At 35.9% G+C, this 72,089-nt stretch overlaps 2 protein-coding genes and 1 pseudogene across 2 annotated transcripts; 1 reads left to right on the top strand and 2 right to left on the bottom strand.

Moving 5' to 3' along the window:
* Positions 1 to 29,430: 29,430 nt before the first annotated feature.
* Positions 29,431 to 35,527, bottom strand: LOC136809214 (uncharacterized). Its single transcript, XM_067065728.1, has 10 exons — positions 35,371 to 35,527; positions 34,767 to 34,845; positions 33,240 to 33,666; positions 32,342 to 32,434; positions 31,871 to 31,914; positions 31,544 to 31,615; positions 31,138 to 31,215; positions 30,563 to 30,637; positions 30,046 to 30,117; positions 29,431 to 29,512 (listed from the first exon to the last, which is right to left on the bottom strand). The coding sequence occupies exons 1-10, from the start codon at positions 35,525 to 35,527 to the stop codon at positions 29,431 to 29,433; spliced, it is 1,179 nt and encodes a 392-aa protein (XP_066921829.1).
* Positions 35,528 to 47,857: 12,330 nt separating this feature from the next.
* LOC136809212 (uncharacterized) lies at positions 47,858 to 48,933 on the top strand (annotated as a pseudogene).
* Positions 48,934 to 67,150: 18,217 nt separating this feature from the next.
* Positions 67,151 to 69,798, bottom strand: LOC136809209 (uncharacterized). The gene is made up of 2 exons (XM_067065725.1): positions 68,872 to 69,798; positions 67,151 to 68,161 (listed from the first exon to the last, which is right to left on the bottom strand). The coding sequence occupies exons 1-2, from the start codon at positions 69,579 to 69,581 to the stop codon at positions 67,396 to 67,398; spliced, it is 1,476 nt and encodes a 491-aa protein (XP_066921826.1). The 5' UTR covers positions 69,582 to 69,798; the 3' UTR covers positions 67,151 to 67,395.
* Positions 69,799 to 72,089: the final 2,291 nt, after the last annotated feature.

Below are 72,089 nucleotides of genomic sequence, written 5' to 3'. Positions count from 1 at the left end.
AGGGGCTACCTTGTGCAAATTTTCTTGTTGTGAAACATATTCGTTCCATAGATACGCAGACTTGTATTTTTGCACTACGTCACATTACGTTTTTCTTACGTATCTTCTTCCCACGTCGGTTAGGGGATTTAATTTTTTTAGAGAGGACTTTTATATATACCTTACGTGTTCACACCTAGTTTGGGCTTGTTGGTCCAATTTCTCCTCGAATTAGAGTAGTTCTAGTTTTGGTGGTGAACGGTTATAGGATGATTACGTGATTTTACGTTTTTCTTATGTAACTCCCGTCAACAAAGTACTACAGAGCTGATTTTTGGCATGAAGCAGAGTCATACGAATACTAAGATACGTGCCAAATTTTGTTTTAAGATATACAACGGTTCGAAAGTTATTTTAGAATTCCGTAGATTAGTAATTTGCGGAATATTATTCCGCAGATTAGTAATTTGCGGAATTTCAACGTAACTCCCGATGACGTCTTTGTATTGATCTGAAATTTGGCTTGTGAGTTTTTATCACAAAGGGGCTACCCTGTGCAAATTTTCATGTTGTGAGACTTATTGGTTGCGGAAATACGGAGACTGGTATTTTTGCACTACGTCGAATTACGTTTTTCTCACGTAACTCCCGTCAACAAGGTACCACAGATCTGATTTTTGGCGTGAAGCAGCGTTATTTAGATACTAACACACGTGCCAAATTTTGCTGCATGATATATAACGGTTCGAAAGTTATTTGAGAATTCCGTAGATTAGTAAATTGCGGAATTTTATTCCGCAGATTAGTAATTTGCGGAATTTCAACGTAACTCTCGATGACGTCATTGTATTGGTCTGAAATTTTTCATGTGAGCTTTTGTCACAAAGGGGCTACCTTGTGCAAATCTTCTTGTTGTGAAACATATTCATTCCATAGATACGCAGACTTGTATTTTTGCACTACGTCACATTACGTTTTTCTTACGTATCTTCTTCCCACGTCGGTTAGGGGATTTAATTTTTTTAGAGAGGACTTTTATATACACCATACGTGTTCACACCCAGTTTGGGCTTGTTGGTCCAATTTCTCCTTGAATTAGAGCAGTTCTAGGTTTTGGTGGTGAACGGTTATAGGATGATTACGTGATTTTACGTTTTTCTTATGTAACTCCCGTCAACAAAGTACTACAGAGCTGATTTTTGGCATGAAGCAGAGTCATACGAATACTAAGATACGTGCCAAATTTTGTTTTAAGATATACAACGGTTCGAAAGTTATTTTAGAATTCCGTAGATTAGTAATTTGCGGAATCTTTGTAATCAGTACGGCACTAAATGTTTTATTGGCCGTAATTACGGTTTACGTAGGTTTCATATTCCCAAATTTGGCATGTAGCAGCCTTGATCCATTATAAAGACATGTGAAGTTTTAACAATATACCTTTATTGCTTCAAGAGATATCAACGTATTCCGTAGATTAGTAATTTGCGGAATTTCAACGTAACTCCCGATGACGTCTTTGTATTGATCTGAAATTTGGCTTGTGAGTTTTTATCACAAAGGGGCTACCCTGTGCAAATTTTCATGTTGTGAGACTTATTGGTTGCGGAAATACGGAGACTGGTATTTTTGCACTACGTCGAATTACGTTTTTCTCACGTAACTCCCGTCAACAAGGTACCACAGATCTGATTTTTGACGTGAAGCAGCGTCTTTTAGATACTAACACACGTGCCAAATTTCGCTGCATTATATAAAACGGTTCGAAAGTTATTTGAGAATTCCGTAGATTAGTAATTGCGGAATATTATTCCGCAGATTAGTAATTTGCGGAATTTCAACGTAACTCTCGATGACGTCATTTTATTGGTCTGAAATTTTTCATGTGAGCTTTTGTCACAAAGGGGCTACCTTGTGCCAATTTCCTTGTTGTGAAACATATTCGTTCCATAGATACGCAGACTTGTATTTTTGCACTACGTCACATTACGTTTTTCTTACGTATCTTCTTCCCACGTGGGGTAAGGGATTTAATTTTTTTAGAGAGGACTTTTATATATACCTTACGTGATCACACCAAATTTGGGCTAGTTGGTCCAATTTCTCCTCGAATTAGAGCAGTTCTAAGTTTTGGTGGTGAACGGTTATAGGATGATTACGTGATTTTACGTTTTTCTTATGTAACTCCCGTCAACAAAGTACTACAGAGCTGATTTTTGGCATGAAGCAGAGTCATACAAATACTAAGATACGTGCCAAATTTCATTTTAAGATATACAACGGTTCGAGAGTTATTTGAATATTCCGTAGATTAGTAATTTGCGGAACATTATTCCGCAGATTAGTAATTTGCGGAATTTCAACGTAACTCCCGATGACGTCTTTGTATTGATCTGAAATTTGGCCTGTGAGTTTTTATCACAAAGGGGCTACCCTGTGCAAATTTTCATGTTGTGAGACTTATTGGTTGCGGAAATACGGAGACTGGTATTTTTGCACTACGTCGAATTACGTTTTTCTCACGTAACTCCCGTCAACAAGGTACCACAGATCTGATTTTTGGCGTGAAGCAGCATTATTTAGATACTAACACACGTGCCAAATTTTGCTGCATGATATATAACGGTTCGAAAGTTATTTGAGAATTCCGTAGATTAGTAATATGCGGAATATTATTCCGCAGATTAGTAATTTGCGGAATTTCAACGTAACTCTCGATGACGTCATTTTATTGGTCTGAAATTTTTCATGTGAGCTTTTGTCACAAAGGGGCTACCTTGTGCCAATTTCCTTGTTGTGAAACATATTCGTTCCATAGATACGCAGACTTGTATTTTTGCACTACGTCACATTACGTTTTTCTTACGTATCTTCTTCCCACGTCGGGTAAGGGATTTAATTTTTTTAGAGAGGACTTTTATATATACCTTACGTGATCACACCAAATTTGGGCTAGTTGGTTCAATTTCTCCTCGAATTAGAGCAGTTCTAAGTTTTGGTGGTGAACGGTTATACGATGATTACGTGATTTTACGTTTTTCTTATGTAACTCCCGTCAACAAAGTACTACAGAGCTGATTTTTGGCATGAAGCAGAGTCATACGGATACTAAGATACGTGCCAAATTTCGTTTTAAGATATACAACGGTTCGAGAGTTATTTGAATATTCCGTAGATTAGTAATTTGCGGAATATTATTCCGCAGATTAGTAATTTGCGGAATTTCAACGTAACTCCCGATGACGTCTTTGTATTGATCTGAAATTTGGCTTGTGAGTTTTTATCACAAAGGGGCTACCCTGTGCAAATTTTCATGTTGTGAGACTTATTGGTTGCGGAAATACGGAGACTGGTATTTTTGCACTACGTCGAATTACGTTTTTCTCACGTAACTCCCGTCAACAAGATACCACAGATCTGATTTTTGGCGTGAAGCAGCGTTATTTAGATACTAACACACGTGCCAAATTTTGCTGCATGATATATAACGGTTCGAAAGTTATTTGAGAATTCCGTAGATTAGTAAATTGCGGAATTTTATTCCGCAGATTAGTAATTTGCGGAATTTCAACGTAACTCTCGATGACGTCATTGTATTGGTCTGAAATTTTTCATGTGAGCTTTTGTCACAAAGGGGCTACCTTGTGCAAATCTTCTTGTTGTGAAACATATTCATTCCATAGATACGCAGACTTGTATTTTTGCACTACGTCACATTACGTTTTTCTTACGTATCTTCTTCCCACGTCGGTTAGGGGATTTAATTTTTTTAGAGAGGACTTTTATATACACCATACGTGTTCACACCCAGTTTGGGCTTGTTGGTCCAATTTCTCCTTGAATTAGAGCAGTTCTAGGTTTTGGTGGTGAACGGTTATAGGATGATTACGTGATTTTACGTTTTTCTTATGTAACTCCCGTCAACAAAGTACTACAGAGCTGATTTTTGGCATGAAGCAGAGTCATACGAATACTAAGATACGTGCCAAATTTTGTTTTAAGATATACAACGGTTCGAAAGTTATTTTAGAATTCCGTAGATTAGTAATTTGCGGAATCTTTGTAATCAGTACGGCACTAAATGTTTTATTGGCCGTAATTACGGTTTACGTAGGTTTCATATTCCCAAATTTGGCATGTAGCAGCCTTGATCCATTATAAAGACATGTGTGAAGTTTTAACAATATACCTTTATTGCTTCAAGAGATATCAACGTATTCCGTAGATTAGTAATTTGCGGCATTTCAACGTAACTCCCGATGACGTCTTTGTATTGATCTGAAATTTGGCTTGTGAGTTTTTATCACAAAGGGGCTACCCTGTGCAAATTTTCATGTTGTGAGACTTATTGGTTGCGGAAATACGGAGACTGGTATTTTTGCACTACGTCGAATTACGTTTTTCTCACGTAACTCCCGTCAACAAGGTACCACAGATCTGATTTTTGACGTGAAGCAGCGTCTTTTAGATACTAACACACGTGCCAAATTTCGCTGCATTATATAAAACGGTTCGAAAGTTATTTGAGAATTCCGTAGATTAGTAATTTGCGGAATATTATTCCGCAGATTAGTAATTTGCGGAATTTCAACGTAACTCTCGATGACGTCATTTTATTGGTCTGAAATTTTTCATGTGAGCTTTTGTCACAAAGGGGCTACCTTGTGCCAATTTCCTTGTTGTGAAACATATTCGTTCCATAGATACGCAGACTTGTATTTTTGCACTACGTCACATTACGTTTTTCTTACGTATCTTCTTCCCACGTCGGGTAAGGGATTTAATTTTTTTAGAGAGGACTTTTATATATACCTTACGTGATCACACCAAATTTGGGCTAGTTGGTTCAATTTCTCCTCGAATTAGAGCAGTTCTAAGTTTTGGTGGTGAACGGTTATACGATGATTACGTGATTTTACGTTTTTCTTATGTAACTCCCGTCAACAAAGTACTACAGAGCTGATTTTTGGCATGAAGCAGAGTCATACGGATACTAAGATACGTGCCAAATTTCGTTTTAAGATATACAACGGTTCGAGAGTTATTTGAATATTCCGTAGATTAGTAATTTGCGGAATATTATTCCGCAGATTAGTAATTTGCGGAATTTCAACGTAACTCCCGATGACGTCTTTGTATTGATCTGAAATTTGGCTTGTGAGTTTTTATCACAAAGGGGCTACCCTGTGCAAATTTTCATGTTGTGAGACTTATTGGTTGCGGAAATACGGAGACTGGTATTTTTGCACTACGTCGAATTACGTTTTTCTCACGTAACTCCCGTCAACAAGATACCACAGATCTGATTTTTGGCGTGAAGCAGCGTTATTTAGATACTAACACACGTGCCAAATTTTGCTGCATGATATATAACGGTTCGAAAGTTATTTGAGAATTCCGTAGATTAGTAAATTGCGGAATTTTATTCCGCAGATTAGTAATTTGCGGAATTTCAACGTAACTCTCGATGACGTCATTGTATTGGTCTGAAATTTTTCATGTGAGCTTTTGTCACAAAGGGGCTACCTTGTGCAAATCTTCTTGTTGTGAAACATATTCATTCCATAGATACGCAGACTTGTATTTTTGCACTACGTCACATTACGTTTTTCTTACGTATCTTCTTCCCACGTCGGTTAGGGGATTTAATTTTTTTAGAGAGGACTTTTATATACACCATACGTGTTCACACCAGTTTGGGCTTGTTGGTCCAATTTCTCCTTGAATTAGAGCAGTTCTAGTTTTGGTGGTGAACGGTTATAGGATGATTACGTGATTTTACGTTTTTCTTATGTAACTCCCGTCAACAAAGTACTACAGAGCTGATTTTTGGCATGAAGCAGAGTCATACGAATACTAAGATACGTGCCAAATTTTGTTTTAAGATATACAACGGTTCGAAAGTTATTTTAGAATTCCGTAGATTAGTAATTTGCGGAATCTTTGTAATCAGTACGGCACTAATGTTTTATTGGCCGTAATTACGGTTTACGTAGGTTTCATATTCCCAATTTGGCATGTAGCAGCCTTGATCCATTATAAAGACATGTGTGAAGTTTTAACAATATACCTTTATTGCTTCAAGAGATATCAACGTATTCCGTAGATTAGTAATTTGCGGCATTTCAACGTAACTCCCGATGACGTCTTTGTATTGATCTGAAATTTGGCTTGTGAGTTTTTATCACAAAGGGGCTACCCTGTGCAAATTTTCATGTTGTGAGACTTATTGGTTGCGGAAATACGGAGACTGGTATTTTTGCACTACGTCGAATTACGTTTTTCTCACGTAACTCCCGTCAACAAGGTACCACAGATCTGATTTTTGACGTGAAGCAGCGTCTTTTAGATACTAACACACGTGCCAAATTTCGCTGCATTATATAAAACGGTTCGAAAGTTATTTGAGAATTCCGTAGATTAGTAATTTGCGGAATATTATTCCGCAGATTAGTAATTTGCGGAATTTCAACGTAACTCTCGATGACGTCATTTTATTGGTCTGAAATTTTTCATGTGAGCTTTTGTCACAAAGGGGCTACCTTGTGCCAATTTCCTTGTTGTGAAACATATTCGTTCCATAGATACGCAGACTTGTATTTTTGCACTACGTCACATTACGTTTTTCTTACGTATCTTCTTCCCACGTCGGGTAAGGGATTTAATTTTTTTAGAGAGGACTTTTATATATACCTTACGTGATCACACCAAATTTGGGCTAGTTGGTTCAATTTCTCCTCGAATTAGAGCAGTTCTAAGTTTTGGTGGTGAACGGTTATACGATGATTACGTGATTTTACGTTTTTCTTATGTAACTCCCGTCAACAAAGTACTACAGAGCTGATTTTTGGCATGAAGCAGAGTCATACGGATACTAAGATACGTGCCAAATTTCGTTTTAAGATATACAACGGTTCGAGAGTTATTTGAATATTCCGTAGATTAGTAATTTGCGGAATATTATTCCGCAGATTAGTAATTTGCGGAATTTCAACGTAACTCCCGATGACGTCTTTGTATTGATCTGAAATTTGGCTTGTGAGTTTTTATCACAAAGGGGCTACCCTGTGCAAATTTTCATGTTGTGAGACTTATTGGTTGCGGAAATACGGAGACTGGTATTTTTGCACTACGTCGAATTACGTTTTTCTCACGTAACTCCCGTCAACAAGATACCACAGATCTGATTTTTGGCGTGAAGCAGCGTTATTTAGATACTAACACACGTGCCAAATTTTGCTGCATGATATATAACGGTTCGAAAGTTATTTGAGAATTCCGTAGATTAGTAAATTGCGGAATTTTATTCCGCAGATTAGTAATTTGCGGAATTTCAACGTAACTCTCGATGACGTCATTGTATTGGTCTGAAATTTTTCATGTGAGCTTTTGTCACAAAGGGGCTACCTTGTGCAAATCTTCTTGTTGTGAAACATATTCATTCCATAGATACGCAGACTTGTATTTTTGCACTACGTCACATTACGTTTTTCTTACGTATCTTCTTCCCACGTCGGTTAGGGGATTTAATTTTTTTAGAGAGGACTTTTATATACACCATACGTGTTCACACCCAGTTTGGGCTTGTTGGTCCAATTTCTCCTTGAATTAGAGCAGTTCTAGGTTTTGGTGGTGAACGGTTATAGGATGATTACGTGATTTTACGTTTTTCTTATGTAACTCCCGTCAACAAAGTACTACAGAGCTGATTTTTGGCATGAAGCAGAGTCATACGAATACTAAGATACGTGCCAAATTTTGTTTTAAGATATACAACGGTTCGAAAGTTATTTTAGAATTCCGTAGATTAGTAATTTGCGGAATCTTTGTAATCAGTACGGCACTAAATGTTTTATTGGCCGTAATTACGGTTTACGTAGGTTTCATATTCCCAAATTTGGCATGTAGCAGCCTTGATCCATTATAAAGACATGTGTGAAGTTTTAACAATATACCTTTATTGCTTCAAGAGATATCAACGTATTCCGTAGATTAGTAATTTGCGGAATAAAATTCCGTAAATTAAAAGGCGGAATTTTATTCCGTAAATTACTATAAGCCCTCTAAATCATTTGGATCGACTTAATGTAACTTGACAGTTGATACTAGAAAAGTATAATGACGTACAAAGTAGAGATCATGAAAAACTAATCATGAAACAATAAAGGTATCAAAATGTAGATAAAGAATTTTTTCGTTTTTAAAATATAATGTAACAAATGATTTTGGGTCAGCTAGGTAGGAACTAGGAGCGAAACCTACTGAAAAGAAAGTTTTTTAGCTCGTCATTGATTTCAACGGTACAGTATATGTCATTAGGACAAAAAGACGGATTCCTTTGATTTATACAGTCAGAGAAAACATGGTAATGGATGTTTCCAAAAGTTGGGACCCAGGTGGCACTTTCCTTGTCAAGGTAATGATAACGCTCCTTGTGACGTATGCAAAATGATTCGTCCATATCTTCCTTTAGCAAAGGGTCAGGGCCAGTTTTCAAATTATTTCCACAGCCAGTGCACTTTCGAATATTTCCTTTGATTGGGATTAGTTCGAACGGTGTTGATGTTGTCTCCTTGAACTCGGGTTTTTTGGGTTTCTTAATCGTCATTTTCAAACCACTGTTGCTAGTCTGCACCACTTTTGGTCTCATTGGTGGAGTTGTATCCAAGTTAAGATCTGTGCCAGGCGCGGTTGTTTGGTTTGTTTGAAATACTTGGGATAACTTTCTAGATTTCGGGTTAGATGTCGAACTAGCTGAAGCTGTGTTGGCTCTTCTTTTTCGTGGATTTCCTTTCTTACCAGCCTTTTGTGATAGTGTAGGAGGAATCATTCTGGTGAGGTTGAGAGGTTGCTTGGAAAACCAAGAGAAGAATTCAGGAATCCTCTTGCAATGAATTGCTGTCGCAACAGTGTGTACACATAACAATCTGGTTCGGAAATTATGGCAATCCTCTTCACACGTAATTTTGCCGTTTTGGTAGACGATGACTGTACGATATTTTTCAGAACTCTTGATGATAAAATGGTTATCAGAAAAACCGGGGATAATTTCTTTACGATCGACAATTTCGTTTGCTTTTCTTTTAAGGACATCAATGTCAGCACGTGGTAAGTTAGTTAGATGCAAGAGCATTGAATGGGTCGTCATCATCTTTGCCAATGTTTGGTGATGGTTCACTGATTTCGAGACCAACCAAGCTTTTTGGTTTGAAGGACATCACTTCTTTGTATCTTGCTGGCTCAACCAATACCTTGCGAACGGACGCCCGGGCCTTTTCCTTAACAGCTGAATCCATTGTGGAATAGGAGGGGATCATTTTGTGTCGGAATTCTTCTCTAACCACGTATTTACTGGAGAGATTCAGGAAGGCGTCTTCCGCGTTGATCCTCTGATCACGAATGCAGTCTTCTACCTCTCCTAAAAATGTCGCACAATCCTTCGGCTGGAAATTATTCCAGTGTTTGACAATGGCATTTCCTGACTCGATCGGGTTAGTAGTGACGATTTGACTCCCAAACCCAGCTTCCCTCGAGAGGCTTAATCGCATGTGTTCCTTGATATCGGATTGCTTGTTTTTCTCGAAATAGGTAACGAATGCAGGATTTTGTTTTTCAGCAGATTCAAACTCATTCCATCTTTCTTTCATCCACTCGCATTCACTGTCGAAGGTAGCCGAATTTTCTGCATAAATCAAACCACCCGTTGAGAAAATATTATGTCTGATCATTCTTGTCAAATTGTCAGATAGACCAAGCTTCTTTTTGCAATGCTCTGTGACATTCTTCTTTCCGTGAATCATGCATATGAAAGCTAAACTACCAGGAAATGCTTCAAGCATCGAGTTTCTTAGAGCAGTTTCACAGTCGGATGCGTAAGCTTGCAAAAAGTGTTTTAATCCAGGTGTAGCGGATGACATTTTCTGGAACAATGTATCATACGTTGACTGATCCTTGAGCATACACAACATCAAAGGACCCAACATAACAGGACAAGTTGTTGTCCCTTTGGTATACAGAGTTGTGTTGTTGTATAAGGTTAAAAGTAAATAGAATGGGCCTAGTTTAAATGTTATGTCGGTAAATAGAAGAGATTTAAAGCCTTCTTTATCATTACAGCAGAAGTTAACAATCTCGTTCATTTGCTGATCTGTGAACGCAATTATCTTTGGTACTGAGTCATCATTGGTGTAAGACCGTACGAATTTGTCATCTCCTTCTTTGTAACTTGCCATTATTAGGGTCACTTGATAAAGAGGATCCTCATATGCACTCGCTTGTTTCGACTTTTTCTTGAGGTAAGCAGCCTGATCCTTGCCTGATGGTATGGATGCTACAGAGTCAGGATTTTCGCCTCCAACACTTTGGCGGACGTTGAATACAGCTCGGTTTAGTGACTTTTCTTTCAACACTTCTTCTGAGAGAAGTTCTTTTGTACTTTTGAAAACTTTGTTGTGGGGGGTACTTTGATGCTTTGAGTTGCCATGGGTCTTCACTTTTATTATATGAGCAGGGCCGGTAAAACGATACCTTACAAACACAAATTTGTATTGACCAGAAGAAGATGTTATGCTAACAACTAGCTTTTTCAAAGTGTCATCTGACAGATTGGTGTAGTTTCTACGGGTGACTACAATGCTTCCAGTTTTCCCTTTGTCAGCTCTTGAAATATATTCACATTCAGTGGTGCTATTTTTGTGCACTGAGTAAGTCTTCGTACCAGTTCCAGTTTGCTTCCAAGAACCTAACTCGTCACAAAGGATATCCTCCGGGTGTTTTAAGATTGAAAGATCTATGATGAAGCTGCAATCGGTGGAAACATGTGATGGGGGCACTCCAGAAATTAAACCAGGGTCATTATCTCTAATGTTCATCATGAATGGCACAATCACGTCATTGTCTGCAGACAAATAGCGGTTTTCAGGAATATTCACAAGTCTTTCCACCCCATTGTACCAAGATCTAAGAAAGGGCAAAGAATTTCGATTAATTAAAATTGGAGATTAAGTTTAGTCATATATAGTGTGGTAGCACTAGACTGGAGACACTTGGAAGTGAAATTTACAGCCAGATTTGGTAAAACGTATCAATCGAGAAAAAAAAAAAGAAGCCTGTCAAAATTGTGGGACCACATCTCAAGGTTTTCAGTTTCTCTTGTGTGCTTGATTGTAAGATGGTCATTTTACAATTTCTGGAGAAAAAAATCACCTCCATAGAATTTTATCAAGAGCCCCCTTATGAATTTTCCTACTGAGTACCCAACCCCTGTTCATTATTAACTCCCATTTTAAGACTCTGAATGCCAATCTAGACCAGTAAAGTAACCATTTTTATGCCATGCTTCTGTTTATTTAAAATTATTCAACCCCCTTTTTAAAAAATGTCATGAAAATAACCCCGTAGCATTTTATTCCAACCCCCTACAATTAAGTCACAATGATTAGATGATTCAACCTACTCTAGCGGTGACTGTTGGTTCTGATGCTGGTCTGAGAACGAAGGAGATTGATTTGGTGAAAGGTTGTCTTGGACATTACGGGTAGGGAAATCTACTGGCAGGCGACAAGATTCATTGTGCGAGTCATTTTGGTAACGAGAAGCACCCAGGGGATAGCCCAAAGAAGCATTTGACAAATGGTTTGGGTTAATTGGTGTATCAAGGTAGGGAGAGGCATCTGGTGAGCGATATGGAGAATTGATGGATGCGTCACGGTAGGTGACATCTGGTGAGCGATTTGGAGAATCGATTGGTGTATCACGGTAGGGGGAGACATCCGGTAAGCGATTTGGAGAATCGATTGGTGTATCACGGTAGGGGGAGACATCCGGTGAGCAATGTGGAGAATCGATTGGTGTATCACGGTAGGGGGAGACATCCGGTGAGCAATGTGGAGAATCGATTGGTGTATCACGGTAGGGGGAGACATCCGGTGAGCAATGTGGAGAATCGATTGGTGTATCACGGTAGGGGGAGACATCCAGAGAGGTAGGATGAGATTTCTTATTTGTGGATCTACCAAAGGAACCAGACAACCTGTGAAAGAGAATACTTGGTCAATATTGAAATTCAGTAATATTTGGATTAAAAATCTTTCTTTACTTACAGTTAAAATTAATTAATAATAATTATAGCTGAAGTCAATTTAGTTAGTAAGTAGAAATTGATAAGAAAAATAACTTACTCAAGTTCATTGATCCTCTGATATTCAAGTTCACTTTTCCTATAAAAAATGATAAAACATAAGATAAGTAAACAGGCCTACAACATGTGGACCAAGCCCTGATTATCTGATTGAATAATAAACAAGCTGGATTGAAAGCAAATATTGGCATTTTATGAGTACACCTCAAGAAATTGAAGAAAACCCTTTTCCAGCACGATTATCGGCTGTTCTGGCAATTGTTAGAAAATATTGAAAATCTTGAGAAAAGTTGGTAACAAACGAACGGAAGAACGAACGTGGGTTAATTTATAGGACCTCTAGGTAGGTCCAAAAATCAACTTGGAAACAAGAGTGTTTCCATGAGATAATTGTGAATGTTATCTTTAAATACCTTTTATTTGGAGATGGACAGGAAGAAAATAAAACTGGGGAGTCTGGATAGTCCTATAAAAAAGAAACCAAAAAATTGTTTAGGTTGGATTGAACCCACCAATCTTTAGCACCCTACCCGAATGTTCTACCTTTACATCCCGGTTCAAGAGAATTTTTTGTAGAAAGGTGGAAGTTTTCAGGGTAGGGGGTTTGCTCTAGACTAGGGGTAGTGAACCCTTCTGAACAACACGCTTTTTTAAAAAGAATACACTTCATAAGAATGTCCATGATAAAATGGCCAAAAATTAAGAATATGTTAAGAATATCACCATCATGGAATTTTCTTACTCAACCTAAGAATGCTATTTTAGAGCATTTCTGATTACAAATTGTCAATTACCCCCAAGTAAGTCCCACTCTGTTAACAAAAATGCCTTTTTATGCTTGAGACGTATGTACTAAATGTTAAATCTAGTCCGAATTAGGATCCTGACCTAAGAATGCTGTAAGAATATTTTAGGATGATTTCCCCAAAAAATTTAAGAATATCCATGATAAAATGGATTTACACCATTCTTATAAAAAAAAGTGTATGTTCGGAAAGCTGACATCATCAAGTCTTGTTCAGAAACCAGGAGGAATATACAGGAATATACTATTTCAATATCTATTTTGAATTGTGCCTGAATTGTCATCTTACCTGGGAAGCATCAAAGAAAGATAAATCATTGTCATCACCATTATCTTGTATGTGTATTGAAATCATATCGTCTGAGATCTCATTATCATCTGAGGAACCTAGAATAACATAAACATATCTTACTTAAAGTTGGTCAGGATTATAGTGTCCTCAGGACCTGGGGGTAATAAAAGTTTTCTCCATTTTTGACGATTTTAAGACCCTTTGAGAGAAGTTTTGGTGCAAATTTCAAGGACCTTTGAGGGAGTCAATCTTTTAATTTTGTAAATTTGCACCCCTTTAAGGATGTTTGAAGGTTTGAAAAAGGGACCCTTATGACTCCCACATAAAAGTAACCCATTTTGCCAAATATCCCCCCCCCTCCCGGGTCTCTGGGGTGCCCCAAGAAAAAAGCAAGAGAGAATAATAGTTTTTGTGGTTTAATTTGGCCTCAAACCAGCTTAAAATAGTAACTCTTAAAAATGTATGAGATGGTCTACCAAAAAATGGGGGGGGGGGGCATGAACCCCTGCCCCCCACCCCCGTTGGTGGGGCCCATGTACGAAAATAGAAATAAATTTGAGACCCATAGTTTCCTCCTGGGCCAGGATAATTTTAGACTGCTCGGTTGTCATATCCCCCCCTGAAAATGAAAAGAAACCTTTTCCTACCCCGGGTCCTACTCTTTTGCACTTTCCCTCCCAAGAAATGTTGAAATTTTTCTCTCCCCCCTTTTCACGAGCTAGATCCGAGCAACTAATTTTTAAACACCTTTGACATTTGCATTACACACCAAAATGTACTTCTTAGTTCAAATGTTATATAAAAGATAGAAACAAATGATAAAATAAAGAAAGAAATATCAGCCATATTATAAAAGTGAAACATGAAACATTTGTTAAAAAGTTGAAAAGTTCTCTTCCAGAAAAGTTTTGTTACACCTGGATTTCTTTTATTGCCCCCCCCCCCTTATTGGAAAATCATTGAAAAAACTTCCCCAACAGCAGAAAAGGGGTGAAGTTGAAAAACAAATGAAGTTTTGAATACAACCCAATTTTTTTCCAAACAATCCGTTTTTTATATACTCTTGGGTACCTAATAAGCCTCCCCCCGGCTTGCTAATTTTGGTAAAGATTTTTCAAAGTACCCAGGATATTTTTATTCTAACCCCTCAAAAGGGGGACAAAAGGTCTAGATTTTTTAAAATTTCCCCAAAAGTGCCAGAAACAGCCTTTTGGACACTTGAGAAATTCCCAAAGTAGACCACAAGTGGTTATTTGGCAGAAGACATCATTCCCCAGGCAGAAATTCATCCAAGGATTATGATTGAAGCATAGGAAATTCATTTAAAATTTCACAACCCCTTAGAAAATCAGTATAAATGAAACAATTGTACAAGAGTCATAATAAGGTTAGATGATTTTTGTTGAGCTTGTTGACTTCTATTTACAAAGGGAAAAGTTACTTATCTTAAGGCCCTCCCCATAGTGGGCAGAGGGGTAGCAAGCCCCCCTTAAAAATGGCACCCCCCTCTTATAGCTCAACCCCCTCTTCAAAATGGAAATTCCTCAACCCCCTTTTTTTATTCAACCCCCCCCTCTTGTTCCCAGGTTTAAGTTCAACCCCCCTCTTTTTTTTGACCTTTTACGCACAAACTGTTACAATCTCTAACTATAAAGGTTGAAAAAGCAACATACTCCATCAAGAGTTGTGGAAACAGAGTTTTTGCTTCATTCAAATGAATGGAAATATATTAATTGTTGAGAAATTTAAAAATGAATGGGAAACACTCTTTTGCAAATTGCCAAATCTTCTAAGCCCCCCCCCTTAAAAAATTAACCCCCCTCTTTTTGTCCAAGACACCCCTTTTATTTGAAATTTTCACAAGCCCCCCTTCTTTTAAATTCGGTAAAATTCTCGAACCCCCCTTTATAAAGGGGGGGAGGGTGCCCACTATGCTCCCCCTTAACTGGCAACCCCCCCTTAGGAAAGTCATACTTTTAACACCCCCTTGCTTAGAAACTATGTGATTTGCGCAAAATTTCAGTCTAATCAGCTGCCCAGGGTAGGCACTCAGGCAAAATTAGGTACGGAGACGTGCCTATATATCTGACAGGGTCCAATTTTTAAAACCCCAGTGGCAGGGCCTGTTTGCTGTCCACGTTAGTGCCCCCCCCCTTGAATCTGACAATATTGTGAAGCCATAAGCCTGCTGCTCCCCCAGGGAGGGGGTTACTACCCTCGCCATCTGACAGAGGTGCTCCGCTGTACTTAGAATAATGGACCCTACTCGGGACAGCAGTTTTTATAAAACAATTGCTATAACCTGCAAAAAAGTGAGCCTGCGTGGGACTGAAATATTTTTTATACTTTTTCCCAAAAATTTACAAAAAGACCAGGTGCATTTCCAAAAAAAATTGGCCCCCTGTTGACGACAGGGTTATTTGTTGGATTTTTTTTTCACTTGGTTTGGAAATCCTGGGAAATTTTGTTTCAGAAGTAAAATGCTACGGGAAACCCATGTTGTCCACTGGGTAACGAACTTTAACTGGAACCGCCCATTTTGCCCTAGTACTCCCTGGCCTGCTCCAAAGTTTTGAGGGGACAGATAGATACACACACAGACATTCTTCAGATTCTGGCACAACTGAAAAGCTAAGAAAAGGTACATCAATACCCTTTTGCCCAAGTAATACAACCACTACAAATGTTCACCTATAAAATATGTGGTGTAGAAAGTAAATATTCAAATGCCTGACACACTTACTTTCATGAAAAGTTTGCTTTGTTCCTTCTCGACAGAACCTTCTCCTGAACTCTGCCATAATCCGTGTTCCTTGTTTCGTAGAAGAGAATGAAAATTTTATGCATGAGACAGACTGTTCTTCGCCTCGTGCGCTAAATCAAATTCATTGGTTTAAATTGACGTAATCGTTCAAATAACCAATCAAATGCTGCGCACTAGCCTCCGTTTATGTGTAGGAAAATAACATACAGGCTCGATGATAGAATCCGAAACGGAAAAGTCGGGAATAATTATGTTTGGTCTGTCTGGTCTGCAAGATCTCAAGAGATAAAGATTTTTTCATGCCGAGAGAACGTTAGAAGATTTTACCGCAGCAAGCTCGTCGAAAAAGTATGAAGTTCAATTTTTTTCATTTTTGAAAGTGTTTTAGAGGCTGAACCACAGAGATTTTAAAAAGAAGACACCTTCACATCTTATGAAATAATTTTTCCCATTTTCCGATGTCCAGAGGCACAAAAATTAGGGTACTCCATTAGGTACACCATTGGAGTACTCCATGGATGGGCTCCATGTTTTACAACGACCCTAAGTTCTGGGTTGTACAAAATTCTTCGCCTGTTATTGGACATCTTAACAGAATCAATGCCAAGAAAAAAGCAAAAGGAATTTCTAAATTCGATTTTGCAACACTGTACACAACCCTTCCACACGATCTTCTCATTGAAATTTTAACCAAAATTATTAACTTTGTGTTTGATTTAGGTTGTAAAAATAAACTTGGTTTTTCAAATACTTCAGCATACTGGACTACAAAAGGGAAGGGTGATAGGTTCTTTACTAGTACTTCACTGTTTGAGTGTGTGTCCTTTCTGATAAAAAATTGCTTCTTCAAAGTTGGCATTTCTATTCTTAAACAGTGCATTGGAATTCCCATGGGAATAGATCCTGCTCCTTTTTGGGCAAATCTGTTTTTGTACCATTTTGAATCTGAGTATGTCAAAGGTGTCATTTCTGCTAGTTCGCCTATAGTGCCTACAACTTCCACTCTGCGTGCCTTAAATGACAGAGATGAGTTTCATAATTGCTACAAACAGATTTACCCTAAAGAATTAGATCTCAAAGTTGAGCACCATGGAAACCATGCATCGTTTTTAGATTTTGATATCACAGTTGAAAACAATATTTTTAGATACAAACTTTTTGATAAGAGAGATGCCTTTCCCTTATTTATTGTAAGGATGCCACATGCCGACAGTAACATCCCATCGTGCATTTTTTATGGATCCATCTTTTCAGAAATTTTAAGGATAGCACGTAGCACACTCATGTTTGAAGATCTAACTCCTAGAGTCACTGAGCTTTTCATTCGAATGCGAAACCAGGGAGCTTCAAATGCTTTCTTGAAGAAACAAGTTGTCAAATGTTGTTCGAGGTTTGCGGACTGTTTTATGAAATATGGGAAAATCATCAAAGAATTTTTACATATTTTTAAATTGTGAAATTGTTTTTTTTGTGTTTTGTGTTTTGTGTTTTTTTTTTGGCCCAGCGACCTTTCATTTGCAACGTTCTGTTCCTACGTGTGTGTGTCTGTCCGTCCGTTTTGGTAGAAACGGCGCTTAAAACCAGAAACACACTTTTTAATTTTGCCGTCTGGAGAGGGAAAAGCTTGCTAAAGTCAGATACTGGCTATAAAAGATATATTTTCTGATTCCGCGCTCCTTCAAAACAATTTTCAAAACAAAACAAGATGGCGTCGAAGCGAGGAGGTTGATTCATACTTTCTTGAACATTTTATTTGTTTTAGTGGTCAAGAGACTTTCAAACCAAAGAAATTTTGTAATGATTTTTCCTTATAAACCTTTTTCAACATTCTGCCATATCTTATAGTCTTTGCTCAAGTTTTCATGAAGTTTTTTAAAATGCTCATTTCTGGATCTGTCGCATTAAAAACGGTCGGTGGCTTGATTTTTCAAACTCTTTCACCGTCTAGTTTTTTAAAGATTATTTTTCTGGTTTACGGTCTGATCCAACTAACATGCCTGCAGGGATATTTCTCCCTGCATGTGAGTGCACCTAATTGGTTAAAGAGCACCCACTCACTATATTTTTGCGGTTTTTTAAAATATTTTTCTATGGGCGCGCACTATTTATGGCAATTTTCCACCTAGGACATTTTTATTCCAACCCCCCGCTTATTAAGTTTTGAGATTTTTTCCAACCTCACCCCGCTTGTTCCAAACCCCCCAGCTATTAGGTACCAGAGAGTATTCAACCGGTTGAACCTGCTCCCGGTTGGTCAGGAGACCATTCAATAAAATTTCAAGCGTCTAAGGCGGCCATCGAAAAAATGCTCTGTTCGCGTCGCAACGGGTGTTAAAAATGCATGCGGGCAGACGGGCGGTCAAAAACATTCCCGGGTTTTTTTAAATCACGCCAGTAACTCAGGGGCGGGTGGTAACGCGAGCAAAACAATTTTTCGATGGTCCTCAGAGCAATTGAGAAAAAAGCTATACTTTAAAAGAACAAATTGCTTTTCCCAGATTTTTTTCCGCATCTCCGCACCAGAAAATCAGCGGAAAATTTGATGCGGGCGGGTGACGCGAATAGAACAATTTTTCGCTGACCGCCTAACCAATGAGAAGTACCCCCGGGGGGGCAGTCAGGCAAATTGACCGACGGGTATGTGCGGCGGTTAAGGGCATGTTTTTCAAAATATCAGAAATGCACTGTAAGGGTGGACTTTTAATAAATGCACTGTATAAGGGTGGAAATTTCAGCAAATCTGGGAAAAATTGCAAATTTTTGCTCGAAAATGTTGATTTTTTTTGCTCTAAAAGAGTTTAAAATTTGAAAAAATGCACTGTAAGGGTATGAATTTCACCGATTTTTTTCTGCACTGTAACGGTGCGATTCTAAAAGCCAATTTTTTCGCTGCACATACTGTCAGTTGGTAAACCCACTGCCCCCCCGGGAAGTACCGCGGTGATTTTGAAAAGATTTTTCCTGTCTTCACTTTGATCCATGTCAACAGGGTCATACATTTGCTATTTCGCACACTCGTTTTCAACACGTTACTTTTCGCTGGGCCGTCACGCCCAACGGGCTTCTTGTTGTTTTTTAGCATCAGCATCGGAGTTATTCATTTCCTACTTTCCCTTTCCCCGTGCGGTCGTCCCGACGCCGAACCGGGTTCTTGTCCAACTTTTGATTTACTCTAGGAAAATTTTTTGCTGATTAAGAAAAAGGTCAGAACCATGGTCTGATTTTTGCTATCTCGAGCTATGAAGTACTTTCGTTTTCAAAACTTAGCAAACGTAAGTACTTCGTATCTCTTGATAACGAAATTTTCAGACCATGGTTCTGACCTTTTTCTAATCAGCATAAAATTTCTGATCGATTGGTGTATAATATGCAGGGTTTTAAGCTCAAAAAATATTTTTCTTAGCCTAGCAGAGCCTAATAGCCCATGTGACGAAAGAAAATTTTGAATCCGCCATTATGGATTTCGAAATTCATGTAGAAAAAAAATTTTTCCTGAATTTTATTATTTAAACGGTAGGCAAGACCCTCCGAAAATTTCAAGTAAATTAAGTATGCCAATCAAATGTTACAGCCACGCAAATCTGGAATCAAAAGTAGTCATTTCAAAAAATCGAAATCGAAAGTGCTTCATATCTCCAGATAACGAAATTTTCAGACCATGATTCTGACCTTTTTCTTAATCAGTATAAGATTTCGGATCGATTGGTATACAATATGTCTATGTTTAAAGTCGAAAAAAAAATCAAGAGGGCTAAAAAGGGTTGAAAATCTAAAATCCGCCATTATGGAAATTTGAGCCTGATCCAAATAACGCCACACACGTTTTCTGACTCTTCAAGGACTATACTTTCATGATCAAAAGAAAAAATGACTATAAGCTGATGCGCATATGGGACCTAACTCAGCCCCTAGAGTAATTCTGTATTTTTCAATTTTTGTCTAAGAGATGTTGTTTGCAACAAATGGTTTTTTACCTGTAGTGTCTGTGGGATTGTTATTACAATGTTCTTATTGCCCTTTTGTACTGTATTTCGTTATAGTGTCTTTTTGTTGTTTGTTATTTATTTGGAAGCTGCTGGTCAGTATCTTTTTCTGTTATGTTTCCTGAAGGCGACTGAGTGTGGGCCCTTAAATACGTGGAAAGTCACTATACCAGTCACAAGTCTGGGACTTTGGGTTTTGTTTTGTATTTGATGTGTTTGCTTTTGTATTTGTCCCCATTTTTTATGTATTTTGATGAACTTGTGTAAATGATTGTACGGAAGAGTGTTTATCAAAAAAGTATTTTTGCAAATCATTGTTTCTCCACTATTACTTTTCTTCTATCTTCATTTGGATTAGGTTTTTCTTTCGCATATACCACTATTTAAATTCCTCTTAACTTTTTGCTAAATTACCCTCTGTTTCGGAATGATTAAAAAATTAAAAATACCAAAAAAGTCGTAAATATACATAAATAACAAAAATATTCTTAACTTTTTTTCGTTTTTATCAGTTTGAGTTATTTATATATCAATACTATTCCTTTCTAAAATTTCACTATATAAATAGAAATACAATGTGTAGCAATGGGCTCTTCCAGAAAAATCCGTTCATGGGGGGTGGAGGATATATTATTTTTTTCATTTTTTTCAATTTTTCATTTTGATTTTTAACCCCCTGGACACGGGTTACCCCTGGACAAACATCAAATCAACCCTGTGGACACAAAAAATTACCCCTGGACATTGGAATTTACCCCCTGGACATTGCAATTTTTTGGTATTTTTTCAATACCCCTGGACAATTCATCCTCCACCCCCCATGATCGGATTTTTTCTGGAAGAGCCCAATGTGCCCTCCCGGTTATCACCATAATGGCTTTATGGCAACTCCTGAACTTGGGCACAGGATGTATGGTAAATAGAAATAGAAATTATTCTAAATACAAAGCTTACAGTTTAGCATATTTGGTTATATTGTTAGCATATTTAAACACGCATTCATACATCTTACCTTCAACGTTGCTAGATGTTGCTGTTGATGTTGATTCCATTTTATTTTCAGGTTTTCAGTTCAGACAGAGATAAATCAAATTCAAAGTTTTTCAACGGTTTTCGCAATAAACGCTGGCAATTCCTACACACTGGACTGTTTCCCACTCTAAAGTCGCTTCTTCTCCAGTATCTTTACTTTTCTTTATGTTATTGCTCAAAACCACTTCCAAAAAAATCATTACAATCATGAAAATTTTGGCTGTTTGAAAAACTATGATAATCATGAAAATTTCTGCCGCTAGAATGTTGTTCCGATTATATGATTTCGAAGAAAAATCTTGAGTGGTTTTTAACGTTTACCTTAAGGGAAGAAATTTTCGCGGAAGTTAATTTCGAAACACGAATATTCGATTTTATACACGATTTTCTTATGTTAACCTTTCATAGTATGTACGTACACACTAAAGTGGGGGGGGGGGTGATAAGAAAGCGTACGTACACAATAAAGTAATAAATGCCTCTTCCTTGAACTGTCTTGACTTTTCAAAAACCCATTTTACAGTTATGCTATCCTATCGCCATTATTTCATTGAGTTTTAATATTATTAAGCTAAGCTATATGTTTATGAAGAGAGACAAAGTGGGGGGGGGGGGGGGTTAACCGAAAATAAGGCAGGTGTGTTTATCTTGAAATATATATAGATTTTTTCGGTAACAAATTTGAAAGAGTAAAATGTTCTTTTTTAACATAAATAATAAGAAATAAAATTTATAGCAGTGTACACACTTTTTGGTCTGTAATAGATTTCTTTTTACTAAGAAGTTTTTACATACCGCTCAATACCTTAATATCCTTAATTTTCGCGCATTTTATTATATTGTTATCGACATTGTATATTATTCCAAAATTTGAAAATTTAATTGAAGAAAAAACATATTATTAAATTCAGCAAAAGCAATACTGTACTCTAGTTCGAGCATATAAAAGGATGGGTAAAAACAAAAAAGATAGTAAACAAATATTTCTTGAAGCTACCAAAGCTATTGTTTAAGCTAGAAATACCCAAAAATATTTGTCATTAATTCGCGCATCCTTTAATTATCGGGTGGTCAAAGAGTGCGAAAATTAAAGAATTAAAGTAATCAGTAAATCAAAATCACCCCACCCGCAATCAATTAAAGACCAGAGAATGATCGCTCATCTCACTAAAAATCTCAATAAAAATACATACATCTATTCTAATAAAAAGTCCCAATATAATTCTATACCTTCCAGAGATTAGGTTATTTTCCAAATGGTGACGGGCTATACTATACCAAAAACTAATCGACCGCCGGAGGCGGTTTCTCTCATAGTGGTACGTTAATCTCGTTTTGCCTTAGCTCATTACTTTGTCTACCATTTACTTTCGGTTTTTTTTAACTAGATTATCCAGGTGTTTCTCTTTCTTTTTTCCCTGAATGTCTTTTATTTGGAATTGAATAATCGAGACATGAAAAATTACTATATTGTATCTGTTTTCAATGAGTAATCTAAAATGTACTGGAGATGACATGTTTATCTGGTGCGTTAATAATGTGCGTGCGCTCTTTCGCGAGCGTGATGCGTGATTGCGTGATGGAAGGCGGTCGTTTCAGTGTGGTTTACATCCACACTGTGACCTAGTAAATAAAATCTCATCCCTCTAAACATCTCATTAAAGATACATACATCCCTTCTTATTATGAAAGGTCCTAAATATCTAAATTGAGACTGGTTATAACATGCTTAAAACCAAAAAATAATAAATATAAAATTAAACGAAGGATACAAAATGACGAAATGTAAACTTATCTGTCTATGAGAAACAAAAGAAATTACAAAAAAACTGGCATCGCTGTACAAGAATGGTGCCAGTTCTCTGAGAATAGCATCGCATATAACATGACATTCCTGTTGTGATACATTATTTGCAAAAAAAACCGAAAGCTCTACATATTAGATGGTGTCGCAACAATGACAACTATAGATTCAAACAAGACAGGTCCTTTAACACTTAATATACTTTAACCGGATTCAAATTCTTGAATTTCAACTTCGCATGGTGCATCTTCCAACGTTTCGAACATTGTTAGAAAGTTATAATAAACATCTTTCTCCAAGCGACTTTCTTCTAGAATCGACGAATACTTCACCTAATAAAGAAAATTAGTTTCGCAAAAATTAGTTCCCTTAAGGTATTGAGTCTCAGCCATAGCCTATAGAGTATCGTGTGGGTAATTTTGATATAGTACTTTCTAAATCAGAAAAAAATCTAATGTACATATAATGATAAGAGGCTATGGCTTTGAAAATAAATGAATTTCTCGACAAAACGCAAGGTTTTGGTGTTATGGGAGTTTGGTGCCATGATACCATGATAAATGAAATTTAAATATTATACCTCCCTTCGACCTAAGGATTATTTCTAAGGTATTTCAAATTGATGGATAGTGGTGATAATCAATTTCCAAGATGGTATTTTGAAAAATTATTTGACTACAAAATTTATTATAAGCAATTATTATAACCAATTTTCGGTTCAGGGGCTGGAGTTGCTAAGCATTTTTTGAAACCCAGGGCTAAAGTTTCTTGTAATGTTGCTTAAAACTTTAAACATCAAATGGGACATTTGAGCTGCTTTAGACTGTGTGAGCTGAGAAAAAACGTTTCTGTGAAGATTTTAGGGCTAAGGGTTGCTAAGCAAGTTGCTTAATTTTTTAGGAAATTTGAGAGCTGCGCCCTTAGCAACTCGTTTGCTTATAAATTAAAATGTCTAAATTGAAAACGTAATTTTTAGACAAATGTAGGCCAAAACAGTCACGTGCTGAGAAAATAAATCAAATAAATGGGTTTAAGCTTAGGGACTTTCAAAAGGATAATGCAAAATCTTGAAAAAAAACTTTAGGTAAAACCTCCATTTCCGGTATTTACAACTGGAAAACTTTTATCAAAATTATCAAAAACCAAGAAAGGGATTTTTTTGGAAAATATGTTGCAACCTTAAACATGTCTTTACATTCGGAAATCAAGCTTTAAAAGTGTCGAATAAGTGGAGGAATAAAAAAGGTACCTTAAAAATTCTCTTGATGCAGTCTGCTGTGATTAGTTTCTCATCGTAGATAAACTCTTTTAGAAACTTGCTTTCATGACATTTTAGAGCTGATAGAACGTGACCAATTCTGATGCCTGTGATGTATTGGGGTATTTCTTCATGTGCACAAGAAATTACGTGGTGACGCGCCATCATCTTTAACAAGTTATCTTTCTCTTCGTATGATACAGTGGCTGCGACAAACCCGGAGTCAAATCTTTCAAAGAAGACCTTCATTTGATTTTCAAACAACTCGCGATCATTGCATTCTCTTAGTTCTTTCAATTTCTCTTTCATTTCTGAATCAGCTACCTCCTCAATCGTGGGCTCAGCGTCTCCAAGGAAGATAAAATCAACAACAGATTTACAAAAGTAACGAGGGCCAGGGCAACCATGAACTAATGCAAGAGCAGTAATAAACCCAAAATACAAATATTCGTTGTTCCCCAACCTCACCAAGTCGTGAATAAATGTAAAGTTTCTACTATCTCCATGGACTAGCTTGCCAACTACCAAACCAAATATTTCAGTGAAAAACTCTCTGGTCGGACCACCATAATCAGTAGAGAACTCGTCTGTAAACATTACATTCAGGGGCACTAACCCTTTTTTAAAAATTCTTGGTATTTTTTTCAAAGTGTCTGTGTACAGTTTACATCTTCTCACAGAAATGTCAGATTTGTCTTCAGTGTCAATGTTAACTACATCTGAAAATTTGTGGTACCAGATGTGTAAAAGATCATCATAGGATTCACGCTTGACAGTGGCCGATATCGAAACGGTACCACACGTTGGGCAGTTTTTGCTGTTCTTGGTCTATTCCTCGATGCACAAATGATGAAACCTGCATTTGCAACGCATCATATGAGAGGGATACGGCGATCTTTTTCCGCCCGCGCTTGCTTAGGCGCGCGGAAGTTTGAACGCGGCTTCTTCCCAATTGCTCTTGTGTGGCTTGTTATGTTTCTTTTCTTTCTGCTGTTACCATAGCAACCATTCTTTAATTTGAACTCTAATTTCAAAATGGTAGATATAGCTGTGGAATGGAACAAAAACATTGGGTATTGCTGAGAAATTGGCTGTCTTTGGCTTCTTTCTTTATATTCTATACTTTCGGGGGAGTATTCTATACTTTCGGGGGATTTTATTACAAGTACCTCATTTAAGCTGTATAATTGACTTTAACTTTTACTTTTTTGATTGAAGAAGCCTTTAACTATTATAGATTCAACTGCCATTAAAAGATTTAATGTTATGCAAAGAAAATATGCTAAAATTTTATTTTTTTTTAAGAGACTGTATTTTCTACATTCTATTCTGTAATTTGCTAATTTGAGATGTCCCTGAGAAATTCAAAATGGCGACTTTGCTTTGAAATTCCTCAAAAGGCAGGTAGAAGCTGACAGAAGGCCAAACTATTTCTGCTCCCCTCCATATTGCATCCTCCTTCTTGCCTGGCAGGGTTGCTCTTTATCTTATTAAGATCTTTTTTCTTTCAATCAGATGTGATTATATTTTAACTTTGATAAAATTTGCATTTTATATATTATATACGTGCTGGGACCACCTTGACTTAACTTTGGAGTCAAAATTACCTGTATTCACTAGTCTCAATTTGAAGAAAGTTATAACAGTCTGCCGGACAGTGGAAACACTTTGTAACTTTCAAATTATTGGCCCAAACTATATTTTACATCCATGCTCAATTTCAGGAATTGTTAGTGTTAGTAAAAATAGACCTTTGATGAAGGTGCGGACATTTTGTTTTGAACTTGTCCAGACGGTGTCAATCGAACAAATCAAACCCCGAATCAATTGAACGCAATCAAACACAACCAAATAATTGTGATTCAATCGTCGAACGCAATCCAATTGCAATTGAATATTAATTTTGACGTTAGATTGAGATTCGATTGCGTTCAACAATCGAATTTCAATCGGTCGATTGCGTTCAATTTGGTTTGACTGGTTCGATCGTCGATTCCGTTCGATTGAGTTCGTCTGGTAATTTTGACGAACGGTGAATTCCAATTTTTTTTATAATCTAATGGTGAGAATTAATTTTGTAGAATCAACGACTTTTTAAATTTTGCTGCGGACTTATTTTGGCAAATCAAAAATTTTTTCAATTTTGGCAAGAAAAGCCGGTCAAAATAGATATTTTTTCAAAGAGGCCACCCTATTGAATAATAGACCTTTTTTTAATGAGGCCACCCTGTTGAATAATTATGTAGTCCAGCAAAAAAAAACGATGATAAAGCCGTGCATAATTATTATAATATGCATGAAACAGTAATTATGCATGGCTGTATCATTGTTTTTATGCTGGACTACATAATTATTCAACAGGGTTGCCTCTTTAAAAAAAGGTCTATTATGTAGTCCAACCATAAAAACAATGATACAGCCATGCATCATTACTGTATCATGCATATTGTAATAATTATGCATGGTTTTATCATTGTTTTTCTGCTGGACTACAAAGGTACATAATTATTCTACAGGGTGGTGTTTTTAATTTTTTATCCAATTTCCGGTATACCGTCTTAAAAGAAAGCCAAAATTCCGCCACCGAAAATTTCTTTGAAATTCACGATTTTTCTAGAAATTTCTGGAAATTTTGTTAATTTCATATAGACTCTGAAAATCCGACGAGCGTTTAGCTAAATACCAAGTCTTCGTCAAAAGAAATTAATTCCGGAATTCTGTCCATTTTTTCGTCAAATTCCGAAACTCAAGACGAAAAAGAGGCTGATTCCGTTCCTCTGTAAAAGCTCACTCTCCCCACTTATACAGTAGGACGAAAATTTCATATACTGGCACCTTTTTTGGAAATTTAAAGAAGTTTAAGATTAGGAGAACTACTTATACTTCAGAAGTCAACGTTTTTGAAGGATGAATTTTCGAAACGATTTCTCAGAAGTTGGAAGGACTAAATTTCTTGGAATTTTGAAAACCAGTTCTCAGAAGGATTTTTAAACAATTTCTTGGAGGAACCTAAATTTTGGTGACGACGACACCTACATTTTTGTATAAAAGTATAGAAAAAAATGGAGACGACAAATTTGTTGTTTCTTGATAAATGAAATGCATATAAAGTCTCTTTTCGGTTTTATATAATATACATAAAATAAAATGTATGTATAAAAAGTTTCTGTTTTCTGTTTCTTACTCCATACATAAATAAATATAAACAAAACATAGCTCTTTTGGAAATAATAAGACTATGAAAAAAAATGTAAGATAAAAAATACTCCAAAATCTAGCTCAGGCGACTTTGATTCGTGAAAAGTATCGATCCAATTAAAACTAAATAAAGTTAAAAAATAAAATAAAATTGAACGAACAACTCAAATTTTCATCTTCACAAAAATATGGTAATTTGAGTAAAAAGAATAACTAATGTAAGCTTAAAATGAAAAAAACTATAATATTGTAGAACTGGTAAAGAATCTGATTTCCGTACTGAGAATCTGATTACCCCATATAAAAAAAAAGATCAAAACTCCAGGTATCTGAAAAATGAAATGTCCCAGATTCTTAGTCCAGAAATCAGATTCTTTTCCAGTTATCATAGTAGTGTTCAAACAGGTTTATGTAAAAACAAATAATAAATTCCCAAATTGAGTTATTTCAAACAAATCAAATTTGGCATTTTTGTTAACTTTTGCCTTTTTCATTAAAATTGCTTGAAAATGGGGCTATAGAAGAATCTGGACAAAATGAACAAGTTTTGAAAATCTTGCTTCGAACGGGGGGATTTTGAATATGAATTAACAGGACATCAATTAGAGACCAGAGAGTCAAAAAGACTACTTAGATTTAAAAGTCAAGCAAAAGATAATGATAAAGATAAAAAGATAAAGATAAATTTTAGATAAGTGATACACTAGTAGGGGAGGTTTATAAACAATATAAGATCTGAAAAAAGTATGTAAACCTTAAGTGAACAAGAGAAACAAAAAGCTATAACATGCAATAAACAAAAAAAAAACGCTCAATAAGCTGTCGTTTGTTCATAAGACGTTGCCACGCACTCTAAATCATGCACCGTCAAAATAAATTCAGTTGCTTTGTAGCAACAAAAATACATAAATCATGGTGAATTTCAGTTTTTATGTACTGTGTAAGCTTCACATGATGGCAAAATAAAGTCGTAAACAAATCCCACATCCCACAGAGTGCAATTCAAGAAGATCAAAACAAGTAAAAATCAAACAGCAACATCGTGTGTTAGAAATCCCAACAAATTAAAGCTTGCATTCTTAAATCCAATGTTTAATGTACCACAGTTGTTTTCATCAAGTTTGCTAAAATCAATAGTTACACCATGGTGAAGTGTTAAGGCTTTACATGATAACTTTGCTACATTGCCTTTGAAATAAGGCTGGTGGATGATGTCATAATTAGCATTATTTGCATTTCTTTTGATATTCTTTGTGAACCTTACAGAATTGTACATAGGCTGATCATAAGCTTGGAAAAATCCAATGATTTGATAATACTCACTACGCACTTTTAAAAAATCACCAGGTAAAATGGGTTGACTTCGTAAAATAAGTCCTTCATCACCATCTTTAACTGACAATGTGACGGTACCGATACCAGATGTCTTCTTTAAGATGGATGGATCACATCGAATTAGTAAATTTCCTAGAGTTTTATCTCTAACCCAGCTAGGAATCTCATCATTGGCATCAAGCCCATTGCTTGGGAAAAAAACTAACATCTCTGATTCATTCAATTTAGCAAGCGGAATAACCAAATAACCTTCCTCAAAGGTCCCACGAGTTTTATCTAAAAAAATAACACTCATCTCAGCAACAACTTTCAACCATGGGGTAATTAAGGTGAGATCGCCTGAATGATGATGTTTTAATATCGATTCCATGGGGAACAGCTTTTGCAGTTCAACAAGTGTCTGTATCGTATAATGTAATTCGCATTTGTTCTTCTTTGAATTATTTTGTCTGTCATCTTCTACACCATTGACATTGTCACCCTCAGAAGCATCAATGACAGCACCACCATGTAAAAATTGAATAGAACTAAAGTACTTTTTTAATGTCAAAACATGTATCTTTTGTAACTCTACTGTTCGGTCGTATGGATTGGCAGCATTTGTTTTGATTGAATTATTGCTGTTCAATTTTTTGGAAATTGCTTTTTGTGTGACCCGAAATGTGTCTTCAAAAAATTTCAGCAGTTCATTACGTTCGATCTCCATCGCCATTTTGTTTTGAACACACAGAATACTGTGTGTAGACGATATAACTCCGCCACTAACTATGTACAGGTGAATGAAAACCGGGAATTCGAAATATTTGAATTTAGTATTTTGCAGAACACTTTCACTTTCGCATTAAAGTTCCACGCAAAGATCGCCGTGGGAGAGTCTTCGATAACAGATATCACACTTTTCCCATTCTTTTACAGTTGCTTTCCTATGGAAAAAAGGTAATATTATGGTAAATTTGGAAGGGAAATGAAAATGAAAGCAAAGCAAATCAGAAAATTTCAAACCAAACAACTCACATAATTTGTAGAAATACAATTTCATTAGTAAAATTGATCCATCTCATGCAAATTAGAAATAATTCAGTTAAGACCCAACATTGATTTATGCATCGTAGCCTACTATGATTAATGCTTTGATCCTTCCTTATGGCTAAAAATAATTTTTTGAGCCCAAAAAATTCTTTTGGAAAAAATCGTTTTCACAATGGCATTTTTAAAGGACCATTTACAAAAAAGATAAAAAAAACCAGTCGAAAAAAACAAAATTGTTAGGCAGTTCTTCGTCTAAATTTGCCAAAAAGATTTCCACCGAAAATCATGTTTTCACCACCTCACTATTATGAAAAAAGTAAAAAGAAAAAAAGTAGGTTGATTAGGGTTGGGTGATTTCATATGGGGTTGAAATTGTAAACATATTTTACCAATACAGAGCACTATCATTAAAATATTTTAGTCTTACATAGCGTTATATTTGGACACTGAGTCTGCGAGTCCTGAGGTGATGGCATCATCCGTATCAGCAGCCATTAAGCTAAAAGAAAAATTAAATTTTATATAAGTCAGTGTAAGTGCGCAGTCGTTTCTTGATGGGAGGGGCTAGGCGCTGGTATTGAATGATGATTTGCCTTCATCCTCCCCTTACCACGCAGTTAGTACTGGCAAGGAAGCAGAAACAGAATGTTGCTGAGAACCAGTCTGACCTTTATTTCTTGAGAACACAGATCTAAAATGGCGATTACAGTTTTAAAGGCTTATCTTAAGCTGTCGATTCTAGACAACTCAGTAAAATGTTGAGTGGGTTATGTAAAATAGACACTTTATATTGAAGGCTTCAATCTAAACATTCCTTTCATAATTGTTCCTCGTACAGACAACCACCGTATCAAAATTTTCAAATTCTCTTCTTTTTAGTTACGTTACCAAAGGATTCCAGAAATTTAAATAAAACGGGGTGTAACCACCAATGATCAACCTACAAAGTTGAAGTTATATCGATAATTTCTGAGCTTGGTTGGGTACCAGTTGAAATCCTTGGTTGTAATGGCATGGCTCTAAAAATTGAATGAATGCAAATTTGGCATGATACTTATTGTTTTTAACTAGGCTAGTTTTTCGTAATAATATTCTTTTTGTTCACAAGGTCCTCTTTCAAATGAACCTAATGTTTTTGAGTCAACAACACAATTGCTGATGGGATCCTTATGAAAACAAAATTCATTTAGGCCTTACCGTATTTCCCCTAATTAAGCCCCATCCTCTAATAATTTTCAATATCAAGTTATGACATCGCATTGGAACAAGTTGAAGGAAAATGGATTAAAATCAACAACTAACTAAATTAGTTTGCATCTAACAAAACTGTACACACGAAGGATGTTTTTGGAACAAAGTGGTCCTCACTAATAAATAAACACCTGAAATGTTCAGATATCTTTTTGCCAGCTGACCAGCTTACCGTACTTTACAGTTTAGGTTCATTAAAACAACAAAATGAGGAATCAATCTGGCTAAAAGTAAATAATATCATCTATCAAAAAAACTTAAAGCTTACACTGGTGCATCATTTCTTGTGTGAGTATTTACAAATGAACTTGTCCTTGTTGAAGTTGATGTTGATGATTGACTAGTTCTAAAATTAAAGAGAAAATAAAAATAACTTTTGGCATAAAGCCTAGTTTGCATTGGACTGTGCTTGTTCTTGAAAAAAAGGGTCTTTTTTGAGAAAAAAGATAAACTAATTTGCCATCATAGTGCTCCCCTAATCAAAAGGTCACTCTTGAATGGAGGTGGGGGGATTGAAATCCTCAATTTTAATAGATGAAAGAAATTGGGGGCAAATCCTAAATATTTGATCAGCTCAACCAACTTTACAGTTTAGGTTCATAAAAACAACAAAGTGAGGAATCAATCTGGCTAAAAGTAAATAATATCATCTATCAAAAAAACTTAAAACTTACACTGGTGCATCATTTCTTGTGTGAGTATTTACAAATGAACTTGTCCTTGTTGAAGTTGATGATTGACTAGTTCTAAAATTAAAGAGAAAATAAAAATAACTTTTGGCATAAAGTCTAATTTGAATTGGATTGTGTTTCATACTTAAAAAAGAATCTTATCTGAAGAATGAAAACATTAACTTGTCATTTAATAAGTTGATACATGTACAGACCTACCTGATATAGGTGAAAATAAAGCAACAAGCAGAGTAGAAATAAAAGAAGCTTATCCAAGAGACAGAGTGAATCTAACTTTATCTAAATCAAATAAAATCTCATAACTCTCACTCTTTATCATTCTGCCCATTCTCCTTCTGTTCATTTCCAGGGTTCTACGAATAAGAAAAATAACATAAAATAATGAATGAAAACAGTTTGACATAAGAAAATTAAACTTCCTAAAGGGAAAAAATGTCAAATTATCCTCTCCCAGTGGATCAAAGATGAAAAGGTTTTAATGGCATAGGTTGAATAACTTGAGAAAAGAAATATTTCAGGAGCTATTGGTTAGAAATTAAATAAGGGATTTTTAACCTTTTTTCAAGTGAGATTTCTCAAGTCAAAGTTATTTTTTCAACAAGCACAAAACCATCACCATTTAATTGTGACTTTATATATTTTTCATTGACTCCAAACTTTTTTCAGGGCAGGGTATACCAGAAGGTCTACGGTACCCTATGGTACCATGTTTTAATGAAACCCCTGTAACTTTTAATATCAAATTAAAAAGCTCTTTATTCAAAAGTTTAAAAAAGTTACCTTAGAGCAGATTTTGGTATGTTCCTGTAACAATAGAAGCTCGACAAAGTCCCCACAGAAGATACATTCCACAGTAGGAGAGCAGTAAGAACGCTGAAATAAAACATTTTTTAAAATCAATTTGATTCCTTTTGTATTAATTTTTGTAAGACAGCTTGCGCAATATAACCTTGATTTTTTTTTACTATTTTCCTTCAATTTACTAGGAGTTTTTCAATTTTCATGAGAAAATTTGACACGAGTTTGGCTTTCCCAAGCCAAAAAAGGCCAAAACTTACAAGTAATCTGCAAAATATTTTCTCCACGAATAATAATCCCCTTAAGGTAGTGTAGAACACGCATACCATATTGGGCTCAAAACTTTAGTAACTTTAAAATAATTTGAAGGGCGCAACGTAAACTTCAGCAGGGGCGGGGGCACTTAGGCAAACGGAGGGTACGGGTATTATGTGTCGCCCTTGATGGTGACTTTTTGGATGTTCAAAATTTGTAAAAATTAAATGACCCTCAACAGGCTAAATTTTTAGAAAAAAGTCCTGATAAGGTTCATGAAATTCATGAAAATTCAAATTTCTTTCTCAAATTCAACCCCTTTTGGTCCCTCTAAGTGTTTGACTGCCAAAAGTCGGGCAGCACATACTCCTGTTTGAAATTTTTGGCGGACACACAAACTAGGCACTCCAGATTCTAGCTCAACTGTATTTGAGATTAATTAGCGTTGAGCATTTGCCAATTCTTAGGAAGAAAAGTGACATTTCTTCTTGCTTATTCCAACTTGTAAACAAAAACCTTTTCAATAGCAGAAAAAGCTCCTAAAAGTCAATATTTGAAACTAAAACTTTTTGAGTACAACTAATAGACAATCACATGATGATTGGTTAAAGAACTTAAAACTTACTGTGACTATTTTTGTCATATCTAGAGATTCTTGAATTGGTACTACATAGATCGTTGCAGTCCCAATGTTGCATGAATCTTTCAAATAAGGCACAGAGTATCCACATGGTCCAGTTGCAATTCTGATTAGCCTCCTTTTACCACTGCCCCCACCTTCTGCTCTATGCAGCATAAAGCGCCCATTGGTGGTTGCAAGTTTTGGATATTCCTCCTCTAACATTAGCACCAAATCTAAATGGCTAGCCTTGTTATTCAGCTGTATACTTTTTTTACCAAGACCAGCATCTGTAAATGTTTGGTTTTCGGCAGAGGAAGGAGTGTGGGTAGCACCCATTTCTGCTAAACAATAAAAGTTTGCAGTCCATGTATCCTTTGGCTTGTAAAACTTCTTCTTGGGTGGTCCCCCCTCGTTTGGTTGAAACTTGGTACTAAGAAAGAAAATTAATGTCAAATTCATCTCATTTGTTACAAAAGTTTGTTTTCTTCTTTTCTTTACTTTAATACTATACTGTGGGATGCTCTAATAATTTACAGGTAATACCAAATACCTTAAAGGAACTAATTTTGTCAGTCGCAAAAAAAAAATTTTAAAGTTGTGTTTCGCAGGACTTAATTTTTGCGATTTTCACAACTTTATAAATTTTAAGTGGTAAAATCAAAATTCACGATTTAGCAAAATTTTGTACTATTTCCAAACAGATACCGTCTTTCCTCTATTTAGTGCCAGACTCTATAAACGCCTTCCTAAGTGCCTCAACTAAAATATGGATTTCAATATAAACACCACCCTTTTGTTATTAGTGTCGCCCTCCAATTAGAAAATAAAGAAATTTAAAGGATAAACTGCAATGGAGAGCTCTACAAACAAGTGAATCAATTGGAAATGCAATCGCTAACTACTTATAATTATAGCCTTAAAACATAGTTAAAACCGCAGAAAAATCCTCTTCGGAACCCAAGCGTGATACAAATTTTTGGAATAAACTCAGGAAAACGAATTTCTAAAATTCAAAATCAGCACTCTATTAAGCGACTATACCAATCACATCATATTACATATTTGTAGGCTATACGAAGTTGGGCAAGCCATCCTGAGTAGGACATTCATAATATACCAATCACATATTACATATTTGTAGGCTATACGGAGTTGGGCTAGCCATCCTAAGTAGGACATTTATAATATACCAATCACATATTACATATTCGTAGGCTATACGGAGTTGGGCTAGCCATCCTGAGTAGGACATTCATAATATACCAATCACATATTACATATTCGCTAGCTTATACGGAGTATTAAAGAACACCTTATAACATTTTTCTAAATTTATACGGAGTGTGGCAAAAGTGTAATATATATATCATCTTATAAGACTTTCAACACCTACAGCTATACGGAGTGTCCGGAGTGTGACAGCGATAAAAAAAATTACCTTACAACATTAATTTTTAATTTCAAAAATAAAATCGATAAGAAACAGATTTTTCTTTGCATATTTATTACGAATTCACAAGTGAAAAGTACATTATTAAAAGCTTCAGCATCTGGATATCCAATGAACCATTTTCCAGGTGAACAGTGGTCACAGCAAAGGCCAGATAATCTAAAAAAATAAAGATGTAATCATATACAGAAAAGGTTTAAAAGCAGCACACGATCCAAGATCTAGCTGGTAACTCCTTGAAAAAATCTTGACAACCCCAGAAATATTATAATACCTGGGGAAACCATACAAATGCAATATCAAGAACAGTCAGTGTTGGTGGTGGGCCAGTTAGTTAAAATTGGGGCTAATCAATGGAATGGATAGAGTCCTTGTGTAAAGACTTTAGTTCTTTTAGTTCATCCCTCTCTCAACGCTTAGGCAAATAATGTAAAAAAGATAATGTGAAAAAATGAATGCTCTTACTTTTCGTGCTTCACCATATGCTGCTTTCGTTTTCAATTTCAAAACATCTACGGGAGAGTATTAGCTTCTAACCGGAGTTAAACAATAGGCTATCCGAAGCCGTACTCCGGTTCCGTTGGGGTATTCGGAGCCCGGCTTCGAATAGAATCCTACTCTGGTTGGAACATTGAGAAAGTTAAAATCTTGCAAATTCTGAAATATGACGGACAATCACCCTACGAAGACTGCAATCTAGCTTTGCGTTATCAGCACCCTGACGGCGCATTCTTTCAATGAAAACTTTAGCTTTAACTTTCAGGTCCTCGAAAAGTAACGTTGATCGAGCAATCCTGAGAAGTTCACCAACAAACGAAGAATAAAAAATGGATTCAGGCATGTTTATGTGGCATTCGAACTATAGAAAAAGGAAAAGCGTCGCGCTTATCAAACAACTTGTAAATAAAAATCCCTTCGTTGATGGAAATATCTAGGTTTAAAAAAGAAGCATGAGATCCAGAATGTTCAATTTTGAGTTCAAGTTCATCTGGATAGATATCTCCATACACAGATTGAAACAAGTTCCCATCATTGATAGCACACAAATCGTCAATGAATCTCTTTGTTGAATGAAAATGGCGAGCTTTAACCTTATCTTCCTCGATGAGCTTGCTCATGTACCGTTGTTCATATTGGTAGAGGAAGAGATTAGCCCAAAACGGTGCTGGATCAATTCCCATGGGAATTCCTATCACCTGACACATAATAATGTCACCTGCCTTGAAAAAAAATTTTTTAATAAGATGCTTCATAGCTGTCTTCAACGAATTTTGAGTAAAGGACACAGGAGATTTGGGTTTTGTCTTTGACTAGTATGCTTTATCATTTTTTGAAATAGCGATGTATTTGCAATTGCCAGCATCAAAAACAAAATCAATGACTTCTGAAAGTTCTTTAATCAGCTTGTCATGAGGAATCTTTGTGTACAATGTACTAAAATCAAAGGTCGAAATTGATTTAGCATTCTTCTTTTTATTGATTCGGTTAAGAGACTCTAAGACCGGCTCACAATTTTGAAGTACCCAAAACTTGTTGTAATGACTCAAAAACTTGGCTTTAGTATGAAAATTTTCAACTTGACGGTAGATCAGTTTAAAAACAAGACTAACTGATTTGGAAATTTCTTTGGTTGAACAATGTTTAGAACCAATGATAAATCGTTTACCTGTTGGATTCTTGTGTTTCTTTGGAGTCCAATAGATACTAGGAAGATCCAAGTCCTTCTCAGAAACAGCAAGACGAAGGCGTTTAGAAAAACCAACATTTTCATTTACAATTTCTGCCTTACCCCGATCAATCCTAACGTATGTTTCATTTCCTGTACCCAATATCCCAATCTCCTTCAAAATCACTTCAATATAAAAACGTTTACAAATAAATGCAACGTTATTAGCAGCTTTATCAATGGGAACAATAACAAAATTTGTGTGAAGTTCATTTAAATAGTCAATGACATCTTTTCTCTAGAGCGCTGAGCTTACTTTTTTGTACTTGGTCTTCTTTTTGAGGGATGAGATCTTAGCATCAACCTGGTTTGATACTTCATCTTTCCACGGAAGAAAATTTTCATTTGTCTCATTAATTTTGGCTGAAGTTTTATTCACAAAACTATCCAAACCACCAGAAATAACATCTCTACATTTATTCCAACTGATATTTCGAGGTTCGCGATAATTTGGTTCTTTAGATATCAATATGTATTGGATGCCAAAAATGCATAAAAATCCTATTGGTTTCACATTTATTGTAGCTTCTAAAACTTGTAGCACCAAACCGTTGACCGCAGTTGTTTCAAATGTTTTTAAAGTTCTTTACAAACATGTTGAAAGTTTTCACAGAAAATAAAGATTCTTTTCTGGGTTTAGCAAATTTTGGGTGGTTCAAAATTCTTCACCGGTTATTGAACATCTAAATCGGATAAATGCTAAGAAAAAAGCACAAAGAATTTCTACCTTCAATTTTGGTACACTTTATACCACTCTTCCTCGTGAATTACCTGTAAAAATTTTGACAGATATCATTAATTTCGTTTTTGATGGGGCCTGTCGCAATAAACTTGGATTTTCTGCAAATTCAGTCTATTGGACAGCAAAAGGGAAAGATAACAGATTTTTTACCAACATTTCCTTATCAGAGTGTGTTGAATTTTTAATCAAGAATTGCTATTTCAAAGTTGGTAATCATATACTCAAAACATCGGTATCCCGATGGGAATAGATCCAGCTCCATTTTGGGCTAACCTTTTTCTTTATTATTACGAATCTAAATATGTACAAAATTTGATATCTACTAGTTCTCCTAGAGCATACAATTTTCATTCACTTGGTAGATTTATTGATGACCTTTGCGCTATAAATGATAGAGATGATTTTTTCTCATGTTATAATGATATATATCCAGAAGAGTTACAGTTGAAAGTTGAACATCATGGATTTAGATATAAGCATTGAAAATAACATCTTTCGCTACAAATTGTTTGACAAGAGAGACGCCTTTCCCTTTTTCATTGTGAGAATTCCACATAAAGATAGTAATTTACCATCAATCATCTTTTACAGTTCTATATATTCTGAGGTCCTACGCATTGCTAGATGCACTCTTCTTTTTGAAGATGTTCTGCCCAGAATTTCAGAACTTTTCAAGCGCATGCTCAATCAGGGAGCTGAAAGATCTTTCTTGCGAAAACAAATAGTAAAGTATTTTGATAGATTTCCAGAGACTTTTTTGATATTATGTATTGTATGTTGGTTTTCTCAGTCATTTTCTTTTTCGTTCTTTCCCGTACAGACGGCTGCACGGACTTTAGGTGTCGAACCGGGTTCTGGGCCTACTTTTTAAAAAATTTGTATTTTGTCGTTTGTCTTGTTCTTGTTCTTGTCTGTTGTTTACCCTTTTTTGTTTCTTTGGATTTGTGTGGGAGTTTTTGTTTATTTTTCTATGTTTGTTAGTTTGTTTGGACTGCGGGTCGGTTCAGGGTTATGGAATCTGGGGGAGGCTGAGTGTTGGACGTCCATTAAACATGTTTAAAGCTGCTGCGCCTGTCGCAAGTCAGGGACTCCAGATTGCATTGGTTGGGTTTTTGAGTGGGTTTTGGTGTTTGTGTTTTCCTGCTTGGCTTTTTAAACTTTATGTCTATTGGTTTGTTGGTTCTTTTTCGTATAAAATTCTCATTTCTTGACAGGATGTTTGATTGGTTTGATTTATATATTTAGAAAAATTCAAAAAAATGGAAAAAAACGTATAAGTATAAAAATATTAGTGCCTTTTTATGTCTCATCTTTATTTTATTTAGTATTTTCAACACTTTCTCTCCTTGAGGTCAGATCTCTGATCTTCACCATGTATATATATAGTGAAGATATGTAATATCTGTCATTTTAGAAAAAGAAAAGTATTGATATATAAATAACTCAAACTGATAAAAACGAAAAAAGTTAAGAATATTTTTGTTAATTGTGTGTATTTACGATTTTTGGTATTTTTTATTTTTTAATCATTCCGAAACAGAGGGTAATTTAGCAAAAAGTTAAAGGGAATTTAAAAGAAAAACCTAATCCAAATGAAGATAGAAGAAAAGTAATAGTGGAGAAACAATGAATTGCAAAAAACTTTTTTGATAAACACACTTCCGTAAGTTCATCAAAATACATACAAAATGGGGACAAATACAAAAGCAAACACATCAAATAAATTAAAAAAAAAAAAAAAAAGATACATAAACAAAACAAAACCCGAAGTCCCAGACTTGTGACTGGCATAGTGACTTTCCACGTGTTTAAGGGCCCACACTCAGTCGCCTTCCGCTCTTGACGCAGACGGATGGAGACGGATCTTGGCCTCCAGGAATTATGGCAACGTTGGATCTGACCTCAGAACTTCTCTGGCAAACATGCTTAAAATTCTTTGTCGCACAAAACTGGACCCAGCAACGGACCAAAGAAACATTGAAGAGGCCCCCCCAGCGGACCCAAAATTCACGCCATCACGCCAATTTTTTTTCGATTTCACGCCATCACGACTGAAAAATTTGATTTTCACGATCACGCCAATTTTTTTCGATTTCCCGCCATTACGCCTAGAAATTTAGTTTTCACGCTCATATTTTGTTATATAAACTTAATTTTTGCCCACATATGTGTGTTTGGGCATTCTCATATGCGTAAGTCAAGATTATATCATTTTTCCTATTGAAAACACCCGAAAAATCTGGAAGAAATTTGATCTCTGTTTTTCTATTTTTAGTAATACACAGGGGTCAAATTCCAGTTTTCGTTGGAATTCGGTGTTTTCGATAGGAAAAATGACGTAATCTTGACTTGTGCATATCAAAAATTGTTGGACAACTGGTCACATCAAAGGGCACTGGTTTGAGGGCTGAGGTATATTTGAGTAAATTGACAAAGCTCACCGTGGTTGGGTAACGGAAATTTTTTTTGAATTTTGAAGGGTTCAAAGTGCTACTTTAGGACCCATTTCAATTCAATTTGAAAAATAATTCATGTAAAAATAATGGAAATCTTTTAAAAGTACAAGCAACATGAGGGGCCATGCCCCCTGGTCCCCCGTTGACGGAACCCATAGGTATTAATTGTGAATTAGCGTGAAAAGTTTTCAGAAGGGGAACGAGGAGGCGCAACCATGGTGCGCCGACGGGAGAAATTTTCAATTTAGTATGGCTAAAATCGCCCTCATTTACTCCCTTTTTCCCAAAATATGGTTTAAACATCATAGGATTCCTTTGATTAATCTGTTTAAAATTACACATAATAAACCTGTTGCTTCTTTTTGTTTAAGGCTTTGCTACAAATGTATATTTTCCTGAAATAAAGAACCTGATGTCTTTGCTGCATCTATAAGAATAAGCATTTAAGAAAGAGAGGAAAATGTTAGTTACGGAGGAAGCGCAACCATGGTTTGCGCTGACGGGGAAAATTTTCAATTTTCGACCCTCTGATAGCGTTCGACTTTATTATTTTAAAGACTAGCTAGCAACTGCAAAAAACAATCGGAAGTTACAAGGATAAATGGCAGATGAATAGAACTGTTTGCACCGTTTCTTTTATGTTTTAAAATGAGATCTATAGGAGGCTCCACCAGTTGGGGCCGACCAAGAAAATTTTGAAATTTAAACCCTCTAAATTGGCTAAAATGGACATAGAAATACGATTCAAGTAATAAATATAATTTTCACGATCACGCTGGACTGCAAATTTCACGCCATCACGCCTAAAAAAACTCGATTTCACGATCACGCCGGCACTTCATTTTCACGCCATCACGCCGTTTTTTTCAAAATTTCACGCCATCACGCCACGAAAAACCCTCCATCACGCCATCACGCCAACCGCTGGGGGGGCCTCATTGAAGCTTTTCTAGCTTGTCGACTGATTCCCCTTGACAAAAATCCAGGGGTTCGCCCAATCGGAATCGGAGAGGTGATCAGGCGCATTTCTGGAAAAGTTTTGATATCTACCATTAAAGGGGACATTATGAAAGCAGCAGGCTCACTGCAAGTGTGTGCCGGCCAACAGGCAGGTAGTGAAGCTGCTGTACATGCTATGAATGAAATTTTTAGTGAAGAAGACAACGACGCCATCCTTCTTGTAGACGCCTCTAACGCTTTTAACACCCTGAAACGAGATGCTTTTCTGCACAACATTAAATTTCTCTGCCCATCAATCTCAACATACATACTAAACTGTTACAGTAAAAATTCTAGACTCTTTGTCACTGGAGGCTGCGAACTGTCATCAAGTGAAGGAACCACCCAAGGCGATCCAATGGCTATGCCTGCATATGCCCTAGGGTTGATACCTTTGCTAGATTTATTGAAAGAGGACCCACTATCGAGGAACGTCAAAGAAGCTGCATTTGCAGATGATCTTGCTGGTGGTGGTAAGCTTGCTAACCTATTGAAATGGTGGTCAGAAATAAACAGACTCGGACCCTACCTTGGTTATCACCCTAAGGCTAGCAAATCTTGGCTGATTGTAAAAGAGAACAAGTACCTTGAAGCATTAGAACTTTTTGAGGGAACCAACATCAATATAACAACAAATGGTCGGAAATACCTTGGTGGCACTTCAGGAACTGAACATTTCAAATCTGATTACCTTAAGTCTAAAGTATCAGATTGGGTCAAGGAGATTATCGATCTATCAGATATTGCCAAGTCACAGCCTCAGTGTGCATACAGTGCTTTTGTAGGTGGGTTCATTCACAAATTCACCTATCATATTCGAGTCTTGGATGACATCTCCGATCTACTGAAGCCCCTAGACGACGCAATAGACCAGCATCTTATACCAGCCTTGACAGAGGGACATCACTGCAACCAGATGGAAAGGAAGCTCCTCAGTCTACCGGTGAAGTTGGGGGGTTTGGGTATACCCATCCTATCTGAGATCTCCGATATCGAGCATAGCAACTCAAGAAGAGTCAGCCACCAGCTCAAAACTGACATAGTCAACCAACAAAAGGAGCTCAACTGCAACCCACTAAACGCAACCACCAAATACAAAGTAACACGCAAGAAAGAAGCAAGACAGAAAACACTGTTACAGGACATCAGATCCCAGATGAACCACGACGAGCTTAGAGCAAACGATCTAGCCCAAGCCCAAGGAGCGTCAAACTGGCTGACAGCATTACCCCTCAAAAATGAGAACTTTGTATTATCGAAGAGAGAGTTTTTTGACGCAATTATAGTACGTTACAGATGGCAATTGAAACACTTGCCTACTCACTGTGCATGTGGTAAAGTTTACACTGTCGAGCATGTCTTATCCTGTGCCAAAGGGGGTTTTGTCTACCAGAGGCATAACGAACTCAGGGACACTATCGCTAAGCTGATCAGTGATGTCAAGAAAGACGTCACAATAGAGCCACAACTCGAGCCACTTACAGGGAAGGACCTGCCAACCGGAACAATCACCGAACCCGGAGCAAGAGCTGATATAAGCGCGATGGGGTTCTGGACTAGAGGCCAGAGAGCATTTTTTGATGTCAGGGTATTCAATGCCTACGCTCAACGGTATTCTAGGAAGAGCCTCAAAAGCGCTTTCGAAGCAAATGAAAGAGAGAAGAAAACCCACTATAACCATCGAATCATAAACGTGGAACAAGGATCCTTCACACCCCTAATCTTCACAACCAACGGGGGAACCGCTAGAGAAGCTTCAAATTTCATCAAATCTTTAGCTATCCTGATTTCCGACAAGAGGGACGAACTGTTTAATCAGACTTTAAACTGGATAAGAACAAAACTTGCTTTTGCTCTGATTAGATCCACAGTCTTATGTTTACGTGGGTCTCGTGTGCTCAAAAAGCAGAAAACTGAAAACTTGGATGATATTATTATCACTGAAGCTACTGCTTATATAAACTAGTTTTTTTCTTTTACTATTTTCTAACCCTTTGTTTTTTCTATGTTTTAATATTTCAACCTGTACTTATACATATAATGTATGTTACGTTTTTAGACCCAGTCAACTGAGGCTCTGGGAAATATATATATATAATAAAATAATAAACATAGTAGAAAAAGGAACTGACCAGCAGCTTCCAAATAAATAACAGACAACAAACAGACACTACAACAAAATACAGTACAAAAGGGCAGAAAGACACACTGTACCAACAATCCCACGTACACTACAGGTGAAACAAACATTTGTAACAAACACAATCTTACATAAAAATAGAAAAAATCACACAAAAACTGAAAAGAATAGAATCGTAAGTTGGCCGAGAACCCGGTTCGGCGTGCCGCGACGGGAGGACTGCACAGGGCAAAGAAAAGTAGGAAATGAATACCTCCGATGCTAATGCTAATTCTTTAGACAGAAAAAAACAAAAAAAACAAAAAAAAACAAAAAAAAACAACAAAAAAACAAAAACAAAAAACAAACAAACAAACACACATACAATACACAAGAAACAATTTCACAATTTGAAAATATGTAAAAATTCTTCGACGGTTTTCCCATACTTCATAAAACAGTCAGGAAACCTGGAAAAACATTTGACAACTTGCTTCTTCAAGAAAGCGTTTGAAGCACCCTGGTTTCGCATTCGAATGAAAAGCTCAGTGACTCTAGGAGTCAGATCTTCAAACATGAGTGCGCTACGTGCTATCCGTAAAATTTCTGAAAAGACGGATCCATAAAAAATGCACGATGGGATGTTACTGTCGGCATGTGGCATCCTTACAATGAAGAAGGGAAAGGCTATGAAAAAATAAAATGTTTTCTCCTGTCAAAACTACAAACAACAAAGAGTGGCCGAATTCTTTTTCCTCTTAGAGAGACGATGTTACAATGAAAGGGTAATTAGTCCTCTCTGGGTCCCTCTGTCTTTATCCTGGCTTGGGACAGGCAGACTGTCATTTAAGACAGTCAGGCGACATTACCCCCAGCGGCCTGTACAAGATGACAACAAACTCCAGGTAGACTGACAGGAGAAGAAAACAAAACATGAATCAACAAAGGTGTAAACACCTTAGACTCCTTTGGAGCCGACTGCGCTAGACACCAGGCAGGGGACATCCTCGCACATCCTGATGTACTAGGCAAATATATATAGTATGAAAAAATAAAATGTTTTCTCCTGTCAAAACTACAAACAACAAAGAGTGGCCGAATTCTTTTTCCTCTTAGAGAGACGATGTTACAATGAAAGGGTAATTGGTCCTCTCTGGGTCCCTCTGTCTTTATCCTGGCTTGGGACAGGCTGACTGTCATTTAAGACAGTCAGGCGACACTATATCTACATATAGCTTTGATAAAAATATGTTTCTAATTACAATCACTCTTTTTTGTAAGCATACGAGACAAACATCGATTTGCATTAGAATTTAAACAAAAAGGCTGAAGAAGAGAAAAAAGAAAAATTGCACTTAACTCGAACTTAACCTACAATATGCTTATAAAAAAGAATATGTTAATATATAAAATATGTTACACAGTTTCGTCTTCCTCATCGTCATCATCTTCCTCATCGGCGACGGCGTTAAGGACAGCAACAGCAGCAGCGGCATTAGAACTAGTGCGACGCATGTCGCGAGCACACTGATTAATACTTTCACGACAGGATCGCCATAAATTTGAAGTAAACTTATCTCCGTAATGGTGTTTTAGCAACCCTGAATAGATATGAATAAATTATGTAACAGGATGAGATTACAATTGTTTTTCGAGAAACCAAAAAAGGGCAGAATTTACAGCATTTGCTTCATGATCAAAATTCCATAAAAATCTTTCCATTTCTAAAGATTTAAAACAGTATAGGTTATATTTTTCAACCCGAAAACTGAAAATTTTATATTTTACAGAAAGAAAACTGAAAGTTACTTTAAAAAGTTTGCATTTTCTTATCAGTTCTTGACTTATAGTGAGTGACTGTGTTCCAAAAACAAAATGTGTGCACAGACTTGTTAAAATTAGAAGCTCAGATAGAGCTCAATGAAAGCTTATCACCTAAGGATTCCAAAAAGTATTACACCATGGGTCTGAAAATCAATATTTCAGGGGCTGTAACACGAATTTGGTCTAGAAATGATGTCATATGCAATTAAAAATCGTCAAAATCAAAAGAATACTGATTAGTTTGGAAAAGGAACTTCTGCTGAACAAAAAATATTATGAAAAAGCTTGAAAAGGTTATTTGATCAAACACATTTTGCTGGAGTCTCAAAGCTTCTGGGCCTGCCCGGGCTCGCCTTTTACAGGCAAATTTGATAAAGTACAACATTCGTTGAAAAGGCCTTTTAGAGTGAAATTCAAGCTTTTTCATGGAAACATTTTTTGTTCAGCAGAAGTTCCTCTTTCAAATGAACCAGTATTTTTTTTTATTTTGACGATTTTTATTTGCTGATAGACGTCATCGATGACGTCAGACCAAATTTGTGTTACAGCTCTTGAAATGTGTCAAGAACTTACCTTTCAAGAGGGCCAGCTTCTCTCCATCAAGAATTCTCACATTGTTCTTTATAGCTCTGCCAGGCTCGATAATCCCATCTTTAAGCTTCTTCGCAAGCAAGGTGACCATCTTGGTAGGTCTCTTAACTTTTTGATAGTCCAAAAAGTTGATACCTTCCAAAGTCTTGAAGGTGAAAACAAAATAGGGATCAATAAAATACCTTGTAGGTGGTCAAGAAAAATGATGAAAACCCTACTGTGAACCATGGTTTTATTTAATCTTAAGCTGGATTAGGGTCAAATAAACAGGGAGTGGGTACACTCCAGTCAAATATCCATAATATGGGCAGTCATAATAAATCAACTTCATTTACTCATCCCTAAATTTCACATGGAAACCAGTTTAGCCTATCTGAATTCTAAAATAAATCAGACACAAAATTCACTCGCATAATCTTCTTCGTTGATCGCTCTTGAGCAGGTGGCGGTGGTGGCGGTGGCGGTGGCGGTGGCGGTGGCGGTGGCGGTGGCGGTGGCGGTGGAGGGGCCGCTTGAGCTTCGCTGAAACCTCTTCTGCAGAAAAATTCTACTGTTAATTCAATATCTGAATAAATCTTGACAATCTTATATGGAAGAAAATGTATATCTCAAAAGAAGAGCTCCTGGAAGCACTAGAACAAAAACTAGATGCGAAGTTAAACGATTTGTAGAATCAATTAAAGAAATCAGAGAATCGGTTTCAACAATCCACGAAGAAAACTCTGTTAGAGATTCCAAGATATCCGATCTGGAAAAAACTACTAACTTACTCAAAGAGGAACTAGAATAATTAAAGGAATCACATGAATTACTGTCAAAATCATTCACTGAACAAATAGATAGATCGATGAGGAACACTCTTGTAATTTGTGGTGTGAAAGAAGAAGAAAACGAAACATGGAAAAAGACAGAGGAAACTGTTGCTGACCTCTAGACACATTCTAAAAGACAAAGATACAATAACCAAAATGCTCCAACGTGTCCATCGTGGAAATGGTAAGGACAAAAAGGCTATTTATGCTAATTTTCATTCTTGGAAAGATGCTCAAATGGTTTTGAACACGTTCACTGACTTGAGAATCAAAAATCGTAACCTCCAAATAAAGATAGACCAGATGTTCTCTGCCAACACAATGGACCGAAGAAACAATGCTCTTATGGAAAGAAAGAACATAATTTCCAACAAGGCACTTAACATTGATAAAGCCCATGTTGTGTACCCAGCGAGACTCATGGTCAAATACATCGGTACCGTAAAATACGTTCTTTACAAAAGTTTCTAGAAAAAGAGAAAGACTACAGACACTTAACTATGATACACACTCTATAAAAAAGACATTTGACATATTTTATTTTACTATATTTTTATTTTTTTCTGATTTTTTCTATTTTATTTTTGATTTTTCGATTGCTTTTTCTCCTATTATTATGAGGTTTCATGAATAACTCAATGCTAATATGTCAAAATCTCGCCATATTTAAGTGCACGTATTTGACCAGACAATCTCGTGCCCAGAACTTTTAGACTCTCTTCCCTTTGCGTGATCCACAACTGTACTTCCCTCTATATCCCATCACTTCTACTCAGTTCCTGATACATATTCTTCAGAAATTCTAATTACCTTCAAAAATACATCTGCCTGTATAATATACATTACTCAGATTATGTCTCGATACTAACCAATAGTTATTCAACATGCATGCTCAAAATGTAATAAAGAAATAAAGAAAATCAAAAAGTCATCTGCGACGTCTGCGGTTACTGGTCACATACAAAATGCAATTTCATCAAAGACGAAACATATTTCAAACTCATGGCAGCTGGCGGCGCGGCTCGACATTTTAAGTGGTCGGGCCACATAATATAGTGTCTAAGAAGGCGCCACCATGGTTGGCGCCGACGGGTTAGAAAATTTTGCGAATTTCACTCCTCTAGATTGGCTAAAACACCCCCTTTTCTTGAAGAAGATATCTTCACAAATCCATAAAATTTGTTCTAAAAGAGAAATTTATTTAAGCAAATTTATTAATGTTGGACTGTGTTTTGTAGAGCCTTAAATGATAATGTATAAAATATATTCATACAATGATTAGTCAAGATGGATGAAATATCTGAAATAAAAAGAAGTTTACAAATCGTTTTCTGTAAATTTGCCGAAAATATTTAGTCGCTCAGGTTGAACTCTAACAAACTCATTGGCAATATCAATCAGGGATAGTGAGTCTAATGTTTCTTTGTGTTCGTCATAGTTCAATTTTTTTTTCTAACTGACTTTTCAAAACATTTGAAAAATTAATTTTTTACTTCAAAAAAAATTCTTTACTCTGAAAAAAAAGTGGTCCTACCGCTGCCGCGGCGCCTGCATGGACAGTGATGAAAACTGGTGCTGCCAACCTTGCATCAACAACAATCAAATATTTAGCGGAATCACAGATGAAGCTTGTCCTCCAAGGTAAGAATATCAATTCTGTAAACTAACTATTTCAAAGAAATAAATACTACTCTTCCTCTTCTAAATGAATAGCGACCTTAAGATGCGGCGGTATTCGTGACGGTGGCGGTTGTATTTGGATACCGCCGTCGTATGACCGCCTCCTCCAAAAACTTTGTTAAGAAGGGTGTCGGAGGATATCACAAAAAACGCGCGAAATAAATAAACATAGATGGTAGACAAAAAAACTCTTTCTTTCTTTCTCTTTCTTTTTGCTTAAAGATGCCTGGTTTCAGAGAAGTGAGAGAAGCCCTGTTAATGGCTCATTACGCAAATGCTATTGAGGATGAAGAGTTCCTGCTTCTTTATGACATCAACCAATCCAAAAACCCAGATTTTCCATACTGGAACTACAATAAATTTGATTTAGATCATTTAAATAAGGATGAATGTATTGCAAATTTCAGATTCAAGAAAAACGATATTTATGATTTGAAAAATTTATTATTGATACCAGATGATGTTCGATGTAATAACGGAACTAAAGTAGATGGAATTGAAGCATTGTGTATATTCTTGAGACGGTTTGCTTATCCCATCAGATATGGTGATATGGTTCCAGCCTTTGCACGTCCAGTCCCTGAACTTTGCATGATATCTTACAACATTTTGAATCATGTGTATTCCAACTTTAACAGACTCTTGGGTGGATTTCAGTACCTGCTGCATTAGAGGAGTACGCTCGTGTTGTACACGATAAAGGTGCAGCACTTGACTTTGGCTGGGGCTTCATTGACGGAACAGTGAGGCCTGTGTCTCGCCCAGGAAGAGACCAGAGAATCCTTTATAATGGACACAAACGAGTCCATGCATTGAAATTTCAGAGTGTTGTTATACCCAATGGGCTGATTGCAAATCTTTTTGGACCAATTGAGGGAGAGACATGACAGTGCAATGCTTGCCGAGTCGGGATTTTTAGCCGAATTGCAACAACACTCGCATGCTCCAAATGGAAGGAATCTATGTATATATGGGGACCCAGCTTACCCCTTAAGAGCGCAGCTTCAAGCCCCTTTTAGAGGACCAGGCCTCACAAATCAAGAAAAGGATTTTAACAAAAGCATGATTCAAGTGAGAGTGGCAGTCGAATGGGTATTTGGGGATATCATCAATTATTTCAAGTTCTTGGACTTTCGAAAAAATCTCAAAGTTCGATTGAGTGCAGTTGGTAAAATGTACTACACGTGTGCCTTAATCCAAAACTGTAGAACCTGTTTGTATGGTAATCTAGTTGGCAACTTTTTTGATTGTGAACCTCCAAATATTCAAAATTATTTGATATAGTTTGTTTATAAAGTTTTGAGAATAACAGACAAAGAAAATATACTCAAATGTGAACTGTATACATTACATCTTCTGGTGTTTATTTTTTGATTCAAATGTCCCATTTAAAAATATAGGAGTAGAAACAAAAAACAGATAAACATTAAAAGTCAAAAAAGTCAAAAGTTTTTTATAAAGATGTCAAAAAATTGAAATTTTTCAGTGTTCTAAACTTTTTGGATTACAAGCCTAAAAATATTCTTATACCTAAAAGATTGTCTTGGTATTTTTGTGAAACTTTCTAAGAAATTATATAGTATGTTCTTAATTGCCAAGCCTAAATATGTTCTTGAAAAGCTCTCAAATTTTTGAAGTCTTATGGTGCTTATGAAAAACACGTAGAGAAAATTTTGAAATGTGTAAAATATCAATGTAAAAAGGTCAACTTTTTTAAAAATCTCAGAAAAAATTAAAGTAAAAAATCCTAATTAATTCTAATTCTAATAATCTATATAAACAACAATATGCATGTGAATAAATATGAATGAAAAATAACATGTCCTTTTGAAAAGGTCTTTTGTAAAATATAATTCAAAATTTTCAACTTTCATAATACAAACAAGGTTAGAAATCTTTAAAAGTTTTTTATTGTGCACCAGAATTGTTCTGGTTTACACGAAATGCCCTATCCATTTCCATTTTGTCTCTTAAGTAGAGCATGTTATCATCAGAGGACCTCCTTCTTTGCCCACCTTTAGAACTAGAATTAGGAGATTCGTCTTCACTTCATCTTCACTTCGTCTTTTCGTTTCAGAATACGTTTCCATTGCTTGTTTCCTTACTTCAACTGCACTTGCACGTTCTTTTTCGATAGCTTTTGCAGAAACTTGACGATTTTTCTCAGTAGAAAGCCCAATATCTGCAAATCGTTGAACGATTTCATCCAAGGCTTTCTCTTTATCTGTCAAGCCCTCTGGGCTGTCACCTGATGCTCTCTCCTCATCGGCCATTTTCTTTTTGTGTTATTTTTCTAAATTTGCATATTTTTCGCGGACAGAACGGTGTGTAACAGTGAACTTGGGATTGTCCAATGAATTCAAGGTTTCGGCGATCATTTTTCAGGACTCTCCACGACCCTAGACAGGAGACCCGTCGTGTGTTTTTTTATAATTTGATGTACACAAGACGGGTTCGAGCTGTGAGTCCAATATTGGACTCACATTTTTTACAGTGGGAAATTCGAATTTAGCGCTGTCCTCACTTACTTGAATAAAAACCAAATTTCGAAAGTTGCGCTTTCTCTAAGAAAGTGTGACCAGTAAAAGAATAACAAAATTTGATTGGCTATGTTTTCAACCGTTATTAGGATCTGAGAGATTCAAACTCTCAACCCATTCCATGCTATACATTTCGCCATCAGTTTATCAAAGAAGAAATCATAGCATGGATTCCCAGGCTACCACGACCCGTACTACCCAACTTATGGTTGAATGGTTCCCATGTCAAAATCTCACGTAACAGCATCTCCTCGTGTTGAGCTGTCCAGTTCATAGGTGGCCTGAGATAAGAAAGTGAAAAATAAATATAAATTTGTTCAGAAAATCTTCAAAATATTATCTCTTGACTTAAATCTGATTCAAAGAGTGAATCTGTGATTGCATTTCAATGTAAAAAAAAAATTCCAAAGTTTGAAATTTCTTTCTTTCATGTTCATAAATAAAACAGAATAAAAGCTGTGAAAAGCTAGAGGGACATTTTGTTTACAAAAACACCTATCAAAGACGAAATTCTTTTGCCTATTTATGATTATTTTAAATGTTTCAACGAGTTTTACTTACTTTCTTTTTGATTTTTCATTATTTTCTTGCAAATTTTCAGCCATGTTGATGTGTTTTCTAGAGAACTTCGTTTATTGAAAATGGCGTTCCAGAGACCACGAAGGAAGCGATCGCTCGGGGAATCCTCATCTACTGGGCATGCGCAGTAACATTTTCTTATTGAACTCCACCGCCGTGATTTCTTAAGTTCGCTAATACAATGATGAGACAGATCACAATGGCAGAAACTTCAATTTCATTCCTAATGACCTATGCAATTTTACACTCTAAGTGACTTGAACAAGATAAAAAATGATGAACTAAATCTTTCTTTTTTACATATTAACATGAATTCGTTAAAACTACATTATACCGAATTTGAAAAATTATTAGATGATTCTGACATTAAATTCGATTATATTGGAATTACTGAAACAGGGCTTAAAGTAATAAAAACACATGACTTAAAAGGTTATGAACAGGTTGAATGTCCGGCTGAATCATCAAAAGGTGGTGTCAAGCTTTATTTTTCTGATAACATCAAAAACTACACTGAAAGGGATGACCTGAAAATTTACAAAACAAGTAATACTTTAATGGACCTACCTATTTATAAAACGAATAATTAGAATTTAATGGAAGTAATGTATAATTTTAAATTTCGATTTATATATCTATTGGAACGGAGAAAGCAATTAAGAAACGCATCGATGTTTAATGGTGAAAGAAAAATCATGAAAATCTGTCGAGTATAAGTTGAAAAAATGAAGGAAAACCGTTTTACGCCGGTTTTCGGCTGTTCCGGCGATTTTTAAGGAGTTCCGGATTCAAAGGATGATTTTTTTGGAAATCAAACGATGCTAAGTTTTGGGCATCATCATAAAGAACATTTTTCTGTAAAGAAACAATTAAATAAGTTGAAAAAAATGTGACGGAAATGTGAAAAAACGACGATTTCCGGCACATTTCCGGTTCTACAGACCGGAAAAATTTTTTTTTTCGGCAAACGGTTTTCGACACCTTTTCGGCAGTACTAATGTGCATCTATGTGCAAAAAATCGCAAAGAACTAATGATAAAATCTCGAGAAAATCTCAAAAAACCGCTTTTTTCGGGACATTTCCGGTTCTACCGGCCGGAAAAATTTGTTTTTCGAAAATTGGGCTCTGTCACATTTTGGGCATTGCCATTTTACATCATTGTGCAAAAAATCATGAAAATCTGTCGAGTATAAGTTGAAAAAATGAAGGAAAACCGTTTTACGCCGGTTTTCGGCTGTTCCGGCGATTTTTAAGGAGTTCCGGATTCAAAGGATGATTTTTTTGGAAATCAAACGATGCTAAGTTTTGGGCATCATCATAAAGAACATTTTTCTGTAAAGAAACAATTAAATAAGTTGAAAAAAATGTGACGGAAATGTGAAAAAACGACGATTTCCGGCACATTTCCGGTTCTACAGACCGGAAAAATTTTTTTTTCGGCAAACGGTTTTCGACACCTTTTCGGCAGTACTAATGTGCATCTATGTGCAAAAAATCGCAAAGAACTAATGATAAAATCTCGAGAAAATCTCAAAAAACCGCTTTTTTCGGGACATTTCCGGTTCTACCGGCCGGAAAAATTTGTTTTTCGAAAATTGGGCTCTGTCACATTTTGGGCATTGCCATTTTACATCATTGTGCAAAAAATCATGAAAATCTGTCGAGTATAAGTTGAAAAAATGAAGGAAAACCGTTTTACGTATGGCGTACAACTTTAACCTTGATTCTAGTTAATTTGTATTTGGGAGGTTAATCTTGGTTTATGCCAGTCAAATGTTTTTTTTGTACCATCTAAACAGTGTTAAGAACACGTAAACTCGGTTTTAGTTGGGTTAATGTAAGTTTTACCTTAACAAGCCTCAGAAGGCTTGCGCATGCGTACTTCTGGAAGAAATCAAGTCAAATCCCGCGCGAAAATAAAATCATAAATCAATTCCATGTGATACGAAAGTAGGCATGCCACGAAAATAACCATCGACCGAATCGAACCAAACCCTGATCAAACATGACAGAAGTCACTATTCCTTCGTTCTCGTAAGTATATGTTTTGTTTTTCTCGTGTTAAGTTGAACGTTTGCTGGTCTCAACGTTATCTCTAGTTTGTTAGTTTACTGAATTGATAAAAGTAAAACTAATCAAGTTTGATTAGAAAATTTGTTTAATGAGTTCGAATAATTGAGTCTGGGTCTTTTTGGTAATATTTTTAAAACTATCTCCTCAATTTGCATCAATAGTTGCTTTCCAGGCACCATGGGCCCTTTTTGAAAGAAATAACTCAGAAAATTGTAAAATTTAACTTTGTGGGGGGGGATTCACAAATCTATTTTCCCTGGGGAGAGACAGCAGTAGAATTTTCCAGAGGTGTTAGGAAAAATTTTGTCAATACCCATATTGTACAGTTAAAAAATGGAATAGCATTGTTTTGTTTGAACTGACAGAAAAATAAAAAAATCCCAGAATGTTGTTGAATGGTGATGTTATACAATCGAAACTGTACCAAGTGATTCTATTTAGGGGGGGTTGTACTTTTACGGTGTGACGGGATTGACCCTTATTTTTTAGTACGATATTACAGGGTTTGATGAAAAAAGAAACAGAAAATTGATATTTTGAAATATTTCGAACCCCTACAAACCCCCCTTTTTATCTCCCTTTAAGTGTAATTCCTACAGCCCACTTTTGAAGGTAGGAAAAAGAAGATTGCATGGACAGAATCACTTTTTTTAGAATTATTATCACTTTTGTGTACTGTAGTTGGTAGGAACTAAATAATCATTTTTTTAACAAAAATTTTGTCAACTTCTCTCTTTCTTGTTTTCTCACAGTTTTGCTGTTTGAATTATAAAACTATTAAAGCAAAGGGATGTCACTGGGGAAACTTTGAACGCTCAAATTTCTTTTAAAAATTCTTATTATCCAATTTATACATATTAGTATAGGGAGGGAAGGGGTCTGATAATTTTAGAAAAATCGAGTACACGAAGCAAAGTCGATATGTCACCCTACGATTTTTTTGGAAAATTTCGTGCATATACAAAATATACAAATTTTTTACGCCACACGCCCAGATCTAGAGAAAGGATGCTACACTCCCTTTCGGGCGCTTCGCGCCCTCAAATTTTGAACATTTTTTCCTCCGCAGCGCTTTGAGTCTCTGACACGCAAGGTGCGCGTACGTGTAAAGACATGCGAAAGCCCTACTGTACATTCTCCCCTTGGTAGAGATTGACCGTGCCAATTTTGACCGGCTGAAAACGCCGTACGGCCTGGCAATCGGCGTTACGTAGGGGTCTGATTTTCTTTATTTTTGTTTGTATGCTGCACGTATTATACATAAGTACATACATACGTATGAGGTAGCATAGAATGCAGCTGAGCTTAGAGGGGCTAAATCATTAGGGGAGGGGCTGTTTTTTTACAAAAATACATTTGGGCTAGCTTGCTAAGTTATATACAATACAAAACCTTAATAAGTTAGAAAATTTTTAGATCATGTTAAAAATCTATGCAATAGGGAGGGTCTTGACCTCTCTAAAAATTGAGTAAAGCTTCTGGGGCTGGACTTCTCTGCATTCTATGCTGAGGACGTGGTCCCATATTACACCATCTAAATTTACTAATGGAGTTTTTTAGATCTTCTGCCTTAAACCCTTTTTGGTTAAAATTGCTTCTGTTTTTAATGATAATCCATATTATTTCTACAGGGAGGATGAAGAAAATGGAATCATATTACCTCAAAATTTTAACTCCAATCTTGATGTATCAATTAAAACCCTCAGAACATTCAAAAGAAAAGCAGGTACTTGTTTTCTGTAAATTTAGATCAGTTCGTTGTATCTCTCTTCAGGTTAGCAGGAGTATAACAATTGAAAATTGGTAACATTTACAATTGGTTGGGACTCAGGGGGTACATGTTTTTTTTATAGGCATAGAAAAATCCAACTGACTATATCTAAGTATATTTGTCATCTCTTCTTTTGAATTGTAAGAAACTATAGGAAGCACTTCCAAAAATTAACAAAATTGTTTTCATTTTTTAGATGGTAAACAGAAAAGAAAAGCTAAAAAGAAACGTGGACCAAAGGCTTCAACTGTTTCCCTAAAGATATATCATCTCCCTCCTGGATCTGAAAAACCCAAATTCACCAAATTCTTAGACCCAGTGGTGGTTCGTCATTTCAATAACAAATATGGTAACTGAATTTTTTTCTCTTTTTTTATGTACTTTTATTTTCTGTAATTTACAGTGATACACAATTTTTTACTCTATTCTGCTCTATTGATACTTAATTTTCCCCACCTTCTACTTTCCTTTGATTGTAAGAAATGACTTTTGTAGCAAATTTTCCTTAAATTTTTACATTGATTTTGAGAATATGAAGTATTTTTTGTGGAATTAAGATTTTCAGAATAAATAGTCCATTAAGGAGAAGGCAAAGAAACTTTCCTTTTTCTGGAGATTTTGTACATAGATAAAAACTTTTCTGGGGGACTAACCCGGAGGGGAATATCTTAAATGATTACAATTATGTAATCCCATTTGTGATCATGATGCATTTAAATTGAGAATCAGAATTTTATATTGTCATTTTTTTACCTATCACTTATCAGTTGTGTTACCTTAACTTAACCTTGTGTTAACTCTTCTTTCTTCCAGGATACGCACATCCATGTTATGATACTGAAAATCAAAAAATCAAACCCACATCAGTACCAATATCTTGCAATTTACGTGAAACAGTTTTGTCAATGTTCCCAAAGTTGAACCCAGATTTTCACTTTTACAGAGTAAACTCTGCGGGAAAATATGTTCCATTTACCCCCATAACACCCGGGGACATAAAGAGTCTTAAATATCAAGGAACAATCGTTGTTTGCAATGAAGTCCCTGACAATCTTTTTGTATCAGAAGCTTCATCATCATCTACACTTCCTGGTGGCTCTCAATCAGACATTCCAGTTGAGAATCTCAGACCATTTGTAACCGAGAGACAACAACCTTCAGTATCAGCCTCAGTCCGCCAATCAACCGCACCAGCTTCAAACCTGAGACAACAACCTTCAGTATCAGCCCCAGCCCGTCAATCAACCGTACCAGCTGCAAACATGAGACAAGAACCTTCAGTATCAGCCCCAGCCCACCAATCAACTGCACCAGCAGCATACCTGAGACAACAACCTTCAGTATCAGCCCCAGTCCGCCAATCAACCGCACCAACTGTAAACCTGAGCCAACAACCTTCAGTATCAGCCCCATTTTCCCAAACAACCGTACCAGCAGCAAACCTGAGTCAACAACCTTCAGTATCAGCCCCAGCCCGCGAATCAACCATACCAGCTGCAAACCTGAGTCAACAACCTTCAGTATCAGCCCCAGCCCGTGAATCAACCGCACCAGCAGCATACCTGAGACAACAACCTTCAGTATCAGCCCCAGTCCGCCAATCAACCGCACCAACTGTAAACCTGAGCCAACAACCTTCAGTATCAGCCCCATTTTCCCAAACAACCGCACCAGCAGCAAATCTGAGTCAACAACCTTCAGTATCAGCCCCAGCCCGTGAATCAACCGCACCAGCTGCAAACCTGAGACAACAACCTTCAGTATCAGTTCCAGTTCGCCAATCAACCGCATCAGCTGCAAACCTGAGACAACATCCTTCAGTATCAACTCCAGCCCCCCAAATAAATTTACCAGGCCCGATTGGACAAATAAAACTCTACCGTAAAGACATTAAATTGAATATTCACTTTGGTGAAGTTGTCCATGAAGTGACATGTAAAAACGATGATAATCCTATTGTCCTGTACCTGAAATTAGAGATTAAACTTCCCTTTTTAACTGGCAGAGAATATTCTGTGGAAACATTAGGTGGTAGGTGGATGAGACGGGAATCTCCATTGAAAGTGAGACATTATTGTGAAGATGGAACCAGTTTTAAAATCGTATCAGAAGACCTACATATTGCCAATCTCTCTAGGCCAATACCGTCATCGCTAGAACAGCTGGAAAACAATAGGGTCATTACCTTATCTGGTTTTGTTGACCGTATTCAGTTAATTTTGAGAAGAAAACACTTATTGTTTGATGCGCTCGAACAGTTTGACTTTTCAAACAAGAATATTTTTGTTAAATATGCAGGAGAGGAAGGCGTCGATAACGAGGGGATCACTCGTAGTTTTTTCTCTGATTTTTGGGAGGTTTTCCTTAAACAAGTGGGACAAGGTTACGAAGTTCAGAAGTATTTTGCTTCTTCCTTTGACAAAAACCTTCCATCAAAATTATTGAATAATGTTGGTAGAATCCTCATCAGTGGCTACGTATTAACTGGTTATCTTCCACCCTACTTTAATCGAGCCTTGATGTTCTATTTGTTGTCAGGTGACATGCCTAGCGATGATTACATCACAAAATCTTGGATGGAATCCCTTGATGAATATGACCTCAACTTCCTGACTTCTCTCAATGCAGTGACAGAGCTTGATCCAAAAGCTAGAAGTGATTTGGTTGATTTTTTCACCAGGTTCTCCCCAGATCTCCACACAACGCCATCAAAAAAGAATTTTGGTCCATCCCTTATCGAATTAGCGAAATTTTTAGTCTTTCAAAGATCATGGAAGATGATTCAGGAGATTGCTGAGGGTATTGATTGGTCACCCTTCAGAGGAGTGGACACAATCTTTTTTGAAGAGTACCTAGCATCGTGGAAGCCTGATGGAAAAGCCATTGTAGCTAAAATTACCGTTGATCATTCAACAATCGATTTCTATCGTGAAATGGAAGTCCAAGTTGTTCCCTATCTAGTTCATTTTTTGGAAAATCTTGACGCAAAACAAGCATCCACATTCATGAGATTTGTTTCTGGGTGTGAAATGATTAGGAATGTGCGTGTGATTATTAATGGAGAAGTGGATGAAGAATACTTAGTACCAATTGGTCACACTTGTGGAGTTAGCATAGAAATTTCCCGCCACTATGCGGATGAAGAACAATTGCACAGAATTCTTCATAATATTCTTGAGAATCCCCCACTGTGGAAACGTTTTCAGATAAAATAGATTTTATTTCTATTTTTTAGTTTCTTTCATTTTACTGCAAAAAAGAAAATAACTTTGTGACTTAGTTGTCAGCTAGTATTTTGTTTACCATTCTAAATATACCAGCCCGGCACGTTAAATAAGCTTTTGAAAATTTCTCTGAAATGAATAAATTTACGTACATTTGTTTATAATAGAAGAGAGGTTTTTTATCTAGCCTGTATTTAGTACCTACAAGACTTTTTACAATTTTTAATCAATTCCTCTGATAGGTTCTCAGGTGGTTGCCTTGTTTTTATAACTTTTTTTTGTTTTTTTAACATTTTTATTTATCTTATAAACTTTTTAGCAAAAGTGCATTTTATATTCTTTTAACCTGTATATACCTTATCGTTAAAGCTAGTTAATATACCTTATCGTTATAGCTAGTTAGCTACATAGCTACCTTCAAAACTTGATTGGAGTGTTAAAGCTGGTGCCTAATTTGTTTTTCTTGAAAAGTGTTTTGATTTTAAATCTTTTGACGCACCTCTTTTGATATGAGAAAGTCATGATTTCGTTTAAGGCTTTCTGAAAAGAAGCAAATCAAATAGCTTTTTTAACTTTTTTTCATTGGTTTCTGTTATAGCCTTCTTTTCATAAGTTTATATTTAGTTAGTTATATATTACGTATGTTGGAATGAGCGAAGCACCACTAAAAGCCCCTAAACTAGAGGAAGTATGTTTCTTACTGGTTTCAGCAAGTCTGGTTGATTTTTGGGCTTAGTGAGTTAAGTTGACTCAATTTCGTTGTCTACATTACAATCCTTTTAGATGCAACAGTCGAACATTTTTAACAATAAAAGTCTCATGGATTATGTTTTTTTGTTAAAAGCTGATTCCCACACAGTACTGCATGTTATTAGTGTACATATTTTCTTACTATTCTTGAGTTGCAACATATCACCTCAGTTTCACAAAAAAGTGATAACATTTTCGCATTTTAGTTTTCATACCGATTTTTAAGTGATCAAGATTCATTGACTTGAGTCTGTATTTTGTTGTATGTTTTATATTGTTATAGTTTATTTTACCAAGTTCTTACCTGTTTTTAAACCTGTAAATATATATTATAAGATATCTTTTTATCCTGTATATACTAACATACTAAGTCTATAGGCTACAGAAGTTTTATTTACAAAAGAGAAAAACCTACATTACATTTATTTTTCTTATCTTACAACATTTTTTTCTTTGTTCATTTACTTTGTTATTCTGTTGAAATTTGATACATTTTATGTTTTTAGCATATTATCATTTACTGATAAAAGAGTTATGAAAAGTATTCTTTAAATGCTTCACATTTAATATAAGCCCCTATATCACAAGAACTTTTAAATTGATTTAGCCACGGTTCTTTTTATTTTCAAGCTTTTTGAGCTTTAAAAGGCTAATCATATGAAAAATTAAAATTAAAAATTTTTCAAATTGTTCCACTAACTAATATCTTTCCAATTTTGCTTATAGAAACCTTCCATGGTCCTAAGTAATACCCCAAAGTATTTTTTCAAAATAAAATTTTGAAGAGGAGATACGGCCTTCTCAAATTTTGAGCAAAAATTGAAAACTTTAAATTACAATATATTGTCTGTCTTTCGAAATAAATTGTCCTAAAATATTTTGGGGTTTTACTTAGGACCATGGAAGGACTCTACATGCAAAATTTCATTTTTTATCTGATATCCCTTTAAATTGTTCACACCAAATCCTTATTTCGGGATAAGTTTGGAAACAATATTTTGATTTATCAAATTTATCCAATTTTGATATATACTCAATAATTTGATTTTTATCAGCTATAAAAGTAGGATATCATAGCCTTGCCAAGTGCTGCTCTTCTAGTTTTACTTCGATTTTGCTTTTTCATTGAAACTTATGAAATCTGGTTTGTTACTCTACCGATCCCACCAGCTCTGTTTGTACAAAACAACAGCAAAAAAGGCATTATCTGGATTAGCTTTATTTTTTCGGTATTTTTAAATCAAAATTTCAGGATAATAAATAAAATGGATAGGCTGATAAAATAAAAATAGTCGGTGGAAGGATGGAATGTTTCGTAACCAGCTAAAGTTGCACGCCTTTATTTTTATAAGCAACCCTATTTTTCAACTCAGACAAACTGAGGCTACTAAGGATTCTTATTTTCAAATTCTGGGTTATCCTTAGTGCTCAATTGGTGGGGTCATTTTAACTTTTTTCGACTTTTTCATCCCCAAAATCACTTTATAATGACCGAGAAGATCCCACTTGATGACTTTTTCCCCAAAAGTGTCAAATACCTCCATCCCCCATTTTTTATGGTTTTCCTTCCGATTACTTTTAGACGAAAGTCTACTTTTGGCTGAACTTTGCTTTTTGATGATTTTGATTACGCTGAGTTCAGTAAAGTAGACTAGAAGAAATTGATACTTTCGATTTCTATCAAAAAGAATATGGTGAGTACACCGACATTAGTCTAATCTCCATTTATCTGATATTCTGATGGTGTATTGGCGGCCACCCACGCTAAAGCTCTGAAGGAGCGGGCCAATATCACCATCGGAGACCTGTAGTAGTCATCGTTTGATGTACCGCATCGCAGTCGTGTCTAGCTGTCCTTACACTTTTGCTTGACTATCGATTGCACCCGACTGAATTTAGCATGAAAATCTCTGCTGCCTGAGAAACCTTACAAGAAAAATGAAAAATGGTAACCCAAAGGTTCCAGATGTTAAAATTTTCCCGACCTTCAGAGCTTTAGCCTTTAGCGTGTCGGAAGAAAATTTCTACATCGAGTACCAGATAAAATCTCCATCGCCACCGGGCCACTTAATCGCGTCATCTAGTCTATCAATAATTAAGTGGTTTTCTATTACTTAATCCCGGGGGGGGGGTAATAGGGTTGCGAGCTGACGGGGGGTGCCGCCCGACTTTCGAACTTTGGACCCTTACCGGGACTAAAAAGGAGAAAACAAAGGAAAATTTTGGGAATTTTGCGACCCTTGGCGGGACAAATTTGACCAATTTTGACCAAATTTTGATCTTTCAGGTGGTAAAAAGTTGAAATTTTCCTATTTTTCCGACCCTTAGCGGGACTGAAATTAGATTTTCTTATTTTTCGACCCTTAGCGGGACTTTGGAAGTCCAAAAAAGGTACCCTCAAGGGCGGCACATACCGCACCCTCCATTTGCCTAATTACCCCCCCCCCCGGGCGCTTAATTAAGCTGCATGAAACTTTGACCTCGATTTTTACAAAAACGAAAGCTAATCGGCCTAAGTTTTTAATAGAAATTGAATAACTACACATAACCTCGATGTTATGGTTCAAAAATCTTAAACCAACAAGCCCGGAATAATGTGCAGTTGACTCGCTCTAATTCGAATCTCTACTATTCGAACAAAATAAAAGTAACAAGTAAGCATATCGCTTGCCTAAGTTTTTCTCGCGTCTAGTTCTCACAAATAAAAGCAATGTTTAGCGTTCTCTGAGGGATTTTGTGCAACGATTTTTTTTTTCGCCTATTCGGAAAGCGAAGCAAATACATAGCACTACAACTGTGTGTTTACTAGTTTGTTATGCGTGAGCGAGGCGCGTTTCTCAAAAGGAAAATTAAATACATCATCGATCAGATCTATATCTCCAGATACTTCTTGATAAAGTCCTTTCCCACAATGCATTTGTACCGAAGTATTTTTTTTGAAGCATTTGAAGCGTAGTGAAAGTTAGCCAATTTCCGAAAATTACTGTTTTCTTTACTTGAACCATATATTCCATTATAAAAAGGTTATCATTTTTTGTTGAGCTATATGCTGATGAAGTCACCAAAGATGACGAAAATTTCAACTTAAGTGAAGAATATTTTTGTTAATTATGTATATTTACGATTTTTTGGGGATTTTTGATTTTTTAATTTTTTAATTATTCCGAAACAGAGGGAAATTTAGATAAATATTCACGAAAATCAAGCAACCTCGATCCCATGACCATTAGCTTTTTTATATCGATTAACGCTAATGGTTTCTCGCACCCATCAGATTAACTCATATGATCTGGCCTACGTCATGTGCCGCGCTTAAGGGTGGGTTTTTTCTGCATCCCAAAATGCACTGTAAGGGTGTGTTTCTGTGAGATTGCACTGCAAGGGTAGAATTTTAAAACAAATTCAAAATAATTGTTAAAAAGAAAGGTTTTTACTTCTCGTTTGTTTGAAAAAGTTTCTATTGTCTGATTATTACAGCTGACAAGAATAATTTTCTTAGTTTTTCGTTTTTCTTTGAAACAGAAAATTTCCCAAGCTTCTCGTCACGCAGAATTACAGCTGAGAAATATAGTACCCTGAGTATCAGAGGTCAAGTTTTCAAAGAGAAAATATTAACTCGAATTTATTCGCGCTGTGATACTCACGGTAGAAATATAGTGTACTAGCCGGTACCCGGCGTCGCACGCCGGTTAAGCTGTAGCTGAACGCACTAAAAGTCCTTTGGATGTTGAAACTGGCTTAAAAAAGCTATCAAATAAAAAAAAGAAATCTCTACAGTATAATTTCTTTTATAGGTCAAAAGTTATCAGAAAGAGTATCGTTTACTGTACCAGTGTCGTTTGAAACGACTCTGCAGGTAGTTATTTTTCTCGCTTCGCTCGCGTTAATATGCCGTCAACGATGTAAAAATAATAGATAACCAACTTGCCTTGATTCTCAAAAAACATCCGTGTTACGGTTGTAAAAATATTAATGGCATTTTGCATCATAAAAAGTGCAATTAAATAAAAACTTGCTTCATTTGCAACTTTCTATTGGACAGAATCGATCACGTGATGTATATTTTTCCAAAATTTGGGTTAAAAAAAGTGTATTTTCCTATAGGCAGCCTCACAGAAGGAATTTTTTAATTAGATATTATTGTTCTATAAACATTCATCTGTTTATTTTGTATCAGGCAACCTTCATGCACTTTTCTTTCGTGAGATATCGCACTTCAAATCACACATATATTTTTCAGATAACATCATTTTATGAGCGTTTATTTATCCAGATGAAGATTAAGTGGTATCAGGCCGATCCGTAGTCAATTTGTCTAAAGATTGGTACCTTTATCTTTTGAAAAAAATTCCAAAATTTGCAGTAAATAACAATTCAAATTTTCTATCAATTCAGTGGATGTCAAAAAGTGTGTCAAAATCTAGCTAAAAGCATAACACGCACTGCACACAGAGCTATTTAAAGGAGTGCTCATTTCAATAGGAAAACAATCAATGTTCTCTTGGGAGAAGTGCCTTCTAGAGGTAGTTGGTTATCTATTATTTTTACATCGTTGATGCCGTCCAGTTTAAATGACAATTTTTCAGGAAAAAGTGGGAAGGTCAGAAAGAACAGTGCGACTCTTTGTTTTTATCAGATCGAAAAAACAAAAAAAAGACAATTCTAAGTTGCTTTTTTAAACCCTTGGCATAACTTTTCGAATTTAAACATAAACATAAACACACTTTTTAACATAACGACGACTTGAATATTTTTATAAGAAGAAAGAAGTGAAATATTTTTTTCTTATGCTTTATATCGCCCTTTGAGTTTGAATGCTGTTGGGATGCTGTTGTTGTCCACAAACTTTTTGATTTTTATGTTTTGATTTACTTTTGAAATATTCTTTTCTATGAAATGAAATTGTTTTGTTTTGAAAAGAATTCGAATGTAATTAATAAATACGATCGTTAAATACATTCGAAAACATTTAAAACAAAAGAAGAGAGAAAAAGGCAAGTCTGGGCAAAAATTAAAATTACTAAATGTATATGGGCCTTAAATTTCAAAACAAAGGCTGAATAAATGTCTAAACCAAGCTATATCCGATATCGTTTGCAAATGGCGCGAATCCAATAGAACAAATTTGTGGAGCAAGGGACTAAAAGTCATAATTTTAAAACACAAACAAAGCGAAAACGAAAGTGGTGACACACAGACACACAAAGCACCGCTATTAATATATAGACTATAAGGGTTGGGTAAATCAAGAGAAAATGCACTGAATGCACTTTTCAGCCATATTGAACTACACTGTAAGGGTACGATTTTGAAAAGCAGATTTTGCGCGGCACATACTGTCGTTTCAAAACCGAGTGCACCCCCCCCCCCCCCGGGACCTAGTACCATACCCTGGGTGTGAACGTTTCGTATCTATCGTAAGAACAAAATGATACTTTTATTTCAGATCATAACTTCTATTTTGCGGTTTCGGCGCAGTGAAACTTCACACACAGTGCAATTTCCTACTTGGCTAGATTCTACAATCCTCCTTCATAATCATAGATAAAAAGATTACAGCTATCGCGGTAATCGTAGCAGTCATATTTAGGTCTGCTATCTTGCGCACTGTGTGAATAGAGATACAAAACCCTAGGTAAAAGCTATTTGAAGCCGGTTTTTGATGAAATGAGCAGAGAGAATTCAAAGTAGCCTTTAGCGCTAGCTAAATATTATATATTAATCATGCTTAGTGCGGCAGAGCAAGATGGGCTAATGGCGGCGCTAGATAATCACTTCACCCGAGAATTATTATCTACCTAGCGCTTCAAAGTGGCTTTGATTTCAACTTGTTATATAGAGATAACGGCATCACGGAGCCAGGAAGTAGAGTTTGGGGTTTTTAAATATCGCTATATGATGTAATATTAGGCCATGACCACCAAAACGTTTCACTTTTTTTCAAAATGTCTGTGACCAACTTTTTGATATGTTTCTTACTCAATTTGAGGGTCAGAATTCGAACGTTACCAAGCTTGAAAACCCGCAGTTTTTTGCGTTGCGTTTTTAGGCAAAATTGTCCTGTTGAAATTGTAATGTAAGCCCTGAAAATTCATAATTTTTTTTTTTTGGGGGGGGGGGTCTTCAAAATCAAAAAGGATAGAGCTCTTCAAGCTGAGCAAAAAATGTATTATATCAAAGTCTCAATTTTTCTAGATCAAAAGTTATGGGCGTTTTTGTGGTAAAAAAAAGGGCTATAATTTTGCATTAATTATGCAGATTACGCAAAAACTGCGGATTTTCAAGCTTGGTAAATAATCGAATTTGAATTTAGCACCCTCAAATTGAGTAAGAAACATATCAAAAAGTTGGTCACAGACATTTTGATTTTTTTCTTTATTTTTGAAACAATTAACAATCCACTGGGCACGGCCTATATCAATCAACGGAGTCAATGCATTTTCTGATTTTCCTTTTCAGTTTTGAGAAATTTTTCTGCAATGATTGCGACGATTCTCTGTTGGACTTACTTCTATATTATTACCTTAGAGGGAAGAATTTTTAGCGGAAGAAACTTTCGCGGTTTTGGGTGTAATCCGCGAAAGATGGAAAGATTCGTTTATGAAATATTTACTTCAAAAATTAACCTTTTTAGAGTTTTAAATAATAAACCTATATATTTACGAAAAAATTTGATCAACCCCGAAATAAAATGTCTTCCCTTTTAAAGGTAAGAAGGGAAATCCCGGTCAAAAATTTCTATTATACTGCGAAACCTTGCGCTGCCGTTCTGAATGCGTGTAGCCCACTTTTGGAAATAGAGACATACATACATACCTTCTAATTCTTGGTAAAAATAAAACGCGTCCCTTTTTAAAAAGTATTTTTGTTTCTGTATGTCTTACAGAGAATTCTTTTTACGAGTGATAGTAAGGGGCTGACTGACGGCCTAAGCTTGGACTCAATCTTTCAAACCCGCTAAGCCTAACCTCTTGCGACTGTCTGTATTTGGAGTAATCAGGATCTGCTTAACACATACCTGGTTGTGGAAAGGAAGTTTGGAAAAGTTTTATCGGGAAAAATTTTTTCTCATCTAATCAAATTTTAGTCACTCTTTTCCAACCAATTTTCACATTAGTCACTTTTCCCTAACTATTAACATATAAATTTTTAAATTTAGTCACTTTTCCCTGATCAAATACTTTGAATATAAAATGAAAACAATTTTTTAGATACCGAAATACCGAAAACCTGAGATTTATTCATGGCAAAAATCGATAAGAGGGACTAGAAATAGTTCTTAAGGAGTAACTTCGGAAAAGACTTGGTCGGGAAAATCTTTGCTCGGGTATAAAAAGGTAGGGAAAATTTTAACTCTTTAAAATTTAATTTTCTAAAATCATTTGTAAACAGAATTAGCAAGCCAATCAATTTTCGTGTTTGACACTGCTGATATGACCTGGCATATGGTTTCTTAACCCGTCAAATTGTCTTTAGATCAAATGGACAAAAAGATAAGAAAAGATGAACAGCATGAGCGTGGAACACGACTAAAAACATTAATTAACGCATTACTTTTAAGCATAGACAGAAGATATCTTTCGTTTTTATTTCTTTGAACTATTTATAAGAATATGCAAAAACTAACAATTGATCATAATAAATTTTGGTCTAGCCCCATCGTCTCTGTGGCCTTCAGAAGACGGGAAAGAAAATTTTTATTTAAAAAGCCTGATATGTAATTTGATTAACATTGTTAAATTCATATTAATTTTGAAAAACATTTTTGGAATTTTATAAAACTCCAAAAATGTCGCAAATCAATTTGTCAATTAGTCTAAGCGCTGGGAAACTTTCGTGTGCACATTTAGGTCCAGAAGGTTAACTTTTGATTATGAATAAATGGACCATAAAGATTAAAAAAAATTTACTTGCATTAGGGCGTTACAGTGAAATTTGTTGTTTGGGCAGTTCCACCTAAAGTGGAAAAGGTCAGACTTATAGACAAAAAGATTAAGTTAAAAAAAAGTTTTTCATGCTTGAAGGTGAAAAATAGCTAACTTTGTTCAATTTCGGGTAGCAAAATGCATATATTAGTAATTTTTGAGATTCCTTAACATTTTAAGGAATGCATCTGGATTCTTGGAATTTCCAGAAATGAAATGAAATTTAGCTTTGATTGGTAGCTTTGATATGACCACTTTTTGGTTTGCCTACACAATTTTTATTGGCCATTTTTGGAAGCCACCTCCGCAAATTAGTACAAATTAGAGCAAATCCCGAAAATTGAAAAAATGCAATAACGTTTCAAATATTTATGCTATGAACTTGGAATCTGCCATGTATAAAGCTTTGAGTTACGTTTCATTTGGATACTAGTACCCAGTCCCATTTTATGTCAATTTTAAAAAGGACGATAAGCCAAAAAAGTAGAGATTTAAAAGCTACTGTACCATTTTTTTTGAAACGATTGTCATTAACCTAAAAACCAAAAAATATGTAAAGATCTATCTATTGCCTTTCAGAAAATCAAATCAGAATCAAAAATAACCTTTTCTATAGCCTTCTCAATACCAATTTTTGTAAAATACCCATTTTCTAATTCTTACTAAGGACAGTAACTCTGGTTCAAATTTGATATTCAAAGAACATTCCAATCGAAAGTTATGCCAGTGGAGCTCAATTAGCTCCAACCTAGGTTTCTAAAGACACAAAAGGCCCATGGCTAGTAGGGTTAAAAAGTGCACACTAAAGTCCTCCCAGCCCCTGCAATGTAAAAAATTCAAAAACAATTGCATTTTCTCCCTTCCGTCTGTAGTTTTAATATAAAATCACTAATAAATTTATGCTATGATATTAGCAAAAACAAATCTCATTACATCACCGTAAATATCTAAACCGTTAGAGTCACTTTGACGCAAAACATCAATAGTCCGATCAAGCTGTTGCTTCTTTTCAATGGAAAGAGGTAGCTGAATACGAGGTAAAACCATACTAATTGTCTCTGGTTCAGGTATATTCTCTGCATTCCGGTACCTCGATATGATATCCTCATAATCCTCTGGGTTTCGGCGAAACAGATTTTCCATTGCAGTGTTATTTTGTTCACTGCACCGCATACTAGCATTAAACCAAAGTTGACAAGGTGTGCGATTTTTCTCGGTTCTTAATGGATGATTGTTGTATGCATTTTTCCAAAAATCAAGATCCCTTTGAATGCGTCTTCCATACGTATAATGCAAACATGATAAATGAATATCGTTGTCAATATCGAGTATATCATTTTCTTCCATCATTGTAAAGGTGTCATGATATTTTCCTATAACTTTAGAATATATATCACGCCAAAGACGCTCAATTCTAACGTTGTGTACTGATTTCCCTTTCATAAAACTGGAACGAGCTTCGCCATTCAGTTCATCCATCAATTTATTTATGTGTACAAATTCTCCTCCTTTGTCCGCTCGAACTCGGCTAGGAATGCCATGTTTATTTAAAGCTCCAACAAAATCACACAGCATTGAAGAGGCACGGTTGTCAGTATGAACTTGTAAAATGACAATTAGGCGGCTGAAACCATCCACACATCCATTTGTGACGAAATTCCATCTATAAATAAAGTATTTAAAATTTGTTTACTTTTTTGACGTGCCTAATACCTTAAGGAAACTAATTTTTGTGGGGACTGATTTTTGCGTTTATCAGTTTACGGGTGTTAAGCGTGAAAATTAGTTCAACAAAATGCAATTTTTTCTAGAAGTTACAAAAATCCCTAGGAAAATGAAAGAATTTTGCCAAAAACTGGGTGTCAAACACGAAAATTAGTTCCGCAAAATGGAAATTTTTGAGGCTTTTAAGGGCTAGAAAAGCCATGATATAAATACTATTTTCTATTTTGATTTTAAAAAAGAAATTTTAGTTAAGAATTTTTTGCAAGTAAATAAACTTTTGCGAATTGCCATAGTAAAATTTTTCAAAGACATACCGTGAGATAGGCTAACTTGCATCAGTGGAGGCAAACATGCATAGCCTCAAATGAATGACCTATCTGGTCATTAAAATAAAACTACGCAGCTCCGCCTGCAGCTTTACTCTACCATTTTTGTTTTGATTTAACTTTGTATTTTGAGGGCTATGCATGTTAGCCGAAGCCTCCACTGATGGAAGTTACCCGATCTCACGGTATCATATAAAAACTTTTGCAAATAAGGCTAAAATGGAAAAAGGAAAAAATCGTGAATGTTTCTGCTTGCGATAAAAAATAAAAACCCTATGATAAAAAAGTTACCCATTTTGATTGATAAAATGTATCTACCTACCTAATTAGTTTATGGTGGGTATCGATGTGCCATAACGAGTTTGGTGTTGGAACTTTGTAGACTCTTCGAGGAATGACCTGTGTCCAGCGCATCGTTGCACCAATAGGATCTACTTCAGCCAGAATTTTGGCAACACGATCTCTTTGTATTCTGAGCGGAGGATTTAAAACTTTAAGCATTGACTGTATTTGGCGAATTCCTGAATTGGGGTAGGTCTTGTTCAGGCCTTTAATTACTTCTTTCAATTCATCATCTGAAAGGTCAGAATATCGTGCTCGAACAGATTTGATTCCATTTGCTTTAATAAATCTGTGAATTGTATTAGGATGTATCTGGGCCCCAAGTAAGCCATCCTTAGCAATTGTTACAATCGAGCAACCCATGGAAAGGAGTTGTTCCAAATGATCTCCATCAATTTCATATCTTCTATTTCCAGGTCGGGAACTTCTTGTTTTTCGAAGTGGGTTAGCTTGTTCCTCGTGTTCTTGAACATCCCTCCTGACTTTCAGTCCATTTATTTTGTCTTGTGTTTCTTCATATTTGTCGCTTGCAATAATATCTTTAATTCTATCTAGGTGGGCTTCTGCTAAAGATAAGCGAGTATAAAACTGATCGTTGCGTTGGTCCTCATGGTATCTACTGAGCTGATTCAGATAATTATTAATTCCTCCAAGGACATGATTGGCATCTTCGACTATATCCTCTTCCATCCTCCATCACCTTGAATTTGCAAGTTTTTCCACATGAATTGCAGAATTTTGGATTCTTCTAGCTAGTTTTGTTTATTTTTATTTGAATTTTCATGTTGTAAGCCAATAGGAAGCTTTCTAATCCAATTCAACCAATAAGCTTTCAGTATTTATTTTTAATGTCCAAAACCTGCATTCAGCTATGTTAATTCAAGTTTATCGTGTGAGCTCTTTAACTTTGGTGTACTATTTCCACTTCAATGAGGGTAAAACCAATATTAAGCGACTTAAACTATATTAAGTATAATTGCGGTTGATATTGTATTCCATATTTACGCCGGTTTTCGGCTGTTCCGGTGATTTTTAAGGAGTTCCGGATTCAATGGATGATTTTTTTGGAAATCAAACGATGCTAAGTTTTGGGCATCATCATAAAGAACATTTTTCTGTAAAGAAACAATTAAATAAGTTGAAAAAAATGTGACGGAAATGTGAAAAAACGACGATTTCCGGCACATTTCCGGTTCTACAGGCCGGAAAAAAATTTTTTTCGGCAAACGGTTTTCGACACCTTTTCGGCAGTACTAATGTGATGTGCAAAAAATCGCAAAAAACTAATGATAAAATCTCGAGAAAATCTCAAAAAACCGCTTTTTTCGGGACATTTCCGGTTCTACCGGCCGGAAAAATTTTTTTTTCGAAAATCGGGCTCCGTCACATTCGAGGGTTTATAGTAATGCACCTTTGTGCAAAAAATCAGAAAAATTGAATGAGCCAATCTCGAGAAAAGTTGGTAACTAGCGAACGAACGAACGAACGAACTAACTAACGAACACGGGTTAATTTATAGGACCTCCACCCCACCGGGGTAGGTCCAAAAAGTCAGCTCGAATCAAAATTCATTGAAGTCACAAATTCAAGTAATAAAAAATATATAGTTGGCTGCATTTCTAAACATCCTAAAATGGACATCAATGAATTTACTCTTCTCTACTCTAAAATACTTGACAAAGTAAATTCTGAAAAAAAAAGAAATTTTCATTATGGGTGATTTTAACATTGATCTACTGAAAATTGAGACTAAACCTCAACATGAAGAATTTTTACAGTGTAACCTATCCAATGGTCTAAAACCTTACATCATAAGAACTACAAGAATCACTCCTACTTCCAAAACATTGATCGACAACATCTATTCTAACAACATAGATAATCAAAATATTTCTGGAAATCTTATTTGGGCTATTTCTGATCAACTTGCACAATTTCTCCTGGTCAAAGCTCCAAAACAAAAAAAGACCTATCCCTATTATTCTTGGCGAGACTTGAGAAATTTTAATAAAAATAATGGTTTGCTTGAGTTCCAGAACACAAACTGGGACACCTTATTTCATGGAAAATCTATCAATGAAAAATACAAAATTCTAATTAAAAAAACAAATGAAATTATTGACAGACATGCACCCCTCAAAAGATCTAAAATAAATAAAAAACCAAACAAACCATGGATAACAAAGGGCATCTCTAAATCAATTAAACAAAAAAACAAACTCTACAGATATTTCATGCAAGCCAAAAACCAGAAGATAAAAGCACAAAAACACTTAATTTTCAAAAGATATCGTGATGTTCTGGTAAAGGTCATGAGGAAAAGCAAATCAAATTATTACAAAAACTATTTTCAACAAAATGAAAAAAAACTCCGTAAAACCTGGATTGCCATAAACGAGATCTCACATGGATGACAGAACAAAGAACAACAAATAAATGTCATTCAAAGAGAAGACAAATTGTTAGAAAAGCCTGAAGAAATAGCAGAAGAATTCAATTCTTATTACAGTTCGATCGCCACAAAAAAAAATCAAGAATACCAAACACAGAAAAGCACTTCTCTAGTTACCTTGACGATCCATTGTTAGACTCCATTTACTTATACGAAACAAACAAAGAGGAAGTAGACAAATTAATTCACAAACTAAAAGATAGCAAAGGCACAGGACCAAACAGTATTCCTACAAAATATTTAAAAATCTTATATGCCATAAGCCGATCATTTCTAATTTAATCAACATTTCTATTCTAAATGGAATATATCCTGACTGCCTCAAAATTGCTTCTATAAAACCACTACACAAAAAGGATTCTGAACTACTAACTGGAAACTACAGGCCCATCTCCCTCCTTTCTAACATGAACAAAATTTTTGAAAAAATAATTCATTACCGACTTTATCGTTTTCTTGAAAGTGAAAAAAGCCTCTATAAACATCAGTTCGGTTTCAGAAAAAGACACAGCACAAATCATGCAATCATAGCATTAACCGAAGAAAATCAGAGACGCTCTTGACAACGGAGAATTTGCCATAGGTGTATTCATTGACCTACAGAAGGCATTTGACACAGTAGAACATTCTATACTTCTTGAAAAACTTGCAAATCATGGCATAAGAGGAACTGCAAACCGTCTGTTGACATCCTATCTAAACAATAGAAAACACTGCACTAAAATTAATCAAAAATGCAGGAAAAA

This window comes from Clytia hemisphaerica, unplaced genomic scaffold, assembly GCF_902728285.1.
Source record: "Clytia hemisphaerica strain Z4C2 unplaced genomic scaffold, Clytia hemisphaerica genome assembly, whole genome shotgun sequence".
NCBI lineage: Eukaryota > Metazoa > Cnidaria > Hydrozoa > Leptothecata > Clytiidae > Clytia > Clytia hemisphaerica.
The sequence above is the reverse complement of the archived record's forward strand: the minus strand, read 5'-3'. Positions and strand labels throughout refer to the sequence as shown.

Coding starts and splice junctions, on each gene's coding strand:
- LOC136809214 (XM_067065728.1), bottom strand. CDS start 35,527: ATGCCTGAATCCATTTTTTATTCTTCGTTTGTTGGTGAACTTCTCAGG. Junction 31,915..32,341: donor ATACCAAAATCTGCTCTAAG/GTAACTTTTTTA, acceptor TCTTATTCGTAG/AACCCTGGAAATGAACAGAA. Junction 29,513..30,045: donor GTGTCCAAATATAACGCTAT/GTAAGACTAAAA, acceptor TTTTTTCCATAG/GAAAGCAACTGTAAAAGAAT.
- LOC136809209 (XM_067065725.1), bottom strand. CDS start 69,581: ATGGAAGAGGATATAGTCGAAGATGCCAATCATGTCCTTGGAGGAATT. Junction 68,162..68,871: donor ACCCACCATAAACTAATTAG/GTAGGTAGATAC, acceptor CTTTATTTATAG/ATGGAATTTCGTCACAAATG.